The following is a 71684-nucleotide window of genomic DNA, read 5'->3' on the forward strand; positions in this document are numbered from 1 at the left end:
GCACCAAAGGAATGAGTCCTGCTCAGTGAACTAATGTTTACTGGGCTTGCTTTGAGAAGCCTGGGACACCCTGACACAATCACATCACACCCCAGCAAGGAGTCTCCTCCTTCAGTTAATCTCCCACACTTTATATATTATTGTGCCTTGGGGGCCCCCAGGCAGCCGGAGCAGAATTGCAAACAGGTGGAGCTGAGTGCCTGGAGGAGAGCAGCTAGAATCTGAGGTGATGCTTTAATGACCTCCCCACCTCCCCCTTCTATGAGGCAACACCAACCAGCCATATCCTATGTTGGGAATGGCTTCACATGACGCTTGGAGGACCCATGTGTTCTGATGGGACCGCTTCACAAAACGAAAATACAGCAGCACTTGTCCCTGTGAGTTCACATGCATGTGTGGACACCGCCAGCTCCAGCCGTGTGCCACTCAGACACAAGGATCCCAGCCCACAGTTTGGAGGGTTTCATTGAGTTAGCCCCTCATATTGGTGTATGAGTGTGGTGATTGGTTTTAATCTCAAATTGCCACACATTAAAATCACTTGAGTAGAGACCTCACTTGAAAACCTATCCTGGTTGCTTTAATTGCCCTGGGAAGACCAGCCCCAAATGTGGCATCTTGGATAAAAAGATTACGGCAAAGGGAAGACCATACACCATTTGCTCGACTGGCCTTCCCTCTTGCCGCCACCGGTTGATTCATCCTGTTGCTGCTGCTGATTCATTCTCTGGGGTTACAACCAGTGTTTCCAGGTTTCCATCACGCTCTACAGACCAGTGGCTCTCAAGGAATCTACCAGGTTTTCAGAGCCAGACTGAGACTGCGGAGGAACCCAGGCTCCTGGATTGAGCAAGGACCAGCCTTTCAGGTATGAGAGAGCTGTTATTTCTGTTTATATAAATTCATATTCATCCTATCGGTTCAATTTCCTGTTACCTAGACTCTGGGTTGTTTTGAAAGTTATGATCAAACAGCCCAACTATACAGTGTCCAACAACAATGTATTGTGATGGAAAGGATATCTAAGCGCTCACTTAGATATCAGCACTTGGGATCAGGAGTTCCAGGTCATCTTTGGCTACACATGGAGTTTGAGGCCAGCCTGGGTTACATGAAGATTTGTCTCAAAAACAGAAACAAGACAAAAGGGAAGGAGTGAAGGGAGGAAGATGTCTAAATACTATGTACCACAAAGATGTCTATTGTCAGCCCTGTGCTGGTCACTGCTGGCCACTGCTGCATTGTGGGATCTCATTCGCTGCAGACACCTGCAATGCCCTCTGACTGGCCTCACCCTTCTGCTTAATTCCCACCAGATTCAAACTTGACAAATCCAGGCTCACAGAGGGTCAGGGGATAGTCACTGACTCCTCCAAACAGGAAAAGAATTTGGATACGGGATGACCCAAGACCATCTGTCCACCCTAGCAGTCAATGCCCTTGAATCAGATGACAGTCCATTTTACAGATAAAAAGACTTAGGTCCTGAAAGATTTATTTGCTGTCACCCAGCCTCACAGAAGTAGAGGAGCCCCATAAGCTACGAAATGGCTAAGAGCTGCTTTTCCTCCCCCTCAGTAATAGCTCTTGCTAGGAGTGTTTGCTTGGAGAAGGTTCTCAAGGACTCATCTACATTCCCTGGGACCCTAGGGATGGTGTCTAATCTCCCTGGCCACAACCACAATTGTAGAGCATCAAGGCAGGAAGAAGCCTGGGCTATGTTTGCACCTGATCACCCTTGTCATTGGCAGGAAAGCAGAGTTCCCAAGGGAAGTTTGAACTGTGCTTTATCGCACAGTACTGCGGATGAGGTCCACGAACAGGAGCTCACTGTGCTTCACCGCACGGCACTGCGGATGAGGTTCACAACGTGCTTCACCGCACGGCACTGCGGATGAGGTCATAGCACAGCATGGCGGATGAGGTCCACGCACAGGAGCACAGGTTTGAGTTCAATCCTCCTGCCTCGGTTCAGAACTGCTCACCTGGTCACCATGTGACTAAGATATCAGAGGCATAAATCGCCTACCCAGATGTTGGTACAGGAGCTGGCAGAGGTGTGGGCTGAGGAGAGAAGACAGGGAAGCAGGATGGCTAGAAAAGAACGCTCTGCACCTCCAGAAGACTCTGTTCTCTCAAAATCAGGAAATGTCCACACACGTGAAGAGTCAATTATCCTCTCCTGGTTGGAATTGATTGCCACGGACTTAAATTTGTGGGTTATTGAAATAGCTGGGGAAAGAAACCTGAAGGTGATTAGACTGGAGTAAACCAAACATGCACACCGCAAAGAACTGGACAGTCCGTGACTGTTGTTAGCACCTTGACCTGAGGCCCACACCTCTGTGCTTTTGCCCTGTTCCCAACCATGGGGGGGAGGGTGGGGGGTGGGGAACTTCAGTGATTCTCACACCGAGTGGGATTCTCCTCTGGTCTCCTAGAAGCCCCATAGCTTCTGTGTCGTGACACTGGCCACACTGGCTGTTACAACTTGTGTATCTGTCTTCTCGATTCCAATCTTTTAGCACCCAGGCATGGACAGTAGGCTGCCTGGAAGAGTAGAGGAAGAAACAGAGAGGAGAACAAGAAGCCAGCCCCTATCTCATCTCCTCCTCTCTCTGCTCCCTCTGAATCCAGGCTCAGAGATATCAGGCTCCTTCCTACCCAGCTCCAGGATTTGGCTTCAGACCAGGTTTCTCTGGTAATAAATCATTCATCAGCCCCAAATAACTCCAGCTAATGCCCTGCTTCTGACCAAACTCAAGGGTCCCAAGTTACACAGAACTTATTCCCAACCCTAAGTGTTCCATATGCCTCTGCCAGGACTCAGGGAGGTTCCCCAAGAGCGTCAGAAGGTTAGCATGCACTCTGTGCAGGCACTGAAGTCACAGAAGTACACAAAGTCCACCAGGGCTTTCAATTAGCCAGACACCTGAAACATTTCCAAAGAGAATGGACAGAGTCAGAAAGTGATAGGGAACCAGGCAGGTGCCATTAGTAAACTGTTCTAACAGTAAGTTGGTGCTGCCTCCTCCCTGTCCTCTCCCGAGTCACATATATCCCAGGCAAGTCTTAAACTCACTGTTAGACAGGCGTGACCTTGAACTTGTGATCTTCCTTCCTCCGTCTCCCAGTGCTGGACTTACTCATGTGCTGTCAACATCACTGTTATTGGATGCTGAGGACTGAACCCAGGGCTCTGTGCAGCTGGACCAGTTGGTTCATTAAGGAGCTCTAGGAGAGTACTGAGCGAGGGCATGTTGGAAACTCACACCGAATCCTCAAGATGTAACCAAGCAAAGTAGAGTGCCAGGACATCTGGAAGGTTTTTTAGGGACTTAGTCACATTCTAGAACATGCTTACATTCTGACACACTAATGTTCTGGGGTTGCCTGTGCCCTCACTTTGCCTGTCCGCTTAAGGGCTCTTCTGCCCCACCCCCATCCCACAGCATCAGCCAGCACTACAAACGAAAACATCACCCCCTGCAAGCATTTACTCTTCTCCTCATTCTTTAAATCAATAACTTTAATATTTTGGAGAATGTAAGCCTCCTTAAAGAAAATGTTAAAAGTGAATACTTGGTTCCTTCTCCCTGGGGAAAAATTTATGTGTATTTTATATATCATTTCATATATTCAATGAGGATTCTTGGCAGTCCTTAGATTCTAAGTTAAGAGCTATTTAATTTTACCCTGTCTTGATCCAGAAGACATTTAAGATAAATCAAGATGGACAGGTTTGAGACGGGTCAAGAGGAGACTGGATAAAAAACAAGGCACAAAGTGGAGTCTGGACTGAGACCAGCACAAATGCTGTGCCCTACAACTAAGTCTGTGTCATATATTTAGCTCTGAAGACTCTAGCAACCAAGGTAAAAAGGGAAACACGTCACTTATACAGGTCACAGTGCCCATGAGATAAAAACAAACCACTTGTTCCTCAGAAGAGGCACAGCCAGCCTTAGTGTGATAGACAGATGAGATTCCTTCCTGAAAGACCAGTGAAGAATGACAAAGGACAGTTCTCAGCAGAGCCTCCCACAGACTCCGATGCTTTCCCTTTGGCAGAACATCCAATGTCTCCTCTTTTGCCTGGAACTCTCTTGGTTTTAGTGTAGTATGAAGCAAACTGAGAAGACTGGTCTGGTGTTTTTATTGTTGTTGTTGTTGTTTTGTTTTGTTTTGGGTTTTTTGTTTTGTTTGTTTGTTTGTTTGTTTTGTTTGGTTTTGGTTTTTTTGAGACAAGGTTTCTCTGTGTAGCCCTGGATGTCCTGGAACTCATTCTGTAGACCAGGCTGGCCTGGAACTCAGAAATCCGCCTGCCTCTGCCTCCAAAGTGCAGGGATTAAAGGCAGGTGTGCGCCACTGCTGCCCGGCTTTTTTTTTTTTTTTAATGTAACTTTATTTACTTTCTGTGCATTGGTGTTTTATGCATGTTGTTCTGTGTAAGGGTGTTGGATTTCTTGGAACTAGAGTTACAGATCATTTTGAGCTGCCGTGTGGGTGCTGGGAATCGTACGTACCCCAGTCCTCTGGAAGAGTGGTCAGTGCTCTTAATTGCTGAGCCATTTCTCCAACCCTGACTGATCTAATTTTGGGTTACAGTTCAGCTATGGGCCGATGAGATGGCTTATCAGGTAAAGGCACTTGCCACCAAGCCTGACGACCTGAGTTTCATCTCTAGAACTCACATGGTAGAAGGAGAATCACACAAGTTGTCCCTTGACCTCCAGGAACATGTTGACTGTAGTATTAATTTTTGTTTTGTTTTATGTGCATTGGTGTTTTGCCTGCATGTATGTCTGTGTGAGTGTGTTGAATCTCCTGGAACTGGAATTGTAGACAGTTGTGAGCTGCCATGTGGGTACTGGGAATTGAACCTGGGTCCTCTGGAAGAACAGCTAGTGTCTTAACTGCTGAGCCATCTCTCCAGCCCCTCTCTCATAACACACACACTTGTTTTTAAAAGCTTTTGTAAGCCGAGAGTATAACCCAGTTGGAAGAGAACACGTTTAACACATTGAAGATTCTCCATTCCATCCCCAGTATCGGAAAAAAGGCACAGCCACAACGAAACTACTTCATCTAAGATTAGTCTGCAAAGTTATGCATAATTGAAATTATTCTTGGATGGCTTTTTTGTTTGTTTGTTTATTTATTTATCTTTGGCTTTTTGAGACAAAGTTTCTCTGTGTAACATCCCTGGCTGCCTAGAACTCACTTCATAGACTAGGCTGGCCTGCGTCTCCTGGGTCCTGGGATTAAAGGCATGCTCCACCACACCACACCCAGCTAATTTTTATTTTTTTGAGGCAGGCTTTTATGTAGCCCAGGCTAGCCTCAGATTCCTTAAACTCCTGATCCTTCTGCTTCTACCTCCCAAATGCTGGTATTACAGATCTGCATCGCCACACACAGCTCGAAAACCCATCTGTAAAGTCTCTCAGTATTCACCTCTGAAGGAGAACAGCACTGTCACTAACACACACAGCCTTTTCCTCCCCTGCCCATGGAATAGGCTACAATTCCTTTAGTGTGAGAACTGATGAAAAGACTGACTTGCCCAAGGGCAGCATCATGAGAATCATGTTGTGTGTGTAAGATGCACACACATGAAGGAACTTAGGAGGCATCTCGCCACTAGGACTCATGGAAGAGACAGTTAACTAACCTCTCCTTTGACACCTAACCCTGGTTGATGTTGGGTATATACTCTACAGTTAGCATAAAATCTATTTTTCTATTTCTGTCTATCTATCTCTCTAGTCTTTTGATAGAAAATATAATTGAATTCTGTAAGCTGAACAAAAACTATACCTATCTCACAAAATTGCTGTAAGAATTTAAAAGGCTCAGTATTGTGGGCTATGGCTCTTGTGGCCAATGGGTCACTTGGGCTGGGTTTGGTCCCCCAGAAGCAACGGATGAAGAGTAATCTTCAAGTGTATTAAATGTGGGTAGTTTCTTTTGTGTCTTTAGATTTTTGGCTTACATTTTTTTTTTAAAGATTTATTTATTTATTTTATTATGAGTACACTGTAGCTGTCTTCGGACACACCAGAAGAGGGCATCCAATCTCTTTATGGATGGTTGTGAGCCACCATGTGGTTGCTGGGATTTGAACTCACGACCTCTAGAAGAGCAGTCTGTGCTCTTAACCACTGAGCCATCTCTCCAGCCCCTTGGCTTACATTTTTGAAGCAGGGTTTTATGTAGCCCAGGCTGGCCTTGAACTCCCAATCCTCTCCAGTCTACCCCCTGAGTGTTTGGATTCTAGGCATATGCCACTACATGTGGTGCTGAGGATGGAATGCAGGGTGTCATGCAGACTTATCAAGCACTCTACCAAATGAGGTACAGCCTAGCCTATCTCCTGTATTTTCTATGGTAGTTCTACATAGAAGCCCTGTTGGGGATTTGGCAAAAGACCCTGTAGCAGAGACAGGTTGTAGGGGGTGAGCCCTCGGTAGTTATAAAGGACCACCAAGGTTCCTAGGCATAATGGGCAGCCTTCTTCAGAGTCTTTCAGAGTGAGGACCTCTGGAATCTCTCACATGGGCTACATCAAGTAAGAGAGTGGGGTCTGTGGCCTTGCCTCTGTCACCACACTTGGTGAGTGACTCCAAACATACCCAGACAGCAACAGCTCCTGAGTTCCTGGTGTTTAGACTGCACAGCCCCTTCCCATGTGGCTCGATGGTCTCTGGGGGCAGGCAGCCCTGGCTGGCTGGGATCTGTCTGGAGGACTGGCACACTGGGCTGTGTGCCAGGAAGGCAGCCACAAACCAATGAGAAACAGAGGGGCTGGGACTAAGCAGACAGAGGTGAGTTCAGAGGCCAAAGAGACTGAGCTTGGACTGTGCCTGCTGGGAGGGAGCAAATGGGATTGGTTCTGAAGGCTCTGAGTGGAATATATCTGATACTTATTTCCCAGAGGCTTAGAGAATGATGGTTAGACACCTACTGTGATTGAAATTCTAGGATAATGGCCATGAAGTCTGACTTAACTTTTAGGACAGAACCTTCTTTTCCACCACTTAACAGTGCTGTGAACAGCAAGCTACTTACCTCTCCCAAGACTCAGTTTACATGTCTCTTAAATGGGAACTCTGTGACATTCCTGCATTGTAGAATTGTTCTGAGGATTAGGTCAAATGACTAACACTGCTACATGATACTTCATTTATGTTGGTTCTACTAGCAAGTTTTCTGTATGTAAACTTTATCCTCACAGTAATCCAGGGGAGGGGATATTTTCTTCCTCACCTTTGAGGTGATAAAAATGGAAGGTCAGAGAGGCCGAATAACTTGCCCCAAGTCACACAGCTAACAAGTGGTGGAATAGGACTTAGCCTCCTGTGGAGACCATTGTTCACCAAGCTGCTATTGCATTCCTTTCCATGGAGTAGCCTTACTTGCACACAAGAACTGTTCCGTCTCTATCAGCTGCCAGCATCTCACTTGTGTCTTGACAGCTTTATTTTGCATATTATGATTACATTTTAGCTATTAGGGAATCTTTCCGAGCCTAAATCTCCTCACATCACACCTCTCCTCTGTGTTTCCGGTTCGATCCCCAGAATTTGTCTAGCACTGAGCATCCCTCTTGTATCTCTCCAATCTTGAAGAGATATGCAGTAGCAACCAGACCTGCCAGGTGTGGCTGTGGCTAGCTAGCTTCCTTCCTGTCTGTTGGTGACTCAGTCATTAACCTAAATGATAGGATCACAGGACTGACAAACCTCTGACAAATCCCAGAACCACGACAGGTCTGGAGCAGATGCCTTCCACTCCACAGCCCAGCAGCTACATAAACAACTACACAATTTGCAGGGTTTTAATTAAAAACGCAGGGTGTCCTAGTGTGTAGTGCCTGTTGCTGTTATAAACAGCATATAACTGAAAGCAATTTGGGGGAGGAAAGGGTTTATTTGTCTTACACTTCCACATTGAGGGAAACCAGGGCAGGAGCTCAAGGCATGAACCTGGAGACAGGAGCTGAAGCAGAACCAGAGGTTCCAGTTGTCTCTGATTCCCCAGTGACAGAGGAGAAAGATTTAGCTTTTTAGCTAGTTCATGTGAGTCCCTCAAGCACGATGTACCACCTGTAGCTCCGATAGCTTAGGGTGCTTGGTAAACTTGCTTTGGGGAAGTAGGAATTTTACAGTTACTGCCAGCCACTGGCATGTGCCTTGTCTCTTATGAAGCTTTGAGGGCAGAGAGAGAAAGAAGCCTAAAGACCCTCGACCCAGTGGCTCTTAACCTTCCTAAAACTGAAACCCTTTAATACAGTTCTTCATGTTGTGGTGACTCCAACCCTAAAATTTTGCTAACTACTTCATAACTGTGATTTTGCTGTTACAAATTGTAAGTATCTGTGTTTTCTGGTAGTTTTAGGCAACCCCAGTGAAAAGGTGGTTTGGCCTCCAAAGGGGTCATGACCCACAGGTTGAGCACCACTAAGTCTAGCCCAAACCAAACATTGACCAGGAGCTTTAATCCAATTTCCACCCTTTGCAAAGGTACAGGCCCCGAGTGGATCCTGCATCTTTTGTTCATTTCCTCCTGCCAAGTGCCTACTAGAAGCTGAGTCTAGACAGGACAAAACAAAGGAAACATTAGGCTCTAAGAAAGCTAAAGGCCAGCTGGGCTCTCGCCTGCTACATAACGCCTACATGTAGCTGCTGGGCTTTAGCCTGAGATTCAGTCTGACCTTTTTCTTTCCTTTTGTTGTTTTGAAACAGGGTCTTAAGTTTGTAGCCCCAGATGGCCTGGAAGTCATTCTACAGGCCTTGAATCTGCAGCAATTCCAGGGGCTGGAATTATGTGACACTTCATCCAGCTACAATCTGGTGTTTATAGGATCCTGGGCCACATTCCCCTAAGGCACCAACTCTGAGGCCTGGGAATTTGTCTGCTATGCCAGTACCCTTCTGAGGTCCTAAGGGTACTCTTTCCTTCTCACAGAATGGGGTCACTGGCAGGGCCAGCCTAGGCTCAACTCCAAGCCTACCATTTACTCACTATGACCTTGGGCAAACTGTATCTGAGGCCCAGTTTCCTCATCTGCTAAATGGGCTCCATGTTGCTCGGCCTTCCTCCCAGGCACTCTCTTCCAGGAGGTCCCTTCACACTGAAGGCAATTAAGGTCGCTACTCCCACCTACCCCACAGCGGCTTCCTGATCACAGCTTGTCACTGGCTTCTGGAGAGTGCTGGGCTTCAGGGAACCTGGTCAGAGGCCATCAGTGGGTGGGGTGCAGTGTCAGCTGCTATTCCTGGAGTAATGGAACCCAGCTGGTTTCAGGTTCCCTCAGGGAACCCTTGCCGGGGGCAGTTTGCTAAAGGTGAGCAGAGTATCCAGTTTAGGCATGTTCTCCTGGGTCCTCCATGTGGCCAAGCAGAGAGGACTTTGGAGCACAGAGTGAGCTGTGGGGACATCATGTCCCTCTGCAGCTGGCCTTAGAGCTGCTTGGTGTCCAGCATCTGAATGGAAGGATGTAGGCAGGACAAAATCCTAATCCCAGCCGCTGTCCACAGGGTCTGTTGTGTTCCTAGTAGCTACTTTAGCTGAGACTCAGTTTCTCTGTCTGAAAAATGGAGAGAATAAAAGTTTCCTTGGAGGGTTGCTGAGAGGACTAGAATAGTTTGTACTCAGACAGTGGTCATGTTGGGGACCATGAACTCCTAAGTGACAAATGCTATCAGCGTCTCTGTATCCCCAGCATCCAGCTGAGGGAGTAATGAGGAACAGAGGGCAAAGCTGTACTGATCTAATCACAGGCCCCTTCATGGACAAGCTTAGTTCCCAGAGCCCGGCTGTTGGAAGGTGGCAGAACATCTGAGGATGGGCTTTAAGGGACAATTTTAGGTCATTGTGGGGTGGGGAATGAGGTAAGTCATGTGGATATGTTTGTGAGACATGTATCCATGTGCCTTCATGTGTATGCAAGTGGAGCCCACAGTTCGACAGTTTGACCACTCTCCACCTTAGCTGTTGGGGCAGGGTTTCTCACCTGTATCCAGAGATTGGTGGTGTGGGCCAGTCTAACTAGTTCTGCTTGTTCTGGGGAATCCCCTGTCTCCGGCACCCAGCTGTGGGATTATAGGAGGACCACACCTACCTGGCTTGTGGTTCCGAGGATCTGACCTCTGTTCTATATGTTTGTACAGCAAGCACTTTACCTGTGAGTCATCCTTCCAGGCTCACTCCCTCTTGGCAATTCTTCCTTTCTTTCTCTTTTGGTTTTTCAAGATGGGGCTTCTCTGTGCAGCCATGTCTGTCCTGAAACTTCTCTGTAGACCAGGCTGGCTTCAAACTCACAGAGATCTGCTGGAATTAACGGAGTGGGCACCACTACCTGGTCCCCTCGGTAGTTCTTAAGAATGTTGTTACATAGCTGGTGGTGTGTAATCCTAGTGCTTTCACTAGGATTTCACTAATTCAGGGCTAGCCTTGGCAATGTAGCAAGCTGAGACGCCAGCTGTGGATGTTTGAAGAGGCCCCAATAGGCTCATATAGCTAAATCTTGGTCCCCAGTTGGATATTTGGGAAGGAATAAAAAGTATGGCCCTATTAGGAAAGGTGTGTTACCAGGAACTGGGGCCCAACTAAATGCTTTCTTTTATATTGCCTTATAAAAGATGTTTTATCAGCCAGGTGATGGTGGTACATGCCTTTAATCCTGCTACTTGAGAGGCAGAAGCAGGCAGATCTCTTAGAGTTTGAGGCCAGCCTGGCCTGCAGAGTGAGTTTTGGGACAGCCAAGGCACAGAAACCCTGTCTCAAAAAGGTGCTTTATCATAGCAACAGAAATGTAACTACTACAGTAGCCTAGGCTATCTGTTGAGACACTGCCTCAAAACAAAAGCAAAACATAAAATAATGAAAAAGGAAATGCAGCCATGAGGCAGCTCCACCTCAGCTGCTGCTGCAGAAGCCCTGGGACCCCATGTAAAGGCTCAAAGAATCAGCGACACAGAGTTGACCTCTGACCTCCATATGAGCACTGTGACATTCGTTCCCACACACACATTATACATGCAGAGATACAGGAATAAATAAATGAATCGATACATATTCAAGATTAGAAAAGGGGAGCAGGTGGTGGTGGTACACACCACTAATCCCAGCACTCGGGAGGCAGAGGCGGTCAGCCTGCTCTACAAAGTGGGTTACAGGACAGCCAAGGCTACACAGAGAAATTCTGCCTCAAACAACAACAAAAGAACAACAACAGCAGCAAAAAAGTCAGTGGTTAGCCGGGCAGTGGTGGCGCACGCCTTTAATCCCAGCACTTGGGAGGCAGAGGCAGGCAGATTTCTGAGTTCGAGGCCAGCCTGGTCTACAGAGTGAGTTCCAGGACAGCCAGGGCTACACAGAGAAACCCTGTCTCGAAAAACAAAAACAAAAAAAAAAAAGTCAGTGGTTAAGAGCACTGGCTGCTCCTTCAGGAATCCTGAGTTCAATTCCCATCAACCACATGGTGGCTCACAACCATCTGTAATGGGATCGGATGCCCTCTTCTGTCATGCAAGCACACATGCAAATAGAGCACTCATATGCATAAACTACATAAACCTTTTAAAAACAAAAAAAGTCTGTTCTGTGACACTTAGATTTTGAACTTCCAGAACTGTAAACAAAATCAATCTCCTCCTCCTTCTCTTCCTCCTCTCCCTTGAATTTAGAAATTCTCCTGCCTCTGCTTTTAGAGTGCTGGGATTATAGGCATGTGCTACCAGTGCCCAGCCACCTCTTTTCTAATAAAGTTAGCTGCCTCGAGTATTCCGTTGCAGCAGCGCAAAGCTGCTAAATGCAGACATGAATGCCTCATTTGGCTTCTGTGTTTCAGATTTTCCTTACTAATTCCTATTAAATCTTATCTGCAATCACTACCTCTTCATTTGCCCTGGTCCTCAAGCATCTACCTTGGCTTGTGTGTGCCTGGGACAGGAAGTTCACCTCCTAAGATTTCCCATTCTGCTAAGTAGAATCTTCTTCCTTCTTTCTTCTCTGTCTCTATAATATGAGGTTTGTATCCACTGGGCCTGCTTCTGCTTTCTAGATCTGTGTAAATCAAGCCTAGTTCCACTTCAGGAGAAATTAGGAAGTGGTAGGCACTGAATTAGAAACCTCATTTCATCCCTTAACCTAGACATCAGCCTTCAAAGTGGACCATCTCTACTTCAGAGATGAGCAACAGCCTCAGAAAGGATGTAAGCTTTCTTACCTGACAGGGTTTTGCTTTTTTGTTTGGATGGTTTTTTGGTTTGGGGTGGGGTTCCATCTATTTTTTTCTTTTTTTTTTTTCTTCTCTTGGTTTTGTTTTTTTGTTTTTGTTTTTTCTATGTATACCAGGCTGGCCCTAAACTATGTAGGTGAGACTGGTCTCAACCTCACAGCAGTCCTCCTGCCTGATAACTGGGGTTACAGGTTACCATATCCAGCTAACATAGCCCATCCATGTGACCACAAATTTCTCCAAAATGCTGCCATCTCAATGCTTAGCAAACTTGCTGGAAGACAGGATTTGTCTCCAGAGTTTTCCTTCCTGTCTCTCCCCTTCAATACACATGTGACATTTATCTTTGCTGAGAGGAGAAATGTATCAGGTGTAATTCATGCTTCAGGCATTTATATTCTGTTCCAAACCCTGTGAAAAGAGCCTTCAATCTCAGCTCTCAGGCGGTAGAGGCAGGCAGATCTCAGTGAGTCTGAGGCCACATTAGTGTACAGAGCTAGTTCCCAGGACAGTCAGGGCTATGCAAAGAAACCCTGTCTTCAAAATCCTGTGGGGGTAGGGGGCGGGGAGTTAGGAAGGAAGAAAAAAAAAAGCCAATCCAATAAAATAATTTTCAAACATTATTATTTTTAAAAAACTTGCAAATAAATAAAAACACCACACATCAAAATTAACCAGATCCAAAATCTATATAACTCAGTAACTTCTATACAATGAGACTGGCATTTGGAATGGAGCTGTCGGGCTTCACATTAAACTTTCAGTATTGGAACGTACTTTATTCAAAACCAAAACAAAATCATGCTGGAATCAGAGCTAGAAAAGCAGCTAGCTTTATATAATTTTCATAACTCATCTCCATCACCTGCACTCAGTCCTTCCTTAATTATTCTTAATATTCTAAGCATTATGTGGCTTACTTAGGATTCTTTAGCCACAAGGATATTAATGTCTTTGGCATTAGATGACCAAGCACATGCTTTAAGGTGCTAGGGTGGCAATGCCGGGTCTTGTCCCTTCATTATTTCAAAAAAAAAAAAAAAAAGTCTTTTTAAGCTTGAGCCCAATAAAAGAGAGCTGATTTTATCTTCTTTATGCTTGAGCCATGTTATCTACAGCCAACTGGAGGTAGGATGGGGGTGGGAACTTGCTTACAACCCTGTGAACCAGAGAGCCTAACATGTGAGGAGGAGCCTAAGTCTGATTTGTCTTGGTGGGGGAAGCAGTCAGATCATCTCTGCAAGCAGCCACTGAAGGCCTGGGATATACCCAGCCTCCTTCACATCTCTGAGGGTAGAAATGGAACCGACCAAATCCCTTGTTCCCCCAAAACTCACATTTGTGTGAAGAGCAGATACCACAAGTACAGAGGCTGGCAAGTGTCATCCATGTTCTGATGGATGGATCCTATGTGTAGGAGCAGGGGCTACTTACTGCACTCTGCAGCCTGGAGGAACACGCACCCTTCCAGCCCAGGAGACTAGAGGCAGAAGGGCTCCCAGGAGAAAATCCAGTATAGGAATCCTGGCTATTTTTGTTGTTTCTTTCCCATTTCATTCATAATAAACTTACAAATGAAAGTGTATATATTCAAGGTATAAAATGTGACGAATGTATATACAAGGTACTGACTGTCAGTAGTTATCGAACATGTCCACCCCCACAGTTAGCACATGTGTGCTGACCACCTTTTGTTGTTGGGTGGTAGCACACACTGAGCACAGGCAAATCCCTGATGCAAAAACCCAAGGAATAAGAAGGAGCCAAATACTGATGCAGGAATTAGCATGGAAGGGGGGAGACATGTTGAGCAAAGGACTGTCTTTCTGATTTAAACAGTACAGAGGCCTGATACAGAATCTGTAACACAATCTGCACTCCTGAGGCCAGAGGAGGGGCAACAGCTGGGAATAGCTTCCACTGGGAGCCCCCAGCAGGTGCTGTTCTCAGGGAGTGTGTTCAAGCAGCAGAGAAAAGTGAGGGGCCCCAAGTCCCCTGACCCAAGCCCACCTCTTGCAGCTGGTCTATGCCATCAACTTCCCTCCCAGAAAGCCCCTTCCTTTGCTCCCCAGACACTTAAATGATGGCAGCCAGTTTTAAAAGCTAGACTCCCATAGAAGCTAACAATACCATAGGGCAAGAAACAATGACCTAACTGAAGAATCTGTCTTTACAGACCATCATTCGACGATAACACCGATACTTAATCCTCCCAAGGACCTGTCTGGACACTTTCTTATCTACCTGAACACAGAAGGTTGGGTAACTTGTTCAAGATCAGAGAGTCAATAAAATGCAGAACAAAGAGTGAAAACCACTATATGCCCTTTGGACCTAAAAAGTGAGGTCTGGTTCCACACAACCACTGCAAACCTGAGACGGGAGGCTTCCAAGGGAAGATCTGTGCTGCAAAAGGAGCTTGGAAGCCAAGCTTTCTAAAACTGTATTTAATCTTTTAGTATCATCACCACCATTAGTATGTGTGGGTACCTGCATGCTACAACATACAGGGAGCCTGGAGGTTGGCTTTCTTTAACTTGTTTATGAGAGTTCTGGGAACTGAACTCCAAGTATCAGGTTTGGAGGGCAAGCACTTTTACCCACTAAGTCATCTTAAGAGCCCCTAAAGCAATTCTTTTTTAATGAATTTTAAGGAATTTCTCATTCCTTGTCAGGTGCCCTAAACAGGTTAGTCTGTCTCACTAATCTCAAATGGTGCACACATACACAACACAATCAGGGCACTTTCTCTGCCCTGTGCTGCTCTGCACAAAAGTTTTCAAGCAATTTCATAAAACAAACCAAAAAAAAAGTAACTTATTTTTAGATGTATTTACATCTATCTTAAAAACCAGCAAACAGCTGTTTCTTGTTTAACCGATTCACACAAGCGTCAAGTCAGAATGAATGACTCCCACTGTCTCTGGAATTGCCCAAGCTAAAATTTATGTTTCTCTTTAAATTCATGCTTGACTGTACTCTAAATTTGCTTATCCAGTTGCCTCAGTCTCTTACACACCCTCCCGTGCCTCACACTCCTTAGCTCAGGCCCCACTTCATCCATGTGTCCCACGCTGGAATTTTTTTTTTTTTTTTTTTTTTGAAACAGAGCCTCATTATGCACCCTAGAGTGGCTTGGAATTCAATCCTCTAAATCCCCGGAGCTCCAGGATTACAAGTATACACCATCTGGCTTGAAATGTAACGTTCTGACAGTTAACCTTCTCTATTGTTCCCAGCTCCATCTCAGGATGTGACCTAATGATGTAGACACCTCAGGTCCCAGGCAGGAATCACTCTACAAATGAGAGTAAGTACCCAACGGCCAAGTAAACTGACCCCTCAGAATCTCAAAAGTCATCGTTTAACTGTGAAGACAGGATTCTTTTCTTTTTTTCTTTGTTTGGTTTTTCAAGACAGGGTTTTTCTGTGTAGTCCAGGAACTCCCTCTGTGGACCAGACTGGACTTGAATTCAGAGCTCTGCCTGCCTCTGCTGTGTGCTTCAAAGCCATCACACTTGGCTTTGAAAAGATGATTCTGATGAAGAAAAAGACAAAAGTATTTGCAACAAAGAATGCCAGTATTTATGAAAACATAGTGTTTTCTGAATAAATTCTTAATATTAAAAAAATTTATTATCTTTATGTTTTGTCTACATGTATGCATACACACATGTGTGCCTGGTGCCTGAAGAGGTCAGAAGAGGGGATTGGATCCTTTGGAACTGGAGTTAGGGATGGCTGTACTGGGAACCCATGTCTTCTGCAAAAGCAGCAACTGCTCTTACCTACTGAGCTGTCTCCCATGTCTGGTTGTTTTGTTGTTCTTCTTTTGACTTTTCAATGCAGGGTTTCTTTGTCTAACAGCCCTGGCTGTCCTGGAACTCACTCTGTAGAACAGGCTGGCCTCTAACTCACAAAGATCCACCTGCCTCTGCTTCCCAAATGCTGGACCAATTCTTAATTTTTAAAAGGGCTAATTTTAGGGCTGGAGAAATGGCTCAGAAGTTTGAGTGTACTGGCTGCTCTTCCAGGGTTCTGAGTTCAATTCCCAGCAACCACATGGTGGTGCAAAACCATCTATAAGGAAATACAGTGCCCTCTTCTGGTGTGTAGGCATACATGCAGGCAGAACACTATGTACATAGTGAATAAGCCTTTAAGAAAAAAAAGAAAGCTAATTTTCATTATGTGCACATGAGTGTAGGTATCCTCCAAGGCCAGAGGCACTGGATCCACTGGTCTGTAATTACAGGCAGTTTGTGAGCTGCCGGACATAGGTACTGAGAATTAAACTCAGGTCCTCTGTAAAGACAGTCTGTGTTCTTAATCACTGAGCCATCTCCTGTCCTGAGACTATAATACTCAGTTTTTGGATGGGGCCTAGAGGGATGTTATCAGCCACTGAGTGCACCTGCTGTAGCCAGGGGGTGGTGGCACATGCCTCTAACCAGTTGGGAAGCAGAGTGAGTTTCAGGATAGTCAGGGCTACACAAAGAAACCCTGTCTCAGACTCCCCTACCTCACTCCTACAACAAACCAAAACACCCAAAACAAAAAACATTTCTTGCTCTTCTAGAAGACCTGAGTTTAGTTCCCAGGACCCAGTGGTGGCTCACAACTTCTGAGATTCCAGCTCCAGGGTACCAGCACACAAGTGGTAAACAGACAGACATACGTGCAGGCAAAATACTCATATACACAAAATTAAAATGTTAAGGAATAAGATTAAAACAAATTATATGTGTGTATGTGTGTGTACACATGGGTACAGGTGGCTGAGGAGCCCAGAAGAGGGCACAAGACAGTTGTAAGCAGCCACATGGGTGTTGGGAAACAAACCTGGGTCCTCTGGAAGAACAGCAGTGCTCTTAATCCGAGTTACCTCTCAAACTCCCAACTCCACCCCACTTTTTTTTTTTTTTTTTTTAGATAGCATTTTTTGTTTCCTACTAGGTAGATTCTGGAGACAGACTTGGCAGCAAGTGGTTTTACCTGCTGAGCCATCTTGCCAGTTCCTATACTATCTTTAAAATAAAACTTTCAAACTTGGCATTTAAAAAATATTGGAATACACCTTTAATCCCAGAATTTGGGAGGCAGAGTCATATAGATCTCTGAGAGTTTGAGGCCAGCTTGGTATACAAAGTGAGTTCCAGGACAGCCAAGGATACACAGAGAAACTCTGTTATGAAAAAAAATAAAACAGGGGGTGGGAGAGATAGCACAATGGTTAAGAGCACTGGCTGCTCTTCCAGAGGTCCTGAGTTCAATTCCCAGCAACCACATGGTGGCTCACAATCATCTGTAATGGGATCCAATGCACTTTTCTGGTGTGTCTGAAGAGAGCAATAATATACTCATATACATAAAATAAATAAATCTTAAAAAAAGAAAAAAAACAAAAACAAAAAAATATTGGCCACATGCCTTTATTCCCATTGCTTAGAAAGCAGAGGCAGGCAAATCTCTGAGTTCAGGACAAATCTAGTCTAGACAGAAGGCCCCAGGCCAACCAGAGCCACATAGTGAGACCTAGACTTTAAAAAAGTAAATATTGTTTAAAAAATTCTGTCACACACACACACACACACGCACTCCATTTACTATCTTAACCATATTTAAGTGTACAGGAGAGGTCTTTGTTGGGTTTCCTGTTTTAGAGACAGGATTGCCTTGTCTCTGCTCAAGGCACACCCAGCTCTAGTACACACAATGTCCTGCAACCAAACACCAGCCATCCCTTTTGTTTTACAAACCCGAAACCTCTATGTTCATTTAATAATTCCTTACCCACAGTTCTATACTAGTACATGCAGCACTTATCTTTTTGTGACTGGCTTATTTCACTTAGTTTATTCCTGTTGTATGGAATCAGTTTATTCCTGTTGTATGGAATCAGAATCTTCTTGTGGTTGCTTACATTGTGTGCCAGCATGCTGTTTTGTCACTCACTGACATTTGGGCTGCTTGGACCTTTGGCTGATGTTACTGTGAACACAGGCTACAAGAGATCCAGCTTTTAGTTCCTGCAGATGTGTATACAGAGGTGGAATTACTGGCTCACAGGGCTAATTTAAAGTTTCCTATCTTTCTCACTATCAGGTGCCAAAACACATAGGCTTAGTCTGCCTCTGACTAATCCAGAACTGTAAACATCCGTAAGAGCTAAAGTCCAGACAGTTTTTTTCTACTAAGCTGACAGTCACAAACCTTTGCAAGCAATTTCATAAAATAAAAATTTATTTCTAAGCTGTCAAGTTCCCACCAACAGTATGTAAGGCTCCAATTTATAAGTGACATTCATTTTAATAGTAGTGATCCTACTAGGTGTGCGGTAGTATCTGGGCGATTCTGTTTTGAATTAAAGCTTTGGTTCACAGCAAGATTGAGAAAATACAGTGATTTCCCATGTATGAAAAATCAGCTCTTACACAAAACAGCCTCGCCCTCAGCAGAAGGCTTATGCAAGCACACCATCCCAAAAGCCCTCGATTTCTTTATGGTTTACTCTTTCACAGTTTACCAGTTTGAAAAAATGGCTCATGACCTGTACTCACAGGCAAAATGATTATCATCCAGAATGTTCTCGTGAGCCTAAAAGACTGTTGTTCTCCTGCCATATGAACCTCTTCTAGAATTTTAGGTTGTGTGTAAGACTTTTGCCTGCATGTATATTGGTGTCCCATGTGTGCCTGCAGAGGCTAGAAGGTTATCGGATCCCCTGGGACAGGACTTAGAAGGTTTTGAGCTGACACGTGGGTGATAGAACCAAACTCAGGTCCTCAGTAAGAGCAGCAAGTGTTCTTATTTGCTGAGCCAGCTCTGCTGTTGGCCACCTCAGATTTAACTGCAGCCCAGGAACGCAGTGCTCTACCACTGAGCCACACTGCCAAGCTCTAACTTACCTCTAGTTTTTTTCATTTTGTTCTTTCTTTTGGTTGTTCAAGACAAGGTTGCTATATATAATCCTGGATGGCCTCCAACTCAAGAGATCCGCCTGCCTCTGCCTTCTGAGTTTGAAGACTAAAGGTGTGCATCCACTTTTTGAGGATACCAGTATCCTACAGTTGTAATCAAGAACATAACCCTTTCAGATTGGCCTTTCATTCAGTAATGCCCTCTACATCTTTTGTGATTCATTTCTTCTTGTAGTAGGTATTCCATCATCTGATGTAACATTTATCCTTGCATTTACTGAAGGACACCTTCATTGCTTCCAAGTTTTGGCAATTATAAACAGGCTCCTAGGGAAACGCACAAGCTGCTTTTGGTATGAGCATATTTCTAATTCCCCTGGGGAATTATAAAGGGACAAGATTACCAAAAGACGGTGAATGTTTCATTTAAATACACATCAACTGTCTCCCCAAGTGGCTGTGCCACTGTTTGTCCCCATTCATGATGCACGTCCTTGCCACTCCTCATCCCATCTGCATTGCTGTGTGGCCCCTCTAGTCACGGCAGCATGCTCAGTGCAGTCTGCACCCCACTTGCCATGCTACAGAGGACATCTCATACACACATTTGCCATTTCTGTGTCTTTTTCTTTCTTTAGACAGGGTCTCACTATGTATCCCTGGAACTTCCTATGTGCTCCAGGCTGTCTCTGCCTCTAGAGTGCACCACTACACAGGGCTTTGAGATGTCTTTTAGTCAAGTCGTTTGTCTCGTTTTACGTGTTTTATTACATGTATTCATTTATTGTGTGCACTCCTTTGTGGGTTAGAGGGCAGCATCCAGGAATCAGTTGTCTACTTCCACTGTAGGGTCTCAGGGGTTAACCGCATGCATCAGGCACTGCAGAAGCGGTTGTGTGCTCTTTATGTATAGCTGCCCATGGTTAGTATTTTTCCAATGCTTGTTGGCCTATGGTGTTCAATCATACAAATACTATTTTCAAGACATTCTAAAACCAAACTTGATATCTTTTAAAAGCTGTCTCTGCACTCAGGAAAAACCCTCTCCTGTATCAACTTCAGAAGGCAGGTGGCTGTGCTCACACCTTCAAAGGCAAGCCTCTCTTCTAGAGCAGCTAGCTGCCAGACTAGAAAGGGGGACCTGGGCAGTGACAGAGACAGCAGCCTGGTTATCAGAGGAAAACGACAAGCTCGCCCCCTGGTGACAAGGAGAGAAACAACAGAAGGGAAAAAATTCTTAAAAAGGCACATACACACAAAGACAAAGACAAAGACAAAAAAAAAAAAAAAAAAAAAAAAAAAAAAACCCCAGCCACCATGAACACATTCCATCCTGCCAGGATCTGGAGAACAGCAGCATAAATAACAGATGGAAAAACAACTGAAACACTTCATTCATCTGGACAGTTTAACAGACTCAGTCCTGGCTGGCACAGTGGTGCATGCCTGTAACCCTAGCACCAGTGGGGCTGGGGCAGCAGCAGGGCTAGGAGTTTAGGGCCAACAGAAAGCAGCACAAGGGCCTTTTTTGTTGTTGTTGTTGTTTTTTAAAGAAAGCAAAAAGAAAAAGGCTCTACTGAGTGGACAACTTCCTGTCATCGTGTCCCAAATTCCTAGCTGGAGCTACTTCCAGAGCCATGTCTTCCCACGAGGAGCAGAGCCAGCGGAGAGGCTAGTTTTTAACTGCCAGAGATTTGTCTAGAGGAGGGGAGGCTTAGGTTTTGTCTCCTTTGGCAACAGCAAGGCTAATATAACCACCTCAACTTTCTTCAGCACAGGCTCCTGATCCCTATAAATCTGCTGAAAGGTCTGCCTGGATCGGCAAGGAGCCCACACCAAGGTTGGGTTATGTAAGGCAGAGGGCGGCAGTCGTGACTGCCTGGCTGTTCTAAGACCTCTGTTATGCAAATTAGGATACTTTCTAATTTTCAAGCTCTTCTGACTAAAATGATGATGGCTGATTCTTTCAGGCCCGAGGCTGCTAAGCTTCCCAATTTCTGTCTCCCCAACCCCCAAAAGCCTACGGCTCTGCAGTTTACTCCAATTTTTCACAGGTCCAGTTTAGAAATTAAGACATCCCCACACCCCCATAAATGTAGGTATCTTCACAGAGTACACACAAAAGATTATTTACTAAAATACTTCTAGCCATTCTCAGCAGGTGACACTCTGGAGCAGATGGCACTGAGTGACCTCTGGGATGGGAGAAGAGCTGCCAGGGTGAAGCCATCTGTTGTGGAAGGGGTGGGGCCACACATTACCCAAACGTTATAGGTTGGACGTTTTTCTGCTGTTCTTTGTGCAGCTGCCGGGCCCTATTTTTCAGCATTTCGGCCTTAGCCTCGTCCTTATCAACGCCATCCCCCAGTTTGTACATGCGGCTGGCATTGGCGCAGGCCCAGACATGGCCCAGGTCACAGGCCTTCATTGAATATTTACACGCCAGACCCATATCCTTAGGAAAGCCAGGGGCACCCTGTAGAAACATGGCACTGAGGTTGAAGCAGCTGGCTGCATAACCGCCATCACAGGCTCTGCTGTAGTAGTCCCTGGCCTTCCCCAGGTCAGGGTGGCCATCTTCATTGACCTGTCCATCATGTGCCAATAGTCCAACGTTGTGACAGGCTTCCACAGACTTCTTTCCTGGTTTCTCACAGGCCATCAGAAAGCAGGAAGAGGCAGCCTTTAGGTCCTGAGTCAGGCCACCTGCAAAGACAGAAAACAAAGAAGAAAAAGTAAACTCAAGGGCAGGCCAGAAAACCCAATGGGAGAGCTTTGTTTACCACATCAGAGGGCCTGGGTTCAATCCCCAGTCACCAGGGCTGAACCTTTGTTTCTAGCCAAGGTTGGGAAACAATCCCTGAGTCAAGTCCTATGAGCTTAAGCAACATGGAGAAGGGTAGCCAGTTAGGTAGCCACACACCATCTTACAAGGAAGCCAAGACAGGAAGAGACATGCCAAATCAGAGCACAGAGACTACCTCTTAGGGCTACAGTGAGAATAGAGCATTTTAAAATAAGTAACTGAATGTTTCTTAATCTAAGCTTACAGTTGGCCCTACATATTTATGAGTTCTGCATATGCAGATTCCATTAGTTAAAAACACTATTACAGCATTCAAACCAGACAGCAGCTGCAAATTTAACTAACCATGGACTGAAAATATTCAGGGAAAAAAACATGGCTGTGCTAAAAATGTATGGTCTTTCCCTGTCATTATTCCCAGGACAGTACTCGGTATGACAACTATTTACATTAGTGTTTATTCTCTCTTAGGTAACACAAACTAGAAATGATTTCAAGGGTATGGAAGGATGTGTACATATTTATGTGAATACTCTGTGCACAAGGATCTGGAGAACCTAAGGATTCTGATCCTTCAAAGCTCCAGGAACTAACTTCCCAGGGCAGACTTTAAAAAACAAACAAACAAACAAACAAACAAGTCCTTTGTGTGGTACACGTCTTTAATCTCAGCACTTGAAATGCAGGAGGCAGGGAGATGTCTGTGAGTTCCAAGACACCCAGATCTACATAATAGAGAGAACTTGTCTCAAACAAACAAACAAATAAAAAAACACAACAAAACCCCTAAAAAACTAAAAAAGAAAGAAATGACTCAGGAGCTGGGACTGGTGGCAAACATCTATAATCCTAGCACAAAGAAAGCAGAGGCAGAGAGAAAGTTTGAGATCACCTATGGTACACAAGGCTGTCTTATTACATGTGTCCATGCTAGCCTTGAACTCTCGAGTGCTAGGGTTAGAGAAGTGCCATGGTATCTGACAAGGACTAGAATTCAAGTCCTTTCTCCTTCGTGTGAGCCAAATTTAGTGACTTACTTCCTTTTTTTTTTTTTAAAAGAATTATTTATTTATTTTATGTATATGAATACACTGCAGCTGTCTTCAGATACACCAGAAGAGGGCATCAGGTCCCATTACAGATGGTTGTGAGCCACTATGTGGTTGCTGGGAATTGAATTCAGGACCTCTGGAAGAATAGTCACTGCTCTTAACCACTGTGCCATCTCTCTGGCCTTAGTGACTTACTTCTAATAAACAGAACGTGACAGAAATGAAAAAAAAATATGACTCTCCAACATAGACCATAAGACACTGCTGGGCTGGCAAGACAGCTGTCAGGTAAAGGTACTGGCTAGCAGGCCTGACCTCAGTTCAGTTCCTGGGACCGACATGGTAGAAAGAACTGATTCCTCTAAGTGCTCCTCTGACCTTCACACATTAGCTATGGTACACACATGCCCACACACAGACAGACACATAAAAAAAAAATGCTCATTTAAAAAGGCATTGGATTCTCTTCTCTTTCTCTTTTTAAGAAAGGATCTTTCTAATATATAGTTTTGGCTGTCCTGGAGCTTTCTTATGTAGCTCAGGTGTTAGCCTCAGAAGAGATATACCTGTCTCTGGCTCCAAATGCTGGGACTTCAATATTCTTTCTTTTCCTCTCCTTCCCCTCTTATTTTAGTGAATACAGATGAGTGCCTGCATGTATGTCTTTGTATCGCATACATGCCTGTGGGGCTTCAGATACCAGAGAATTGGAGTTACAGAATGTTGTGACTGCTATGTGGTTACTGGGAATAGAACTCAGCTCTCCTGGAAGAGCGGCCATGTGAACCACTGAGTCAAACATTTTTGGCTTCTCTTTACTGGGGTACCTACTCTGAAAACAGGTCATGAGGAGACATGATCAGGCAGTCCAGGGAGAGATGGAGAGCTCACAGTTGCTGGGATCTCCTGACAACAGCTGACAGGTGCCAAGGCCTTATCATCAGGCCAGTGATCGAGTCAACATCTATATGGCAACTTGAATCAAGTCTTCCAACAACTACAGCAATGTTTCCCTGTCCAGGGTTTTGACCAAGACACCCAGCTAAACCAACCCCAAACTCCTAACCCATAGAGGAGTTAAAACTTAGCATTATTTATGAGATAATGCCAATTAGGGCATGATAAAAAAAATATAGAAGCTAATTACTCAACTCTTACTCTGTGCTCAGCATATTCTGATAGCTTTACTAATATTTCATTTTAAAATTTATTTTATACTAGTAGTTTGTACTGTGAATATGTACGTGCATCACTGTGTGTGCCTGGGGCCTGAGGAGGTCAAAAGTTGAGTCTCCTGGAACTAGAGTTACAAATGGTTGTGAACCTAGATCCTCTGTCAGAACAACAAGTGCTCTTAACTGCTGAGCCATCTCTACAGCCCCCATATTAGTATCTTTACCTGACCTGCCCAAAGTAATTCCATTCTGTTGTAGCTTATCTAATTCCATCCAACCGCTCTCCAGCACACACCCCACCACATCCTGCAGAGCAGACCGTTCTCACGCAGCTTCGGGAGGTCCATTGTTTTACAACAAAACAAACTGTTTTAACAAATTGACCCCCACCCCTACCCCGGCCTCTGGTGTGATATGATTGTGATCTGGACTTTAGCAACCCACCCTACTTCAATTCAGGTGGAGAGTTCTTTCTGGTGTGTGTCTGCTCTCAGCCACTAAAACAAAGAACTCTTTATTTGCCTTGTATTCTTGGTAATCTGTAGTCTACTGAAGAGGGCATTTCATACCTATACTATCCTCTATCATCTACCCACCCATCCACCCATCCATCCACCCATCCACCCATCCATCCACCCATCCACCCATCCATCCATCCATCCACCCATCCATCCACCCAACCATCCATCCATCCACCTATCCATCCATCCGTCCGTCCGTCTGTCCGTCCGTCCATCCATCCATCCACACATCCTCACAACAATCCTATGGAGCAAGAACTATTTCTTTCATTATGTTTTTATTTTGAAATCTGAGACAGGATCTCAATCTGTAATCCAACTAAGTCCAGGCCCTGCTTCTCCCAGTTTACAGATGATAAAACTGGGACACAGTTAAAAATGACTAGCTAAGGCTAGGATGGCCATACCTAATCTGTAATCTCTCACTTAGCAAGCAGAGTCAAGAGGTTCCTGAACATTCCAGGCCAGTTTGGACTACAAAATTAATTCTAGGCCAGTGTCTTAGATAGGGTTTCTGTTTGGTTTTGAACCCTGGGACAAGGGACTGAAGTGCATATTTCACATAACAAAGCAGACCTGGCCTCCAGGTTCTCCCAGAATCCCTCAGTCCCTACCTGGCATATCTTGCCCCCAACTCTGAACTTTCCAGCCCAGAGGGTGGGCTGCCCTAGCCCAAAGGCTCTTCCCCATATAATCCAGACATTTGGCCTCCCCCACCCCCCATTTTCCTTCTCAGTCTCTCTCTACACTTGTGCCCTGTCTCTCTTTTGCTTCCTCTATCACTCATGGCGACTGCCCTAGTCTCAATCCTGGGGGACAGTGACCTCGCCTGAGAGCATTTTCCCTATCAACTTGCATTTAATATAATCTAATCTGGCTTGGATTGGTTCATTTCACTGGTGTAGAAATAACCTATCAGTTTCTATTGCTGTGATGAAACACCATTACTGAAAGCAACTCGGGGAAGGAAAGGTTCATTTGGCTACACTTCCATAGTCCATTACTGAAGGAAGTCAGGACAGGAACTCAAGCAGGACAAAAACCCAGAGGACCACCTGTCCAGGGATGGCACCACCCACAATGGGCTGGACCTTCCTACACCTATACTAATTAAGAAAATGCTCTACCGGCCTGCCTACAGCTTGATCTAATGGAGGAATTTTTTTCAACTGGGGCTCCCTCCTTTTAGATGACTCTAGCCAGCATAGCCAATAAAGCTACCGTAACACTCTGCTCTTAAAAAAAAAAAAATTGAGCTGGACCTAATGGTGCACACCTTTAAATCCAGCATTCAAGAGGCAGATAGAGGTCTGTGAGTTTGAGGACAGCTTGGGCTACATAAAGAGCCCTTGTTATCCTATGATCGCCACATGTAAGACAGAGTACACACCTGCCCCATACCAAAATAAGGAAATGTAATCTAAAAAAAAAATTTTTAAGAAAAAAATAAAATGAACTAGCCAAGGGCCTACAATGTGTAAACAGGAACCCCAAAGGTTGCTTCACTTGAAGGACCACGTTCTCCCAACACCTCTCTGCTGAACCCCTGACTGCACTGTCCAAAACAGTCCCCCATGCCTGTGAAGCCCTGCAGCTCACCTTTTCCAGTCACGTAATAGGCCCCCAGCTTGTAACAGCTGTCAGCATGCCCATATTTCTCACAGTTGAACTTCAGCACCTTTGCGGCTTCATCAAAATTCTTTTGGATTCCTTCCAGATAGTCCACCAGCCGATAGCAACCTAGAGAAGAGGGAAGAGGTAATCATGTCAGCAGCTGCTGCTCAGGAGGCCCAGGACCAAGCAGATCAAGTCTAGCTCTCAAATGTGCCAATCAGACTTAGCACAGAAACGAAGTGTCCGGCCCTTCTTAAAATGGGACATGTCTCCACAATGTACAGATCAGGAAGACTAACCTCAGCAATGGCTCTACCACTACCAGACCATCTGATCCCTGTCAGCCTGGTCTACACACGGCTGACTTCCAATGACTGACACTTTAGTAGCTTTGGAACCTCTCTGCAAGTTCTGTAATAAAAACACTAAAACCTAAAGAGTCTGTGGATGCCTTTTGCAGCAGAAAACCAGAAATGAGATTAACACCTTAATCCCTGGCCTGGGGAAACCTGAAGCCCAAAAAATAGAAGTGGAAGCTACCAAAGCAATGGGAATAGGTTCCCCATATCTGAGATGTCCTGTGCTAGCCAGCCTCTTAGCATTGCCAGCAACATCAAAGAGCATTCTCATTTATTTTCAGTCATCAACTATTTGGAAAAAATATATATACATATGTGTATATATACACATACACATTAGCTCATGTATGAAAATATATGACACACAAACTATTGGAAATATTGTCATCTGCCCTAATATTTATTTATACGCTTAAGCCAGGCATGCAAGTACACGCCTATAGTGCCAGCACTCCCAAGGTGGAGACAAGATAAGGAGTTCAAAGTCCACCTTCAGGACCTTGTGAACGAGTAGCTCAAGTAGGTTAGGAAAGGAGGAACCACAGTAGGGAAGCAGTGTTTTCAAACACTAGGCTATAACTGAAATAAGGCACTGCGATGAGAACGTTTATTGTACGTCTTATGGTTAACACAGTTTGGGCACCAAGGCAGGTCGTCCCACCAAGGACTGTGATAGCTGAGCTGAGACCTGAATATGGAGAAAGCACTAGCTACTTAAGGACTGAGGGGCTGGAGGTGTTGCTTCAAGAACAAGCAAAGTACAAGGCCCTGGGTGGCTCTATCCCTATCAAGGAAGAAAACAGAAAGGGCCCAGAAAATCCCAGAGAAAGAGTGTGTAGACAACCAGGTGGAAGAGGAAATAAGACACAAACGCAGTAGGAGGCTGAGTTAAGGAGGTATGGGGTAGGAAGGCAAGAACCTATAAAACACCTGAAGAAATTAGTGGGGTGTTTTAGTGCTAGGCCTCTCTCCATAATGGGCATGTTACTATAAACTATAAAGCATAGAAGAGTTTTTAGGATTACGCAAGTGGGGCTAGAAGTTTGTATAAATAAGTGGCACAGTCCTTGCCTAGAGTTTGGGAGGTCCTTGGTTCAATCCCAATTCCCACAATACAAAAGAACACATTTATTTATTTATTTATTTATTTATTTATTTATTTATTTGAGACAGGGTCTTATATAACCTAGGTTGGACCAGAACTCACTATGCAGCTAAGGATGTCCCTGATCCTTCTGCCTCTACCTCCTGGAGTGCTATGATCACACACTGTACTGGCTGGTTTTGTGTGTCAACTTGACACAAGCTGGAGTTATCACAGAGAAAGGAGCTTCCCTGAGGAAATGCCTCCATGAGATCCAGCTGTAAAGTATTTTCTCCATTAATGATCAAGGGTGGGAGGCCCCCCTGTGGGTGGTGCCATCCCTGGACTAGTGGTCCTGGGTTTTATAAGAAAGCAAGCTGAGCAAGCCAGGGGAAGCAAGCCAGTAAGTAACATCCCTCCATGGCCTTTGCATCAGCTCCTGCTTCATGACCTGCTTGAGTTCCAGTCCTGACTTCCTGTGGTGATGAACAGCAATGTGGAAATGTAAGCTGAATAAACCCTTTCCTCCCCAACTTGCTTCTTGGTCATGATGTTTTGTGCAAGAATAGAAACCCTAAGACACACACCAAGCAGGTGCAGCCATATGCAGTCTGAGCCAGGAATAGCACTCATGGCCTCATGTACACTAGGTGAGCGCTCTACCAACCGACCTACAACCCCAGGCCTCGGCCAGTCCTCACACGTCTGTCCTCCACTCCCGCTCTGCATCTCCTCCACGTAACTCACATCAACTACCATGAACTCCTCAAGCATGCCTACAGAATCAGGTCTAAATTCCTTGCTTAGAAGGCAGGGTACACTGCAGTCCAGGCTCCCTGTACAAACTTAACTCGGAAACTGGAGCTAGAGCTCGGTGGTAGAAAAAGTGCCCACTACACTCACAAGCCTTGGGTTTGAGCCTCAGGACTGCAAAACAACAAAAATCAATTTGACTCGATTCTGAGCAATCCTGAAGTCAACCTTCCAAAAAGAGCTCTTTGTCCTCCCACCTCTCTCCCCACTGACCACGTAGTCCACCGCTGTGGACTATGCCCAACCATCCTCAGAGACCACAGAGGGTCAATTCCTCTGAAAGTCCTCTTCACCTGGGACATGGACTAGCTCCCAAAGAATAATCCGGGTTCCTCACCCAGAGTCACACTATAGTGGACTAATTTCAAGAAATAGCAAGTCGTTTCTTGGGAACTAGACTGTGAGCTACTGGAAAGGAGGGTCAGAGACATTTTCGTTCTTTTCCTTTAAATAAAACAATAGGAAAACAACCCAAAGACACTGGACGCTTCTCTGGGCATCGATCACCCATACACTCTACCTCCTCACTGCACACAAGAGGCCATTTCTGCTTCTGACTTTTTCATTACCTCTGCCTGGCAAAGACTTACAATGGTTCCTTTCCTCCTTCAAAGCTTTATTCAAAAGCCATGCCATTGGGCAGAGAGCCCTTCACTCAGTTCTTTTATCCTATTACACTTAGCTTAAAAACATTTTTGAGCTGGGCGGTGGTGGAGCACGCCTTTAATCCCAGCGCTTGGGAGGCAGAGGCAGGCGGATTTCTGAGTTCGAGATCAGCCTGGTCTACAGAGTGAGTTCTAGGACAGCCAGGGCTACACAGAGAAACCCTGTCTCGAAAAAAAACAAAAAAAAAAATTTTTTTTTGAATTTTGTGCTGGGTGGTGGTGGAAGGTTCCAGCACTTGGAGACAGAAGCTGGCAGGTATCTGAGTTGCAGGGTAGCCTGGTTGACAGAGGGGAGTTTCAGGACAGCTAGGACTACACAAAGAATCATGCTTCAAAATAAATAAATAAATAAATAAATAAATAAATAAATAAATAAATAAATTTGTTAACAGGCCTGTGGTTCATGCCAAAAACTCAGGAGATAGAGGAAGGCAGTTCTGAGTCCAAGGCCAGGGTAGTCTACACTGCAAATTTTAGGCCTGGCAAGTCTACATAATGACAGTCTCAAAAAAAATTTAATTGTATTATTTTAAATTATGGATACGTGTGTATATGAGCATGTGGTGTGGAGGAAGCAGAGGCCAGAGGCATTGGATCTCCTAGAACTGGAGTTACAGATGCTTGTAAACTGTCCCACGAGGGTGCTGCGTTCTGAACTCCGGTCATCTTGCAAAAGCAGTATGGGCTTCTAACTGCTGGATCACGACTCCAGTCTCCTTCTCCAATTTTTTTTTTTTAGGACCGGGTTTTGCTATGTAGTCCAGGCTGGTCCTTAACTCCTGAATTCTAAGTGATCCTCCTTCCTCAGCCTCCCGGACGCTAGAATTACAGGTGCATGATGTCAAGTCTGACTCGCATTTACTACTATCACATATTTCACTTATTTCCTGCATGTTAACCGACTCCCTCAAAGACAAGTACGCTGAGGTTCCATTTCACCGTCACACCTCCAGTCCTGGCACCACAAACCGGACTACAGAGCATCTAGCCTGAGGGCTCCGCCCTCCGCAGCAGGCCCCGCCCCCGGTGCACTACAACTCCCCGCCCACAGGCGGTAGTGTCCTGACACCGTCCTTAGGCGTCCTCCGCCCTCCACGTGACCACGTTCGCACCCCCACGCTCGTGCCCCTCCTCTATGTCCCAGGCTGCAGGGTTGACGCTCACCCTCCGGGTCCTTCTCGCGGTAGCATTGGTAGTGACACTCCACCTCCATGTTCTCCAGGAAGGACTTCACCTGCTCCTCGTCCTGGAAGTCAACCAAGCCCGCCATGACTCCCACAAATCGCGTTGTGGCTCCGCCCTCAGTCACGTGTGCCATCCCAGGGGCGGGGCATGCCGGCGCCTTGCGTGACGCCAGTGCTCCGCCTGTCAGCGCTCCGCAGTACCTGGGGGGAGGGGAGGAGACAACGACAGCTTCCCAGCAACCTTTGCGGTAGTCGCGTCCTTCCCCAGGCTTTGCTTCATCTCTTTGGACAGCCCTCTCCCAGGTTGTTTCTGCTTCGGTTTATCTGAGGGAATACTGCCCCTTCATGGTTTTCTCTCTGTAGTCGGGACCAGCCAGCCGTTCTGCAGTCCCAGTTCTAAAGCCGACACAGCCGGGAGCTCCGGTCCCTGCCTTCTCAAAGCTTACAGTGTTGGGCTGGAACTCACCAAGTGCTCTATAGCATCGTGAAACAGAGCATGAAATTCATCGGGAAAGCATTCGTTTATTCGGGCAGCAAGCATTTTGAATACCTTGTGTGTCCCACATATGGCCGGAACAACCGAAATAAATAAATATGCAGTTGCCACGGGATACACTTATCTCCGTATTCTTTGTAGACCCATCAAAATCACCAATATTAGCCGGTCGGTGGTGGCCCACGCCTTTAATCCCAGCACTTGGGAGGCAGAGGCAGGTGGATTTCTGAGTTCGAGGCCAGCCTGGTCTACAGAGTGAGTTCCAGGACAGCCAGGGCTACATAGAGAAACCCTGTCTCGAAAAACCGAAAAACAAAACAAAATTACCAATATTAATGCGGCCGGGAGTTATGATTAGAACACAAAAGCATTCGGGATGATAGTGAGTGACAACATGGTGGTGATAGCTAGTGTTAGGACAGCAGCATGGCTGATGGAAGCCAAGGAACGCTACGAAGTCACATGATGCAACAGATCTAACCGAAGAGGTTTATTGGGGCAGGGGAAAAGGGAAAGCACGAGATCTGTGTTACTTCAAAGCCTCTGAGTAAAACTGACATTTCAAGGCTACTTTTATGTATGTCTTCTCTTGTTTTTCCTTCCGATAGAATCTCACTTTAATTGAGACAATCCTCTCCCCTCAGCCTTCTGAGTACTATTACAGATGCAAGCTCCCACATCGAGCTACCCATGTTCTTTTTATCTTGTTTGTGTCCATAGTCCCTAGAGGGAGCCCTTAGAAGACATGCTCCAGGATGGGCAGGCCTGACCTTTAGTTTTGACCCTCCCTCCTTAACCTACTCCAACCCAACACATCTAGAAGCTTATTTGGTTTGTTCTGTATAATTGAGACAGGCTGACTCCATGACAGGCTTCAAATTGGCAGTTCAGGAGACTAGTCCTAAATCTCTGTTTCCAAGAACTGGACAAGTCCAGGCCTCAGAAGATAACCCGCCACCTCGCCTGAGGCAAGGACAATGAGTCAGCAGCACTTTCCAGACTTCAACAACAGTTTCCAGATTTCCCTTTCCAGCCCCCCAGCCTCCAGCCCCCCAAAATGGTTCAGGATGTCCCCAGAGATCGAGTGAACAGATTTAGATAGAGGTCACCTATCCCTTCCCAGAATTCCCCTCGTGTGCTTTAAATCAGGCCTGTAAGCTTACTTTGTGGGCTCCATCTTTGTAGATGGTCCAGCATACCGTACTTCAGCAGAATAAAACACTCTTTGTGTTTACAAACTATTTGAGTCCAGGGTATTCTTTAGTAAATCATGGAGTCTTAAGTAATACATTATGAAGTGGAAACTTGAGGGTTCTTTGGAAAATCAGTTGTATGGGATGGTGTTTTGCTGGGGCAAACACATGAAGGGGTATTTTTCTGATGAAGACACAGGAAAGGATGTCCTGCTAAAGCAGACACATGAAAGGACACATGATGAAGGAATCTTCGATAACAACACACCTGTATTGGTCCTCCATACATAGTGTAGTTGAGCTCCATAGAAAGACACGCCACCAAAACACTTGTGGTGTGCTGTGGCTTCTGCTGCTTCCTGAGACTCTGGCTGATTGGTAGAGTGATATCAGCTGAGACAGACGACTCACACGCTAAGACAAGTCCTGTGGAGGACACGTGATGTTTGGAGCGAGTATAAATAGGACTCAGTGGATTGTGGGAGGGTTTGCGTGTAGATCGAGCTCTGCAACACATCCTGATCTCACGTCTTTGCTGACCTTCATTGAGAGAGGCACCGCAAAGAACTTCTGGTGTTCCTGTTGTCCCTGGTCCCTCCTGCTGACTTGTGTCGATTTAGCTGAGGCCTGGCTGTCTCAGCTAGGTTGTGCCATCTCTGCTGATTGTGTTTGCTATTCTACCAAACTGGACTGCTGTATATTCATGAAGTATTTGTAAGTGATCGAGCTGCCACTGCTGACCTGTGAACTGAACTGCTGATTTCCTGACAACACAGATGGGATTTGCTCCGAAGAACAATTTCTAAACAGGTCCACTTCCCCTGTATCCTTTCTTTTCCACTACCTCTGGTGGATGGCGGGCTAGAAGGGAGGTTAAAGCATTTAAGAACCATCATTAAAAGTAATGATTGGAAAAATTAAAGCTACAGTATTATGAAAGGACTAGCTTGGGAGGGGAGACAGATCTTAGTTGAGAATTACTACCTCACTCTGAGGATGGAGCTTTTGCCTAGCATGCTCAGGGTTCTAGGTTCAATCCCTAGTGCTGGATGAGGAGGAGAAGAAAAAGAAGAGAAAGAGGAGGAGCAAGTGAGAGGTCTCAAAAGGGTAAAGGAGGTACTTGCCACCAAGCTTGGCAATGTGAGTTCAAACCACAGGGTTCTCATAGTGAAGGAGAGAACTGAAACCTACTAGTTGTCTTTAAGGTCATCCTTGGTTATGTACTAAATTGAGGCAAACCTGAATTAAGTAATGAGACCTAATCTCAAAACAACAGCAATAACAACAAACAAAACTAGGGGGAAAAAAGGTAAGAATTCCAGTACTATATTTATTAAATTGTGAGCCTGGGCCTCATTTCTAGTCTATAAGTACAAATCTACTTCCTCCTGTCGATGTAATTTAAAAAAAAATCTGTGCATGCCTTGTACTTAGCATGGTGCCTGGTTCAAAATAATGACTGTTGCAGAAATGTTTCTTGCCATGCCTGGAATAACATAAGAGCCTTGTTCCACCAAACTGATTTCTGTGTCTCTTCTGCTGGTGAGAGGGTCAAGAAGAAGGGGCTGTAGTATAGCTCAGTGGAGAGCGTTTGTCTGGCATGTGCAAGGCCTCGGGATGGATGCCCAACACTATGAGAAAATAAAATAAAAATAGAACAGTGTTCAGTGGAGATGCTACAGATCATTAAAGTCAAGGAGTGGCCACAAGTACTGCTTTTCCCTTAGTTGTATTTATGGAGTTAAACTGCAGTGGAACTACTTCTACTGAGCAGTAGAGGGCAGTAGAGGGATGGTAAACAAAGGAGCCACCAGGACTTGCACAAAGTCTCATCTCAATGTGCTTTCTTTGTTGGTTTGTTTTTGAGACAGGGTTTCATTGTGTAGGCCTTACTGGCCTAGAATTCACTGACTGTAGACCAAGCTGGCCCGGAATGCACAGAGAATCTGCCTGCCTCTACCTCTCCAGTGCTGGGATCAAAAGCATGCACCGCCACACCGGGCTACAAGTGTTTAAAAAATAAATCTAAGATCTTAAAGGGAAAAAAAACACAAGAACAAAAACAAACCACCAATAAGCTGCTGCTTTGTTTTATGAAGTTCTTTCTTTATCTCTGTAGTCATTTTGTTTCCTCTGTTCTCAGGTGCTGAGATGAAACCCAGAGCCTGACATTCTAGGCATGTGCCCTCCTACTGGGATATACCCAGATCCTGTAGTCTTACAAATAAATATGCATACTTTGTAAATGTCTCAATCGCTCAAAGAACACATTGATCTGTGTTTATCATAAATTAATCTCTTGCTTTTCACACAATAACCCTTGTCTATAAGTTAGCAGGCATGCTTCCAACTGTAGGTAAACTCAGATCACAGAAGTGATTTTCCATAAAACACTGTGAAGGAGCTTTTCTAGTCCTGTAGTTGACAACTGGCATCCGAGATGCTGGAGGGAAGAGTTCAGGAGCATTGCAGAGCTCACTCACCAACTCCAGACTTAGATTCAATTAATAATGACTAGGGCTTAAAGGTTGCAATATTAAAAATCAGGTTTCAGTCAAAGCATGCAACTCTCAGAACAGGAAAAGCATTGGTTAATACATATGATAAGCTCTTAGTCTTTTATTTATTTTTATAAAGTTATTTATTTACCTTAGGTATGAATACACTTCAGACATATCAGAAGAAGGCATCCGATCCCACTACAGATGGTTGTGAGCCACCATGTGGTTGCTGGGAATTGAACTCAGGAGCTCTGGAAGAGCAGTCAGTGCTCTTAACCGCTGAGCCATCTCTCCAGCTCCCAAGTTCTTATTCTTAATGATGAAAGAACAGCCAATTAAAACAGTGTGGGCCTACAAGATGGCTCAGCGGGTAGTGGCACATGCTGTACAAGTCTGGCGATCTGAGTTTGATCCTCATAACCCAAATAAAAGTGGAAGGGAAGAATCAGCTCCATGCTGGACAACGGTGGCAAATGCTTTTAATTCCAACACTCAGGAGGTAGAGGCAGGCAGCTATTGAGTTCAAGGCCATGGTGGTCTACAGAGAGAGTTCCAGGATAGCTAGGGCTACACAGAGAAAATTTGTCTCCAGGAAGTCAACCAAACAAAAAAACAGAATTAACGTCACAAAATTGTCCTCTGGCTTCCATGTCTTTACTAAGACACACACCTGTCTATATATAATACTCATAACACATATAATAATATTAAGAAAAATAGCCAGTGAAATAATTTCATTTATTAGGTTAAGAAAGATTGTCATCAAGCCAGGCAGTGCACGCCTTTAATCAAAGCACTTGGGAGGCAGAGGCAGGCAGATTTCTGAGTTAGAGGCCAGCCTGGTCTACAGAGTGAGTTCCAGGACAGCCAGGGCTACACAGAGAAACCCTGTCTCAAAAAAACAAAAAAAAAAAAAAAAAAAAAGATTGCCATCCTAGAGATTAGCAGTTAAGAGTACTTGCCCCTTTTGCAGAGGATGGTAGGTAGGTCAGTTCCCAGCCCATACTGAAGGGTCCCAACTACCTGTAACTCCAGCTCTGAGAGCTCTGCTGCCCTCTTCTGGCTTCTGGGGCCCCTGCACACATGGCACATACACACATTTATAAATTTAAAAGATTTGGATCAGCAAGATGACTCAGTGGATAAAAGGGTTTGCTGCCAAGGCTGACGAACAGAGTTTTATTCCTGAGACTCGCATGATAGAGGGAGAAAACTTTAAAAAAAAATTGGCCTTTTATGTTTGTGAGAATACTGGGAAATTAGCATTCCCATAAACTGTTGGTAGAACTATAGATCAATGTTTTCTCTTTGGATGGAAATTTCATATTTACTGACATTTAAATGTGCTGGAGCCAGGGTCTGAGCTCAGTGAATGCTTGCCTAGCTCCTGGGTTCACCCCAGGAGTTCCAGGATAGCTTGGAAAACAGCAGCCATTATTTTAAAAAATATATATCTAGGCTGAGGAAGTAGCTCATTTGTTGGAGAACTTGCCTGGAACCCTGGGTTCAGTCTTCATCACTTCATAAGACAGGCATGGTGCAATCCTAGCACTTGTGAGGTGGGGGCAAGAGGGTCAGGATTCAAGGTAATCCTCAGCTGCCTATCAAGTGCTAGGCCAGCCAGAGTTTTCCTGGAACTCACTTTGTAGACCAGGCTGGTCTTGAACTCAGAGATCTCCCTGCCTCTGCCTCCAAATGTTGGGATTAAAAGCATGTGTCACCATGCCCAGCTGAGCATTAAAAATTAATTTCATAAAAGCAGATTGGGAAAAAATAAAAATAGTGACACGTTCATATTCAGGTGGCTGGGACAGGAAGACAGCTGTATGTTAAAGGCCAACCTGGGCTACATAACAAGATTGCCTTTGTTGGGGATCAGGAATCACCATACAAACTATACAAACACTGTTCTCAGTGAAGCAAGAATAGTTTATTGAATTCTCACCCCCAAATTGAGTGTTCAGGACCACAAAAAGGAGTTGGGAGCCTAATTTTGTGGTATGAGTCTGTTCTCAGGGCAGGCTTATAAAGGAGAAAAAAAACCACACTGAGTTCATACGTAGGTGGAGGAAGTGCTGCCTGGTGGTCGGCTCTGGCTCAAGCCATTTTAGACAGAACAGTTCATATTGACCTTTGATTTTTATGGGCACTACATGAAGCTTTGTGTTGTTTCTTAACAAACCTCTTACAGAAGCCAACAGGGTATGTGGTTAGCACAAACCTGCTCTGAGTCAAGTTATTTTTCTGTGTCAGTGACTGGCAAGAATTTTATAGCCATAATATGAAATAGCTAGCAGGTATGAAACAAAATGGCTACATATATGTTGGGGGTGGGGACCTCAACACCTTAAGTAAGAAACTAAACCTAAAAAGTAAAGTTAAATAATGAAACTCTGGGAATTGAGAGTTGCTGAATAGAGTACTTTCTTAGTAGATGCAAGGCTTTGAATGGTTCTCCAGTTCTATAAAGAAAAAAAAAATACACATGGGGGAAAATACAGAACTCTTAGTAATAGTTCCCGTGAGTTAGCACACCGTGTGGGAATAGTGCACAAGGGAATTCAATGTTTGCGTTTGTGTTCCATAGTTATTTTTTATTCAGATGCTGTACTGGGGCTGAGGAAATAGCTCACTTAGCTGAGTACTCACTAACACCCTGGAAGGTATTCAGTCCCTAGCACCTAATAAAGTGGGCACAGATACATGCCTATAATCCTAGCACTGGTGACAGAGGCAGGAGAATCAGAGGCTTATGGTCATAAATCCTATCTAAAAAAAATCAGGTTATGGGGGCTGGAGAGATGGCTCAGTGGTTAAGAGCACTGACTGCTCATCCACAGGACCCGGGTTCAATTCCCAGTTCCCACCTGTTTGTAACTTCTGTTCCAGGGAATCTAACCCCTTCACAAAGACATACATGAAGGCAAAATACCAATGCACATAAAATAAAAATAATAAGAAATCAGGTTACCTTTATAAGCAGACAAAATAGTAAAAGCACTTGCTAAAACCACGCCATCGAGGCTGGAGAGATGGCTCAGTGGTTATGAACATTTGTGGCTCATGAAAGGCTCCATCCTGAGGAGCTAAGTTCATATCCCAACACCTACCCTGGGCAGCTCACCTTAACTCTAGCTCCATGGACTCGGTGCCGTCTTCTGACCTCCTTGGGCACTGGCACGTGTCTGCATATATTCACACACATGTACAAGCATACAAGAAACAAAAAGAATAAGTAAATCCTTTTTAAAATGCCCTCTTCTTTCTTTCCTTCCTTCTTTCCTTCCTTCCTTCCTTCCTTCCTTCCTTCCTTCCTTCCTCCCTTCCTTTCTTTCTTTTGGTCTGGTTCTGTTCATTTTTTGAGACAGGGTTTCTCTGTGTAGCCCTGGCTGTCCTGGAATTCATTCTGTAGACCAGGCTTACCTACAACTAGGAGATCCACTGACTCTGCCTCCCAAGTGCTGGGATCAAAGGAGTGTGCCACTAGGGCCCAGCTCAGTCATTTTCTTTTTTCTATAATGTGTATGGCTGTTTTGTATTAAAGTATGTCTGTGTACCGCCTGTGTGCCTGGTACCCAGAAGAGAGAGTGAGAATTTCTGATTACGTGGAACTGGAGTTGCGGATTGTGTCAGGCCACTATGTAGTTGCTGGGAATCAAATCAGGGTCCCCTGGAAGAGCAGCCAGAGTTCTTAACTGCTGAACCAACTTTTCAGGTCTCTATATTTAGTCTTCTGAGCTATTTCAGGAGAAGCACTGGTATCTGCTTTCTGTTGGTGTCCTAGTTAGGGTTTCTATTGCTGTGATGAAACACTATGACAAAAAAACAAGTTGAGGCCATGAAGGGGTGCTGCTTACTGGCCTGCTCCTCAAGGTTCATTTAGCTTGATTTTTTTTTTATAGAATCCAGGACCATCAGCCCAGGAATGACCCCATGCACAATGGCCTGGGCTCCTCCTCCATCAATTACCAATTAAGAAAATGCCCTACAGGCTTGCTTACAGCTCAATCTTATGTAGGCATTTTCTCAGTTCAGATTCTCCCCTCTGAGATGATTCTAGCATCTGTCAAATCAGCATAAAATTAGCCAGCACAGTTGGAGTGTGTGAAGAAATCTTCCCTGAAACTTCAGAGAGCCAAAAGCATTTGGAAACTCATGAACAGTTGGAGTATGTTGCTTTTTGTTTGTTTCATTGATTGGTTTTTGTAACAGTTGTATTTCTCTCAGACTGGCCTCAAATTCATGTATGAGACTGATCCTCCTCCAGCCTCTACCTCTGGAGTACACCACTACACCAAGGGGTCTAACCCAGTCCTGTACACCACTACACCAAGGGGTCTAACCCAGTCCTTCATGCATGTTAGACAGGCGCTCTGCTTGGTGTCTGTTCATTGATTCTTTCAGGTTGTTGCATAAAGGAGTTACACTAGTCCAAGAAGACTATACAAGCTTTGAGGTGTTTAAACTCATGACATGGGACAGAAGGGACATTCTACTCATTGCAAGAAATCTTCGCTGAAACTTCAGAGAGCCATAAGCATTTGGACTCATGAACAGTTGGAGTATGTTGCTTTTTGTTTGTTTCATTGATTGATTGGTTGGTTTTTGAGACAGTTTCATTTATAAATGCAATATAGTCAGCTGATTGTCCTTAGCCTATGCACCCTCTATCAGGAATTGTCATATGTTCTTACTCTGGTCATCCTGTAGCTGAATTACTTCATGTTCTAGAGGATCAATTACAGCATCACTGCAGGCAAATTCATTCCTAAATGCCTTCAGTAGTTTCTTTTTATGGTAACTACTGGCAGATCCTTGAAAAGTAGCAAGAGTCTCTGTTGAATCGTTGGTATATGGGTAGAATCCTCCCTCAGTGCTGGCGGGAAGCAGGCCATCACCTTACTTGCATCATCAAAGGGGTCCAAGGAATGTAGGTTCTGAACAGTGGACATCAGTATGATCCCTTTTCATGGTGGAATGGCCCACAGAAGGCAGCTGTTATGTGTGTGGGGAAGTGAGAGAACTCTAGGAGGAGGCAGCTGAGGACTCAAAGGTGGGTCAGTGTGTGTGTGTGTGTGTGTGTGTGTGTGGTCTTGTGTATGTACCTGTGTGAAAGGCCAGAGAACTTTGGGTAGTATTCTCTAGTATCAGCTGAAGGATTTTTTTTTTAATTTATACTTTAAAAACTAATCCCAGCATTTGAGAGGCAGAGGCAGGTGGATTTCTGAGTTCGAGGCCAGCCTGGTCTACAGAGTGAGTTCCAGGACAGCCAGGACTACACAGAGAAACCCTGTCTCGAAAAACCAAAAAAAAAAAAAAAAAAGAAAAGAAAAGAAAAAATAAACTCTAATTTTATGTGTATGACTGTCTGGCCTATGTATGTGTTTTGTGCCAGGTGCATGCCTGCTGCCTGCAGAGATCAGACAAGTCTCCTGGAGCTGTAGTTATAGGCGGTGGTGAACTGCCATGTGGGTGTGAACTGAACCCAGGTCCTGAGCAAGACTCTTAGCCCCCACCTTACCCTGGTTCTCATCTTTTGAGACAGAGTCTTATGCTTATAGTCTAGGTGGCCTCAGACTGTTTGTGTGTTTGTTTTTGAGACAGGGTCTCACTGCATAATGTTGGCTGATCTTAAACTCGCAGGTATCCTCCTGCCTCTGCCACCTCTGTTCTGTCTGGGTAATTTGCCATAACATCTGTTTGAACTTGTTATTAATATAGAGCCAAGATGGTCCTTGAACTCCTGATCCTCCTGCCTCCACTTCCTGAGCATTAGAGTCACAGGCATTTGCCACCTTGCCCAGTCTAATAGTTCAACATTTAAAGAGATTCAGAGTTCGAGGCCAGCCTGATCTACAGACTGAGATCCAGGACAGCCTGGGCTACACAGAGAAACCCTGTCTCGAAAAACCAAGAGAGAGAGATGAGAGAGAGAGAGATATTCAGACACATAAAGGTCTCTCAGCACACAACCAGGATCCTGTCTGTGGCAGAGAAGCAGGACCAATTACGTTTTGTTATGAGATCGCCTTGGAGGCTTGGATTGGTGTTTGTGTATTAACTGACCCCCTCAACATCCTTTGTACTAATGATGACAGAATCTGGGCGGGGTTTGACCTCCATATCCTAAGACTTTCCTGACTCTAAGTCTTTGCCGATCTGGGAATCTTCTGAAACGGGCAGCTCAGCGATGGGAGTGACCTGCTTTTCCTGCTCTGGCCAGCCAATCGCTCAAGTTCTGTAACTGCCCGTTCTGCCCCACATTCGAGGGCCATTTTTTTGTTTTGTTTTTGTTTCTCAAGACATGGTTTCTCTGTATAGTCCTGGCTGTCCTGGAACTCACGCTGTAGACCAGGCTGGCCTCAAACTCAGAAATCTGCCTGCCTTTGCCTCCCAAGTGCTGGGATTAAAGGCGTGCACTACCACCACCCAACCATCGGGGGCCATTTTGTAACAGCCTGTTCTGCTGCTCTGGTCCGCGGGTCAGGGTCTAGCAAGAGAGAGAGTGGGGATGGAGGGGCGAGAGACGCGAAGAATGGAGATGAGACAGAGGGTCTAGTCAAGTCTCGTTTATTGAAAGGAAATCCTGGGTATTTATACCCTTTACCACATGCCTTGCCCTCGTGGACGAGCACAGCTGAAGGCACTACGTCATGTGCCTTGCAGCGTGGATATCACGTGCGCCCTGCAGCTGGTGGCACCAAACAGCAAAACAAGATATGTGAGAAAAACAAGATGTTTATCAGAGTGTGCTCAGCTGTTGTGGGCTGTTGAAAACAAGTCTCTTGTCAGGGTATATGGCTCGAGATGGCTGCAAAGATGATAGCCGCTTTCTGCTAGGAGTCGGTTCCCAACAAAGTTCAGGGAGCCTGCCGCCCTCCCTTGATGCCTCCTTCCTCCCACCCCAGCCTTCTGATGAAGATGTACAACTCTAGGCTTCTCCTGCACCATGTCTGTCTGGATGCTTCCATGCTCCCATCTTGATAATAATGGACTGAATCTATAGGCCAGTCCCAATTAAATGTTGACCTTGTAAGAGTTGCCTCGGAGGGCAAGAGATGGTTCAGTGGCTAAGAGCATTGACTGCTCTTCCAGAGGACCTGAGTTCAATTCCCAGCAACCACATGGTGGCTCACAACCATCTGTAATGGAATCCAATACCCTCTTCTGGTGTGTCTGAAGACAGCAACAGTGTACTCATATACATAAAATAAATAAATCTCTTTTTTTAAAAAAAAAAAAGAGTTGCTATCTTCTGAAGAATAGCAGGTTGCAGTCCTCCTCGCCCCCACGAATAACCAGGACCCGCCGGTCGGGTCAAGTGGCACCCAGACATGGGGCTCGAGGCACGGACCCATCGGGACGGATCCTCATTGAGAGGATGTGCGCACGACATCAAGATTGAGCAAGACAGAGATCATCGCCCGTGACCTGTCGTCCACGGAACCAGGTTGATGCTGCCATCAAGAAGGCAGTTGAAGTTCATTACCATCAGCTGAAAATTGCAGAGGATCCAGAAGTGACTCCGCAGGAGACTGACACAGCTGTCAGCTCCCCTGCCTCCCCCTACGGTCGACCCCTAGACTTCCACGCCCTCCAGAAGGGTTCCTGGTATGCCTGGCTTTGCCCTCATTTCTCTCGCTAGAGAGCTTGGCCTCTTGATCACCACAACAAAAATTGGCTTTTTCCTAAACCAAGGCCACCCTTGATATGGCCGCTAACATTGGGGAGCCTTCCTTTATGACAATATTACACCCCAAACTGACAAATGGTTGGTAACTTGAACATTTACAAGAGACTAGGATGGCTGTGAGTTAGCCCAATGACGGGATTATTGTAGGTCCACTTCCCAGGGGCCCACCCAATGCAGCCGAAAAGGAGTGCGTGGTGCTGGGAGTGGGTGCAGCCTACATGGCCTAAGACAGGGCTCTCACCCTCCTTTCACCCACATCAGAGTCCCTTGACGTTGCCCATCGTCGACAGCCTAAAGCCTTCGACCATCGATGTGACTCGTCTCACATCAGTGTTTTGGGGTTGTGAACTTGTCTAAGACCCCCCATAATTAGACATCCAAATTCAAAACTCACATAGTTGGGATTGAACATAAGACGCCTTCTCTAACTAAACAGAGAAGGGGGAGATGCCAGAAGCCAGGACCCTCGCCCTTACCCTTACCCCCTACCTTTCCCCACCTGCACAATGTCCTCTGAAGCTTGGCAACTGCAAGATCCTGCTTAGCAACTGCAGATAGACTCAAAGCAGAGTACCATATCTTCTTAAGAATAGCAGGGAGACCATAACTCAAGCAGTGTACCATATCTTCTGAAGAACTGCAGGTAGATCATAATTCAAGGCAGTGTACCATATAGACCATGACATGTTTCAAGGCACAGGCCAAGAAGATTTTGTACTTTTCCACCACCTGGACCCTCTGACCCCCTCCCCTTGTAAAACATGCTATAAAAAAGCATTTCATGTTCAAAAAAAAAAAAAGAAATTTAAAAAAAAAAAAAAAAGAGTTGCCTTGATGTCTGTTCACAGCAGTAAAACCCTAAGATAATGACACAGCGCCGGGCGGTGGTGGCACAAGCCTTTATCCCAGCACTTGGGAGGCAGAGGCAGGCAGATTTCTGAGTTGGAGGCCAGCCTGGTCTACAGAGTGAGTTCTAGGACAGCCAGAGATACACAGAAAAACCCTGTCTTGAAAAAAACAAACAAAGAGATAGACAATGACACAGGATATACATTACTGTTCCAAAACATCATAGCAAAAAAAAAAAAAAAAATACTGGTCCAAAGCAAGACTAAAAATCAACTGGTCAAATTCCAAACTCTGTGTCTCCATGTCCGATACCAAAGCATTCTTCATATCTCCAACTCCTTTCATTCTTATTGACTTCTGTTGGCAGATCTGGCATTCAGCAGCAACAAACTTCATTCTCGGCCTCGTTCCACTCCCTGTTTGCAGCTTTCCTTAGCAGGTAATCCATGGCACTAAGTATCCAAGGCAACTTCAATTTTACAGCTTTTTTTCCCAATTTCTGGGATCGACACATGATCTTCTGGGCTCCAAGGGGCTTGGGTCATATCTCCAGCTCTGCCCTCTGCAGCACTCTAGGCTCTGGTTGACTCTACTGCTGATGCTGTTCTTGGTGATCATCCCATGGTACTGGCATCTCCAACTCACTGGAGTCTTCTGCTGCAACTAGGCTTCATCAATAGCCTCTCACGGGCTCCCTTCATGATGCTAAGCCTAAAATCCTTTGCATGACCCCTTCAATCCTGAGCCATCAACTGCAACTGAGGCTGCACCTTCACCAATGGCCTTCTATGGCCTCTCACAGTGCCAAGCCTCAGCTGCTCTCCATGACCCCTTCATGCCTTTAAAAGCAGTACCACCTGAGTGATTCTTTTTTTTTTTTTTCTAGCCTTGAACTCAGAAATCTGCCTGCCTCTGCTTCCCAAGTGCTGGGATTAAAGGCGTGCGCCACCACTGCCCGGCCACCTGAGTGATTCATAAACATCATAAAGTACGGCTGCAGTAGGACGAGGTACAACCTTGGCTATCTCTCAAACATAGCTTCTTTGTGCTCTCAGAAAACATTTCCCACGTCAGTGATTCTGATCTCTTCTTAATCACTACTAATTTCTTTTTTCTTTTAAAATTTATTTACTTATTTGGTATATGAGTAAATGATAGCTGTCTTCAGACACACCAGAAGATGGCATCAGATCCCATTACAGATGGTTGTGAGCCACCATATGGTTGGTGGGAATTGAACTCAGGAAATCTGGAAGAGCCGATGGTGCTCTTAACCACTGAGCCATCTCTCCAGCCCTCACCACTAATTTCTTAGCTCCAGCTAACCAGCATCAATTGTCCCAATAGTCCCTTCTATTCTTGACTCTGAAGCCAGAGCCACATGACCAAAGCTGCCAAGTTCTGCTGCTTGCTGGAGCTGGAACATGGCCCCATTTTTCTATACATTATCACTAGCTTTCTGTTTTCCAACTCCTTCATTGCCTAAGCTTCACTGTCCTGGAACTTGCTCTGAAGGTTGCCCTTGAACTCAAATATCTGCATGGCTGTCTCCTAAGTGCTAGGATTAAAGACAAGTACCAGCATGCCTGGACTTAAGCTTTACTTTACCTGGAATTTGCTCTGTACCAGGCTGGCCTTGAACTCAAGAGTTCTTGCCTGTTTCCTGGGATTAAGCTTATACAACCATGCCTGGACCTAAGCTTTTTATCATAGATCTTAATCAAGTTGGAAAACAAGAATAGCCATCACAAGCCATCCTTTGTCAACTTGACACATAATCATATCTCCTTATGTTCAAATGAAAACAATAACCAGGTCATAATAAACCTAACACGATATAATTCTCCCTCACACAACTACAAATGCATAAGTTTAGCTGGGTGGGATCTTGACCATTACCTTATTTCTATTTAATATCCTCGAACACAGGATTTAGCTTCATTCCACTTCCTGGTGCTCCTTTACTCTTTGAACCATACATTTTGTATTTTTTCTCTCTTAAGTTTGCTACACTTGATCAAATGCTCCTCATGAGAGTAGAACAGAGGACAAAGCCTATGCTGAGATTTTTTTTTTGAGACCTCCTTTGTTAATGCAATTAATCTGAGCCTCTTCACCTTAGCCCGGGGAAGACTCTTCAGAGAAAGGCAAGAAGTAGCCACATTCTTCACCAAAACATCACATAAAGGAGTCTCTAGGCAGCATACTAAAATTATTTTCTTAGGGCTCAGCGGTTAAGAGCACTGACTGCTCTTCCAGAGGTCCTGAGTTCAAGTCCCAGCAACCACATGGTGGCTCACAACCATCTTTAATGGGATCTGATGCCCTCTTCTGGTGTGTCTGAAGAGAGCAATGGTGAATACATAAAAATAAATAAATAAATCTTTGGCCGGGCAGTGGTGGCGTGTGCCTTTAATCCCAGCACTTGGGAGGCAGAGGCAGGCGGATCTCTGAGTTCGAGGCCAGCCTGGTCTACAGAGTGAGTTCAGGACAGCCCTGGCTACACAGAGAAACCCTGTCTCGAAAAACCAAAAAAAAAAATAAGATAAAATAAAATAAAATTCTTTTCTGTGGGAAGCCATGGTAAGGCCTTACTCTTGGCAAACACTCACCTTGGCTCTCCTGTCTACTGTTCTTCTTTCTGTTTACCTAACATGATTCACTTGCTGTATTTTCAGTTCTCAGAACTTCAGACAAGGCCTCATAGCAACCCACCTTAGTAACCCTTCCTCCTGATCTTTAGATTTAGCCAACATCCTGCTAGGTTGGTGTTTTTAGAACCCCTGGTAATGGCAAGGCTTTGTGAGAATAACAGGTATAGCCTAGTTAGACCCCACAGCTGCAGCTAGCTTCCTCCACCTGCAAAGCCCTCTTTCCTTTCCCGCCCCTCCCCATATCCTGTTTTCAAGAGTATATAACCTGTGTGAACAATAAAACCTTTGCCAGCTTGATCAAACTTCTTGACTTGCTGTGCCTTTTTTTTTTCTCGTGCATCTCAGTCCTCTCCACAGGGTCTAAGGGTCCCACTTGATTGTCCAACTGGACTGGACACTTTTCCTCTGAAACCTCTAGAACTGGGCTTCCACATTTCAAATCACTCTCAGCACCAATGTCTTCCATACTCTTACTAGCATAGCCCGTAAAGCCACATGTAAAACATTCCACTGCTTTTCAAATCCAAAGTCCCACAATCCACATTCTTCCAAACAAAAGCATGGTCAGGCCTATCACAGCAATACCCTAGTCCCTGGTATCAACTTCTGTCTTAGTTAGGGTTTCCATTGTTGTGAAGAGCCACCATGACCAAGGCTTCTCTTACAAAGAACAGCATTTATTTGGGGCTGGCTTATAGTTTCAGAGGTTTAGTCCAGTATCATCATAGAAGTATGCAGATAAACATCGGGCTGGAGAAGGAGCTGAGAGTTCTTCATCTTGATTGGAAGGCAACCAGGAGAGACTGGCTTTCAGGGAGCTAGGAGGAGGGTCTCAAAGCCCACCCAAACAGTGAAATATGTCCTCCAACAAGGCCACAAATCCTAATAGTTCTGCTCCCTGGGCCAAGCATATTTAAACCACCACACCTTGTCTTAAACAAACAAAACAAAAATACAAATAAACAAAATAATAAAATATATGATAACAGAATCTCTTAAAATTAGAGGCATCAATAAAGGTATTTCTCATTTATAAAAATTAATTTTACTTATCAAATAAGTACCTTTAAGTTAGTGAGGGTTTGTTGTTATTTTTTTTTGTTTTTGAGGCAGTATCTCAAGCAGCCTAAGCTGGCCTTGAAATCACATGAGTTTGCACTAATGTTACTAGAGATCCAGCTGGCCGCTTCCAGATTCTTGGCCTGTTATTTAAAGAATTGTAACAAAGGTTCTCATAGATTGCAAAGTACAAAGGGAATTTTATTCAAAAGGAAAGGAGCAATAGAAATCAAAAAGAAATGTACTGTCAAGATTGGTGTTAAGGACTGGTAAAACTCAGCAGGAAAACATACATGCCGGGCCGGAGAGGTGGCTCAGTGATTAAGAGTACTGACTGCTCTTCCACAGGTCCTGAGTTCAATTCCCAGCAACCACATGGTGGCTCACAACCATCTGTAATGAGATCTGATGCTCTCTTCTGGCATGTCTGAAGATAGCTACAGTGTATTCACATACATAAAATAAAAATAAATCTTAAAAAAAAGAAACCATATTTGCCTCCAAGTTGGAGGACCTGAGTCTGATCCAGTTTGATCCCAGGGACCCAGCTGTTGGAAGAAGAAAACTGACTCCTCCAAGTCATCCTCTGACTTTTGTATGCATACAGTAAATAAATAAATGTAAATATTTTAAAAGATTGACAGCAGGTCACATGGATAAAGTTACTCAAGGAGCCTGATTATTGATTGGAGTTTCATTTTATAAGGTTCAAAAGGGCCGGGCGGTGGTGGCGCACGCCTTTAATCCCAGCACTCGGGAGGCAGAGGCAGGCGGATTTCTGAGTTCGAGGCCAGCCTGGTCTACAGAGTGAGTTCCAGGACAGCCCGGGCTATACAGAGAAACCCTGTCTCGAAAAACCAAAAAAAAAAACCAAACAAAAAAAAAAAAAAAAAAAAATAAGGTTCAAAAGGTTGCTGAAGGGCACAGCATAGAGAGTTCTCTCTTTTGACTAACAGGCTTAGACTATGTAAATCTTTGCTTACTGTGCCTGGCCCTTCCCATAATACATCTGGTTTTAATTATAGGCATAAGATGATAAATAGAAGTTTCTCCATGAAAGTTTACTCAGAGGACATTTTGCCTTATTGCACTTGGACCCAAAACTAATGCAGTTTGGCCTATGCCCTAATCCCAGCATGCTGGAGGCAGGGGCAAGTGAATCTCTGTGAGTTCCATGCCAGCCTGATCTATCTACACCATGAATCCCAGGCTAGTTGGGGCTACGTAGTGAGGCTTGTTTCAAAATATCATCATCACCACCACCACCACCACCACCACCACCATCGTCACCACCCAGGCTGATTGCCCCTCAGTCCACACATCTACAGAATGATCAACTAGAAACTGCCTTTGTCTGATGGCTGTCAGGAGGATGTCTGATGGCTGTCAGGAGGAGGAACTTATCCCATTGTTTAGAGTGGTGAATGGGACTTGTTGCAGGTAGAGGTCCTAGGTTGCCAATGGGTTTGCTAGGTGAACTGTTAGAACAGAAGTGTGTGTATAGCCCAAGCCAAGGGGAGTTCCAGGTTGCTAAGCTACTGCTTGGACTTGTCTGCCTCCTTGGGAGAGACAGCCAAAGCAACAGAAGGAATGGGAAGATTTTGGAGAGCAGACTGTGGTCAAACAAAGAACAATCTAAAACTGAGAATTAATCCCATGTGGGCCAAGGTTGTCTAAGCTCCTGGTCACCAGCAATGCCAAAAAAGGAGCTGAATGAGCAGTGGTGATGGCTCATGACTGTGATTACAGCACTCAGGAGGCCAAGGCAGGATGAGTTTGAGGCCAGCCTCGTCTACAGGGTGTTCTGGCCAGCCTGGTCTACAGTGTAAAAATTTGTGTCACAAAAGGAAGGAGGAAGAAGAGGAGGAGGAGGAGGAGGAGGAAAGAAAGAAAAAAGAAGGTGGGAGGGACTAAGAATATATCAATATTATGATAAATGAGAACTCTATAGTAATTACACACTCACATACTTAAAATAATGTAAACAGATACATTTTTAAAGTAGATCTGATGGTTTTAGGCTCCTTCTAGTTCTGGGATTAAAAGTGTACACCTTCACACATGTCTTCCTTTACTGTTATTTTTAAGATTCACAGCCCTGAAACTTTCAGGGCAGGAACTATTCTGGAAGTCTTCTATCTTTCGGGAACTAATTAAAGATAAGTGAGTTTCTCCCTACATGGAGAACCAAGCTTACTATGAGAAAATGTCAGCTGTCACTGTAAACAGCACAAGGCACTGAGCTGCTTTCCAACTACTCATGAGGACCCAAGAGTCAGAGCAGAAGTTTCTATACAGGATCCTTTCTAGAAGCTGGTGAGATGGCTCAGTGGTTAGTAACCCTTGCTGCTTTTCTGAAGAACCCAAGTTTTCAGCACCCATGTTGGATGACTCACAGCCATCTGTAACTCTGCTCCGGAGGATCTGGCACCCTCTCTGGCCTCTGCACTCACATGCCCATATCCAAACACACACATTCACATAATTAAAAATAAAAAATCTAAAAGAGGGGGCTGGAGAGATGGCTCAGCAGTTAAGAGCACTGACTGTTCTTCTGAAGGTCCTGAGTTCAATTCCCAGCAACCACATGGTGGTTCACAACCATCTGTAATGGGAACTGATGTCCTCTTCTGATGTGTCTGAAGACAGCTATAGTGTACTCACATACATTAAATAAATAATCTTTAAAAAAAAAATCCGAGGGCTGCTGAGATGGCTCAGCAGTTAAGAGCACTGACTGCTCTTCTGGAGGTCATGAGTTCAAATCCCAGCAACCACATAAAAATAAAAAATCTTGGGCTGGAGAGAGCCGGGCAGGAGCAAGCGGGGCTGGAGTGAGAAGGAGAAGGGAAGGGGGAAAAAATCCGAAAGGAAAAGAAAAATCACTCCCCATCCATGGGCTGATTTGACTGGCTGCATATTAGTTCTATTATCTTTCATTTTAGTTTTTGTGTCTCTTTGTTTGTTTTTTGAGACAGAGTCTCTCTACATAGCTCTGACTGTCTGGAACTCACTATATAGACAAGGCTGGCCTCAAACACACAGACATCCACCTGACTCTGCCTCCAGAAGGCAAGGGTTAAAGCATATGCCACCACACCCAGCTCATTTCAGGTTATTTTAAAGATTTGTTTTATTTTTTTATTTATGTGTATATGTGGGTGAATGCACCCCCTGGAGGCCAGAAGAAGGACAAATCCTCGAGAGCTGTAAGCCAACAGACTTGGGCACCACGACTCCAACTCAAGTGTAGCAAACTCTCTTAACGGTTCGGCCATTCCCCAGCACCTGTCCCACTTTTTAAAGCAATTTGGTTGGTGCCTTTCCCAGAATTCCTGTTTTACTGTTTGTGTCGATTCCAAGATATTGCCATGCCAACCTGCCCTCAGGACATGCTGGCGATGATGGTGAGGCTGGCAAGGCTGGCGAGGCAGGCGAGGCTGGCGAGGCTGGCGAGGCTGGCGAGGCTGGCGAGGCTGGCGAGGCTGGTCCTGGTAGACCTTGAATGCCATTCTCCTGCCACGGCATGCCTCCTTTGTTACTTCTATTTGATTCCAGAAGGCAACGAAAAATGATTTGGATAGAAACTAGAAGGGGAGTCAGGCATGATCACACGCTTGTTAGCCCAGTCCTCAGGAGGCTGAGCATAACCCAGAAGTGATCCTGGGCTACACAGTGAAACTGTATTAAAAAAGAAAGGGGTGGGGGACTTCCATAGCTCTCTAGCAGAGGAGTTTGGTTCCTTTCTTTTTTTACTGATTTTTTTTTTTAAGTAAAACAAACACAGAAAAAGCAAAATCAAGGGGCTGAGGAGATGGCTCCTTGATTGATAGCACTTGTGGCATAATCATGACAAATAGCGTTTGGACCCCAGCACCCACGGAACAAGCTAGGTTGCCTGCTCATGCCTGTAACACTAACTCCAAGGTAGGCCTACACAACGAGATCACTGGGGCTATCTGGATTCTAGCCTAGCTGAGAAAATGAGAGACTCCTGTGATCTGGCTGGATTTTTGTCAACTTGACATAAGCGGGGCTCATCTGAGAAGGAACTCAGTTGATAAAAACACCTTGGCAAATCGACCTGTAGGCAAGTTGGTAAGGCATTTTCTTGATTAACGGTTGATGTGGGCAAGCCCATCCCATTGTGGGCAGTGCCATCCCTGAGCAGATGGTCCCAGGTTGTATAAGAAAGCAGGCTGAGTTTTGTTTTGCCCCTGTGAGGAGCAAGCCAGGAAGCAGCATTCCTCCACAGTCTCTGCTTCCTGCCTAGGCATCCATCAGTGATGGACAGTGATGGAGATGTATAAGCCAAACAAACCCTTTCCTCCACAGGTTGCTTTTTGGTCATGGTGTTTTATCACAGAAATAGAGAACAAACTTATAATACCCAGGTTCAGGGAAAGACTCTGCCTCAAAGGAACTAACTGGCTAGGCCAGCTGGCCAGTGAACTCCACGGATCCACCTGTCTCCACCCCTTACTCCACCTCTTACTCCAGAGGCTACAAAACTGCTTCATTATTGTCCCTGACTTTTTATTCGGATGCTGGAAATCCAAACTCGGGTCCCCTTGTTTGCATAAAAGTCACTTCGCTGGGTGACCCATCTCCCCATTTTTAAGCACCGCTTGGGCTCATCTGTCATACCTTCCTCATCTTTACCTTTTACACCCAAGCATTCATTCAAAATCCATCAACTTAACATCTTAGAAGCTCATACGTCACTTTCTTGTTTTACAGTTTTTCTTTTGTAGGGGTGTACTTATGGGTGACGCCATGGCTCTTCTGTGAAGGTCAGAGAACAACTGACAGGAATTAGGGGTTCTCTCTTTCCATCATGTAGATCCCAGGAATCAAACTCTAGTTGTCAGGCCTGAGGCAAGCATCTTTACCTAATAACCCATATTGTGGACCCCATCTTATTTCTGAGAGGAGGTCTCTCATTAGCCTGGGGCTCGTCAATTGTGCTAGATTGACTACTCAGCAAACCTCGAGATTCTCCTGCCTCTGCCTTTCCAGCTGACATTACAAACACGCCACCGAGCCTTTTCACGGGGATTCTGGGAGCAAACTTGAGTCTTCAAGATTTTGAAGCAGACACTTAACCAACATAAGTATCCCCTATCCCTGGAAGCTTTGCAAAGATCTTCCTTCCCAAACTGGGAATTATGTGAGAATTTTTTTCTTTCTTTCTCTTTCTTTTCTTTTCTTTTCTTTTCTTTTCTTTTCTTCTCTTTCTCTCTTTCTTTCTTTCTTTCTTTCTTTCTTTCTTTCTTTCTTTCTTTCCTTTTTTGAGACATGGTTTCTCTGTGTAGCCCTCTGGCTATTCTGAAATCACTCTATAGACTAGGCTGCCCCAAACTTAAAGATCTGCCGACCTCCACCTCCCGAGTGCTGGGCTTGAAAACGTGTGCCGTCACTACCCAGCTTCAAGAGTGATTTCCCAGATCTGTTCCCCTCCTTCTCTGTATTCCTACTTCAAGGACCCTAGGTTCAGGCTGTGATATTTTCCCCTAAACTGGTAGTTTGCAAGACTGACTTCACATTAGAACAATCCATGGAGCTTCCCAAACCATAAATCCTTATTTAATCCCCCAAATATTCCCATTTAATTAGACTAGGCTAGGGCTTTGACTCTGGAATTTTTAATTCCATAGACCAGGCTGTGACTGTTCAAGGCTGTGATCACAGCATTTGGGAGGCTGTGGCAGAAGGAGTGCTTGAGTGTGAGATTAGCTTAGGCTAGACAGTAAGTTCTAAGTCAGTCTGAGTCACAGAGTGAGACCCTTTTTCTTTCTTAGCTCAGTGGTTTAAAGCGCTGGCTGCTCTTCCAGAGGTCTCAGTTTGAGTCCCAGCACCTGCATGGCAGCTCATAACTGTCTTTAACTCCAGTCCTGAGGATCTGATGTCCTCCTCTGGCCTTCACGGATACTAGCCACAGGCATTGGGCACAGACATACATGCAGGCAATACACCCATAACACAGAAAAATTATTAAAAATTTAAATATTTAAATTTAAAAAGATAAAGTATAGACTGGCTAGGAATTCTATTCTGACTCCTTAATAACTCCTTTATTCTACATTCTTTCTGCTGAATCACCTGCCCAATGAATACTTTTCCTTGGTGTCCTGCTGTAGATTGAACACTGGAGGACATACAAACGAATAAGAACTAGCCCTTAGCCGGGCGGTGGTGGCGCACGCCTTTAATCCCAGCACTTGGGAGGCAGAGGGAGGCGGATTTCTGAGTTCGAGGCCAGCCTGGTCTACAGAGTGAGTTCCAGGACAGCCAGGGCTATACAGAGAAAACCCTGTCTCGAAAAACCAAAAAAAAAAAAAAAAAAAGAACTACCCCTTATCCTCCAGTGTAATGGGAGGAAAAGACACATGACAGAAAAAGAACAGGATTTGTCATCACAGAAGTATGGGTGGGCTGCAGCAGTGGCCTGCACCTGTAGATTCAGCCCCTTGGGAGGCTGAATGTCTTTGTTAGGGTCACTATTGCTGTGATGAAATTCCATGGCTAAGGCAGCTTGGAGAGGAAAGGGTTTATTTAATCTTCCACGTCCACATCATCCATTACTGAAGGAAGTCAGGACAGGAACCCAAGCAGGGCAGCAACCTGGAGGGAGGAACTGACACCCAGGCCATGCAGGGGTGCCGCTTACTGGCTTGCTCCCCATGGCTTGCTCAGCCTGCCATGGACCACCCACCCAGGACTGGGCCCTCCTCCATCAATCACTAGTTAAGAAAATGCCCCACAGGCTTACTTACGGTCTAATCTATGGAGGCATTTTCTCAAATGTAGTTTTCTCCTTTCAGATGACTTTAGCTTGTGTCAAGTTAACATACAACCATGCAGCAGGAGGATCAGCAGAAGTCAAGAGGCTAAACCAGACAATGTGGCAAACCTGTCTCAAAAATAAAACAAACAGCACAGTTGGGACATGCAATGTATGTCAGCTGAAGAGTTAATGATTGTGTTGCACAGGGCACTGGGTTTTATTCCCAGCGCCAACAAAACAAAAAGAAATACACAAAAATCAACCTGTATGTGGTAGGGTATTCCTTTAATTCCAGCATCCTGGAGGCAGAGGTAGCTGGATCTCTGTGAATTTAAGGCCACCCTGATCTACATAGCAAGTACCACGTCAGCCAGGGCTATATAGACAAAACTTTGAAACCTATTGGAATGCAGAGGTGCCCATCCCAGGTAGGTAGAGGGTCAGAGACAGCTTCTACAACAGTTTTTCAGATGTACAGCACATCTGTTTGTTTCTTTATAGAGACAGGCTCTCACTGTGTAGCCGGTGCTGCCCTGAAACTCATGGAAATCCTACTTCAGCTTCCTGAGTCTTGGAATCTATAAATCACCATTCCTAGATGTACAGCACATTTTTCCCCTGGTTCTCGAAAGACAAGGAGAAGTTATCTAAATTCGAGGAAGATGGAAGCAGTAAAGAGACTCACTTATGTGAAGGCGTTGGCGCATGAAACCAGATAATGTGCTTAAGGCATTGTTATTATCCTATTACTGTCCATGCAAACAGTGTGGCCAGAAATGGGAGAGAGAGCTGGAAAGGCAGGCTGGGGCAGATCGCTCTGAAGATAGCAAGCTTGTATTTTGTCTTCAGTGCTGTGTGACACCTGGTTAGAACATCCTACTGGCTGGCACAGGCACCTTTCTGACATCAGCACTTGGTGACATTTAGAAGTGCATATTAACTTATTATTAACATAATTCCTTCATGCTTGAATACACACTTGTACCCATTGCTGTATATTGGTAGGGAACTTCAGGAATAGACTTCTGAAATCCTGGAGGCTTAGTTGTAACTGGTTTGTATTGATTTTACTTAAGGATTTATTTTCTTTAGTTGTGTGTGTGTGTGTGTGTGTGTTATTTGTAAATGATTACAGATACCCAAAGAGTCTAGAAGAAAATGTGGGGTCTCATGGAGTTGGTGTTGAACAGGAATGTTGAGAAGCTAATTTAGGTCCTCTGCTCAAACAGCACCCAATCTTAACCACTGAGCCATTTCTAGGGCCTGTGTTTGTTTCTTTATAGAGACAGGTTCTCACTGTGTAGCCGGTGCTGCCCTGAAACTCATGGAAATCCTACTTCAGCTTCCTAAGTCTTGGAACCTATAAATCGCCATTCCTAGTTAAAAATATGGAATAGATTTAAGTGTTGTCCATGCGCAGGGGCCATGCTAAAATCTGTGTTGCTCCAATCACAGTGTATGTACTGTAAGCTTTTTTTTTTTTTTTTTAAAGGCACTATATCTCAGCAGGCTCAAGATAATTTACCACAAAACCAGATTCTTTCCTTGCCCTTAGATTTGCAACCAGCTGGGTCCTTTGAACTTCCCCAACTCCACATGCACACACACGGTGAGCATGACTGCATCACCAACAGAATCCTTCAGTATGGGTGGTGAGCAGTACCTGTTATGCTCAGGCACATGGAGTTTCCTGAACAAGATGGAAAGAACTGAAAATCAGGTCCCAACTCTCAGGGATTTCCAATCTAAAAACACAAAGATATGCATTACACTCAGAAGACACTTTGGAAATCATTGGCCACAAGGATCCACAAGGATTCCTAGTGACAGGTCAGAACCCAGTGGTCAAATAAATCAAACTGGGTTCCTAACCTTCAGGAGTTCATAGTCTGGCAAAAATAGGCACCCAAATGAAAGACAGGAAATAAGGGAAGCTATCTAAGAGAAGGAAACCTCAGCTGCCTGCCTACAGCCCAAGGCCGATCAGGCCAACCTCAAAAGGAGAACTAGACTGGGAGTGAGATAAAGGGTGTGTGTCGGGGCCTGAGCTGAGGCTGGGGGGTGGTGGGAAGAAAGCCTGAGTTCAGGGGAGACTGACAGGCTCATGCAGTATAGCCGGGGAAGTGTCCAGCAATGTGACCCTAGGGCTCTAGTGGGAGGGCTCTGGATGCTGAACTAAGGATCTGCTCTTTCAGGGGACTCTAGTATAGTTTCCAGCTTTGATAACAGGTGGCTCATAACCACCTGTAACTCTAGCTCCCAGAGATCTGCTGCCTCCCCTGTGCAGTTGCATGCACACACCCATAGACACACACACCTACACATAATTAAACACAAACTAAATTCTCAGGAATTAAAGTATATCTCCTCCTAACCTTGGGGTAGGGTTAAAAAGTAAGAGCCTCATTGCATAGTAACATAGACCTCTAATCCCAGCATGCAGGAAGCAGAAGCAGCAGTTCTCTGTGAGTTCAAGGACAGCCTGGTCAACAGAGCAAGTTCCAGGTCACAGTTATACAGTGAAAAGTTACCCTGTCTCAAACAAACAGACAAGCAAACAGCACTCAACATAAAATGCCAAGAACTGGAATTTACTGTCCAGTGCTATTTCCTGCTTTTCAACATCTCCCCTCCCCCTCTCTCAACAAAACAAGAACAGGATATAGCATCTCCTGCCTACAGTGCACAATCCTCTCCCGTCAACCTCCCGAGTACTGGAATCATAGGTGTTTACCACCATGCCTGGATTTTCTCAAATCTCTATAGGTAAGGTGTTCATTCATTGATTTAACACAGATTTGCCAACATAGCAACCACATTCCAGACCTATCACAACACGTGATATGTTGAGGAAGTTACCTTTCAACACTAGTAAGTGTGAAATATACAAATGATGGGCAGAAGGCTTATCTGCAGTATGTGGTTTATGTTTGAGCTGTGGGTTTAAAGGCAGCATAGTAAAGGCAGAAAAACTTCAATGTTGATCTTTCCTTCTTCCTTTCTTCCTTCCTTCCTTCCTTCCTTTCTTTCTTTCTTTCTTTCTTTCTTTCTTTCTTTCTTTCTTTCTTGTTTGTTTTTGTTGTTGTGGTTGCTGTTGTTGTTGTTGTTGTTTTACAAGAGAGGGTTTCTCTGTGTAGCCCTGGCTGTCCTAGAACTTGCTCTGTAGACCAGGCTGGCTTTGAACTCACAGAGATCCACCTACCTCTGCCTCTTGAATGCTGGGATCAAAGATGTGACCACCAGTCCTGGCTTGATCTCTGATTTTTGATGACGCATTCCGTACTCTGCCCTAAGCCCTGCTTTAAGTTCTGATGATGCAGGCATGAGGCTGCTCTCCAGGAGCTTGCAGCTTAAATGTAACACAAGCAAGAACTTTCTGTTTTCAGGCTTGTTCCCTGCTGATGGTAATTGCTATTTACTGAGTGTGTGATACATATCAGCATCATACCAGGCGTCATGTGTCATTTTCTCAAACACTACTAAGACTTAACACTACACGGGCAGGGATTTTTTTTTTCTCTTTGTTTACTGATGTACCCCTACAACCTGGAAGAATGCCTGCTACAGTGAAAGGCTTGTTTGTTTGAGACAAGGTCTCACTTCTAAGCTCTGGTTGGCCTGGAACTCCCGATGTAGAGCAGGCTGGTGTTTAAAGAGGTTCAAATTCCAAGAATTCCTCAGCCTTTTTCTACCTAAGGAGAACTCAAGCAAACACATCTCCTACCTGATCCTTAGTTTAAACATCTGTGTTATCTTTCTAACAAAGTTATTTACTCATTTTTTATTAGTTAGGATAGAAAGACAACGAAAACTACATATAGAGGTGTTTTGTCTGCATGTGTGTGCACCATGTGCATGCAGTGCCCCAAGTCACCAGAAGAGGGCATCTGATCCCAGGAACTGGAGTTACATACTGTAGTGAGCTGGCATGTGAGTGTCGATGTAAGAACTCCCTCTGTGGAAGAGCAATCAGTGATCTTAACTCGTGAGAGAAGTCTCCAACCCACTGATTTGGTTTTCTGAGGTAGGGTCTGATGTAGCAAGGCTAGTTTACCAAGTCAAAGATGCTGCCCTTGATCTGGCCTCTACCTCCTGAGGGCTAGAATTACATCCCTGAACCACCACACCCACCAAAAAGGCTTTAAAATAAATTATATTGTGAGTTCTAGGCCAGACTGAGCTGCTGAACAAGACTGTTTCACGTTCCTACCTATATTAAAAAACAAACAACAAACAAACAAAACGTTTTAATGATTTATTATCAGCAGATGCTTGTTTGTTTGTTTTTGTTTTGTTTTTTTTTTTTCGTTTTTTTCGAGACAGGGTTTTTCTGTGTAGCCCTGGCTGTCCTGGAACTCACCTTGTAGACCAGGCTGGCCTCAAACTCAGAAATCCGCCTGCCTCTGCCTCCCAAGCGCTGGGACTAAAGGCGTGTGCCACCACTGCCTGGCCAGATGCTTTTTTTTTTTTTTTTTTTTTTTGTTTTGTTTTGTTTTTTTTTGTTTTTCGAGACAGGGTTTCGCTGTATAGCCCGGGCTGTCCTGGAACTCACTCTGTAGACCAGGCTGGCCTCGAACTCAGAAATCCGCCTGCCTCTGCCTCCCGAGTGCTGGGATTAAAGGCGTGCGCCACCACCGCCCGGCTGCCAGATGCTTTGTTTGTATATTATTATATATAGCTGTAGACCTGGGGTCACGTAAGAGAAGGTTGGGAGTGGAAAAGTTTTGAGAAATCCTGATCTAGAGGCTGGAGAGATGGCTCAGTGATGAAAGGCACACAGTCTTCTTGTAAAGGACCCAAGTTCAATTCCCACCACACTTCTCAGGCAAGCTTACAACTGTCTGTAACCCTGGCTCTGGGTGGCTTGTTAACCTCTGTCCTCATAGGCAGACATATACTTATTCATAAGTAAAAAGCATTTTAAAAAAAAAAAGAAGAAGAAAAGAAACCCTAATCTAGAGGAGTCCAAAGATAAAGTTGGAAACATTTTCCACCCAACTTGTTACCCTGAGGGAGAAAAAGGAGTTCAGGGCTGTCATCGACTGTGGTTGTGCACGGCACCAAGCCCTGTCTATGAACTCCATTCTGCTCCCTTGTAAAGCAGGACCCATCCAGCTTCAGGCTCACCGGTTCACAGATCCACAGCTTTACCCGGGCTCTGGGCCACCAGGTCATGTGATGATGCTGTGACTTGATGGTCCAGGAGATGTGCAATCTGGGCTCCCGAGTGCTGGAATTAAAGGTCTGTGCCACTATACCTGGTCTTGTTATCTCGTCTTGCCTGGCCGGGTGCTATGTAACCCAGACTGGTCTGGAACTCACAGTAATTCTCTTGTCTCAGCCTGGAAAGTGCTGGGATTACAGATGTGAACCTCCTATGTATTCTTACTGGGTTAATTAGAACCAGATAAGGGGCTACTTATCACAATATTGGTGACCACAGTGAAACTCCTCTGGCAAACAGAGCTTATAACTTACGTGAAGAAATAGTTTTCTACAACAGCTTAACAAAATTGCTTCAGAACAATTAAAATAAACTTTCTGATATTATGGGAAAGCTGTGCTCATTTTGATGAAGAAAGGATTCAAAGCATGTTTGTTTGTTTGTTTGTTTGTTTGTTTGTTAAAATTAAATCCAGTGATAATTCTCCAGTATACTTTCCTCCTCATTTTTAGAAATTAATGTTAATGTTTAATCCAGTGTTCTGTGCTCTCAAAACTTCTGAATTCTTTTATTATACCAAACTACTAATTGGTCTTAACCTGATTATGGTTAAATCTCACCTATGATATTCAGGTAGTATTGTTTAGAGCCTGTTTCACTCTGGAATACAGCTTAAGGTTCAGTTGAATCCCTCCAGCAGCTGAAGTGGCTGTGGTCTTCTGTGGCTCTCCTTTTGGCATCTGGAAACAGGATCTTTGGGATAGTTGTCTCTGATAGTGTCAGAGATGTATTCAGTGATGTCAAAGTGCACAAGTTTTCAGAGAAAGTAAAGAAGCAGAAGGAGGTAGTGTTCTTCTGCCTGAGTGAGGCCAAAAATGTCATCCAGGAAGAGACAGGGAGACCCTGGCAGATGATGTGGGCCAAGAGTAGGCATCACCTACTCATCTTTGTCAGACAACAACCGCAGCTCTGACCTCTAGGATACAACCTAAGAGACCTGGGAGAGGAAGATGTGTGATCTGGGGCTCCTTGTGAATTACCACCTTGTGGTGGTTTGAATAGGAATGGCCCCTATAGACTCATGAGTTGGAAGTGGCACTACTAGGAGGTGTTGCCTTGGTGGAGTGGATGTGGCTTTGGTGGAGGAAGTCTGTTACTGGGGCTGGGCTTTGAGGTTTCAGATGCTTAAGTTGGGCCCAGTGTCTCACTCTCCTTCTGCTGCCTGCAATTCAAGGTGTAGAACTCTCTGCTCCTTCACCAGCACCATGTCTGCTTACGTGCCACCATGCTTCCTGTCATGATGTATGGATACACCTCTGAAACTGTAAGCCAGCCCCAATGGGATGCTTTTATTACACGAGCTGCCATGGTCATGGTGTCTCTTCATAACAATAAAACCTAAGTAAGAGCCGGGGCCCTGTTATAGTCAATAAGACCTAACTAAGGTCTCGGGCCCTGTTATAGTCAAGACCATTTCTTCTTGTAAAAAAAGATGTGGCCAGAACCCAGAGCAGGCATCTGTCTTTATTCCCTAACTTAAGTAGTATCTCATCCTATTAGAGTGAGTTTGACTTCACACACTAGGGAGATGGGCTAACAGGCACAAAGGGAAGCGGGGAGGTTCAGGGAATACTGATCCTTGTAGAACTAACAGCCTTAATAGAAAAAAAAAAAAAGAGGGTCGCTTTGTTTTGTTTTGTTTTGTTTTGTTTTACACCTGGAGCAAACTCTTCTATCTATCCTTGACAGTTCTGGCCTCCCACAAACCACTTTTGTTCTGGATTTCCTGGGGGTTACAGCAGACTACACTAACTTTCTTTTTCTTTTATTTCTTTTTTGAGATGGTCTCATGTAGCAGGTTGTCCTTGAACTTGAGTTGTAGCTAAGGATGACCTTGTACTCCTGATCTTCCTGCTGTAACCTTCCATGTGTTGGAATTTCAGGCTTGGGCCTCTGCCCTCGCTTTTTCTTTTCTGAGACAAGAGTTTCTCTGCGTAATCCTGGGTGTCTTGAAATTTGTTCTGTAGACCAGGCCAGCCTTGAAATAAGAGATCCATCTGCCTCTGTCTTCTCTTGTCTCCTGAGTGCCAGGGTCAAAGTTGTGTACCAATATGCTTGGTGTTTAATTTTGGTTTTATGAGATACACCTCACTATGAATCCTAGGTTGGCCTTGAACTTACGACCTTCCTGCCTTCGCCTCTTGAATATTAGGACTATAAGCATGTCCTACTATATTTACTTTCTGTTATTTTCTTGTATTGTATGTACACGTATGTGTAGGCATGTGTGCCATGGCACACATATGGAGGTCAGAGGACAGCTTGTGGGAGTCAGTTCTCTTCTTTCACTTTGAAGGTCCTAGTGGTTGAAACTGAAGTGCCTGGCACAGTGGGGCCTTCAACTACTGAAACGTTTCACTAGCCCCTCTATTTCTTTTTCTATCAATTCATATTTTCTGCCCATTATACCTGTTGGGTTTTGTTTTTATTGAATTAAGTTCTGTATATAAATGTGAAAGTCCCCATCTTTCTAAGATATGAAATGCAAGTATACATGTAGTCATTTGTTTCCTGCCTCCCTGTATGTTGCCCTTTGTCTAATAGACTTTTATTTCTATACACTGTAACAGGTCCCCAGACCTTAGTACAACTGACTCCATGATGGAAGTACCATAAAACTCAGGTGATAAAACTCATCGTGTAGATAGCACCACCTGCCTCACCCCCCACCCCCCGCATCCCCAAAATAGACTGAATCCATTAAATCCATAAAAGTCCAAAGTTCTGGGAAAGTCTCTAAATGTATTAACCTTGCTTTTTAGCTTCTGTAGTACTGCTTCTGGCTAACTGTTCTTGTTAACTGAAGTATGTCAACCCAGAACATGGTTTCTGGGCTTAAAGGCTCATGCTGAGAAAAGCTGGGGCTACACTGGGATCCCAAATATTCAGTGTAGCTGCCAGCCAGGTAAGGTAGTCTTTCCATTGGCTTAAACCCATGACCAAGCAGCTTTCTCTGGTGGATACCCCACAACAATTCTAAACGTATCAATCCTTTCTTTTGTGGCATTTTTCTAAAGATTTATTTTATTTTTTAACTATGTATAGGTGTGCAGGCATACACAAGTGCACGTGGGTTCCCTTGGAGTCCTGAGGAGGAGATCCCCTGGAGCAGGTGATACAGGCACTGTGAGCTGCCTCACAGGAGTGCTGGGAACTCAGGTCTCCATAGTAGCAGTGTGAGCTCTTAACCCATGAATTGTCTCCCCGTTCCCCATTTGAATAGCATTAGGTTTTGTTTTATATTTAAAAGTACTTCCTTCATGTTGAAATTATGAAACATTTCTCCCAATATTTTTTATTCCAGTTTCTTCTTTAATTTCAGTTTATTTTGCTGAAAAGTATGTTGTATAGATTCATGTAAAAAATTTCTAGGTAACTAACTTCTTATTGCAACACCAAATACAATCTCACCCTTTCCTTTTCTTACTGATTTGATATCCTATCTTTTTGTTTGTTTTGTTTTTTTCAAGACAAAGTTTCTCTGTGTAACAGCCCTGGCTATCCCTCACCGGCTTTGTTGACTAGGCTGGCCTCAGACTCACAGAGATCTACCTGCCTCTGCATCCTGAGTGCTGACATTAAAGGCATGAGCCACCATGCCTGGCTGATACTCTATCTTGCTCATGTTATATTTCCATGTATATTGGTTATATTTTTGGACTTCCTAATTTGTTTCACTGACTACCTATCAACTCTAGCTCCATGCTCCACTTTTTGTTGTTGTTTTCAGACAAGATTATTGTTGTTTAATTTTTGTTTTTGTTTTTCAAGACAGGGTCTCTAGCTCTGTAGACCAGGCTAGTCTTGAACTCAGAGATCTTCCTGCTTCTGCATCTAAAGACCTGTGCCATCACTGTCCAGATTTTCAGACAAGATCTTACTGTGTATCCCCAACCTGTCTAGAACTCATGGTATATATCAATCTGCCCTGGAATTTACAAGGATCTCACTGTTTCTGCCTCCTAAATCCTGGAACTAAAGGAGCGTGACATCATACTTGGCTATTTATTTATTTGAGATAAGGTCTTGGCTTTTTATAGACTAGGCTGGCCTAGAACTTGCTTAGCAGCCTACTGAGTCCTGTTTGGCCATGTAGGAGGGATGGTGTGACATGGTTTCTTGCCTCTGCAACAGAGCAAGCAAGGTGTGGTTCTCTACAATTGTTAATGGTTGCTGGGCATGAGGCTTGTTTGTATTAAATAATATATGTTTTACTTCATGTTCCTCCTTTGGGAAATATTCTCCCTGCTAAGGTTATTGGGGAATGTACCGTCTGCCAAGGTTAATTACTTCATGACAATCAGAGACAGCACAAGTCCAGGAGTGTGTCTAATGTCTCAGCAAAATGGTAAATGATGAGAACTTCAGAACAGACCATAAGGCTGTGGGAAAGAACACTGTAAACATGAGTTAAAAAATATATAATTTCTCGCCGGGCAGTGGTGGCGCACACCTTTAATCCCAGCACTTGGGAGGCAGAGGCAGGCAGATTTCTGAGTTTGAGGCCAGCCTGGTCTACAGAGTGAGTTCCAGGACAGCCAGGGATACACAGAGAATTATATATATATATATATAAAATTTCTCAACTATGCAAAAATATAAGGATGCAATATAAATTGTATAAGGAGCTTCACATACTTAAAAAAACAGAGGTAGCTGCACTATGAGCCAGTTTGTCAGAAAGATACAAAGGCAGGCAGATTCCTGAGTTCAAGGTCAGTCTGGGACAGATTGAATTTAGGTTCAAGCATAGCTGGAATGGCAATCTCAGGATGGGATCCTACCCAGCTAGGTTATTGTCTGTGCTTACAAAGACAGGCAGAATTAATTTGCAGTGTTAAGAGAAAAAATATACTTGCTGTCCTTTTCCTAAGAGTCAAGGGCTAAGGTCATGGAATGCTGATATGTAGGATGGTCAAGAGGGAACCTGGTGTAAATGACTGAATTGATATGCAAATAAAAGACTGGACTTTTAGTCTGCATGACAGGAGCCAACAGAGATCTATAGCAGTTCTATTTTCAGAATGTTTTCTAGCAAGAGCTGAGCTGTCTGGAGATCTCTGGAAAATGAACATAGCTGCTTTAGAATTTTTTTTTTTTAAAGCAAGATTTCTGATTTTGGTCAGAAAATCCATGAAGAGTGAACACAGCTTTTTTTTTTTTTTTTTTTTTTTTTTTTGAGATAGGGTTTCTCTGTGTAGTTCTAGCTGTCCTGGAACTCACTCTGTAGACCAGGCTGGCCTCGAACTTAGAAATCCACCTGTCTCTGCCTCCCAAGTGCTGGGATTAAAGGTATGTGCCACCACTGCCCAGCTAACACAGCTCTTTTCAAATGTTTCATAGCTCTTTTAGAACTTTTTCTATGGATTTCTGACCATGACTGGAAATCCCAAGAATTACTTAGAGAGCTAATGTAGGACTTTCGGGTCTCGGTTTGAACTTAAAATTGAAAAAAATCCCACTGTCCCAGGGCACATTCCAGAAGGAGCACATTCCTCAGTCAGAGGACAGTTGCTGGATTAACATTCAGAGGAAGAAAGGAAAGGCTGATTAACATTCCTCAGACCACAGAGGAGGGAACCCACCTGCAGGTGAGAAAGGCCCAGAGCACATAGACACATTGTAGGAGAGGAGCCTAGGATGGGAGGTGGTCAGGAAGCTGGGCCCTTAATGTAATAAACCTGGGCAAATAGAAGACACTCACTGTCATAAAAATAATGTGCGAATCTGAGTCACCTGGAGACCAGATGTGGGAAGGTCAGCCTTTGTGGTTGCCCTCGTGAACTCTGTATAAAAACTGCTCCCAACTTTGGGGTTCCTCTTGTCTGTGTACAGGGGAATCCCAGTATACTGGTTATCATCTTATCCTCAATAAATCTCATGTTATTTCAGCGAATCCTGTCCGTGAGTGTTTCTGGGGGAGCATGTCCCCTGGTTTTGGATCTTAGAGTCCAACACTAACACAGCTCTTTTAGAATTTTTTCTAGAAAATCTAAGAACTTGCCGGGCAGCAGTGGCGCACACCTTTAATCCCAGCACTTGGGAGGCAGAGGCAGGCGGATTTCTGAGTTCGAGGCCAGCCTGGTCTACAGAGTGAGTTCCAGGACAGCCAGAACTACACAGAGAAACCCTGTCTCGAAAAACCAAAAAAAAAAAAAAAAAAAAAAAAAGAAAAAAAGGAACAAAGAAACAAAGACAAACCAACCACTTTTTTTTAATAGCAGTTTTTTTTTTTTTTATGATTTTGGTCAGAAAACCCATGAACTATCCAGAAAGTTTTTAGAAATTTTTCTAGCAAGAGAGAGTTGTCTCGAGCAGAGAGCTATCTCAAGCAGACTACAGAGGAGTTATCTGCAGAAAGCTTTGTAGGGAGCCGTCTGTAGTAGACTTCAAGGCTGTCAGCTTGCACCCACAATTTGATTTTGAGTCAGTCTTTTGCTGCTCCTAAACACCCCTTCCTCAGGATCCCCCAACAAAGCTGAGAGAGGAGAGAGAGCACCGGTGAGATCAGTGGTGGAGTGCTTGCCTTGCTTCTAAGCTTGCTTCTAAGTTTGATCTCTGGGTTCCATATGATGAAGGAAGCTGCTTCCAAAGGATATATATCATTCATATATATATATATATATATATATATATATATATATATATGTATATATATATATGACAGACTGTAGCAGTACACAATTTTAATTTCACTTTTGATGCAGAAGTAGACGGGATCTCTGTGAGTTAGAGGCCTGCTTTGTCTTTATAGTGAGCTCCAGGCCAGCCAGCGTTACATAGTAAGACCCAGTCTCAAAAAAAAAAAAAAAAAAACCCAAAACATCATTACCATATGGGCTGGACTTGCTCAATGGTGGAACACTTGCGTAGCATGTCTGACCTGCCTGGGTCTCAATCCCTGGACACATACATACACCTGACCTACAGTGTAGTTGAACTAATTTAAACTTATCCCTGTCTATTTTAAGATGAATGAGTCACAGACTATGGTTATTCTATTTGATTTTGACAATTACTGGGTTGTAACCCCTAATCTACTTTTCTAACTGCTGGCCTGGCTACTTCCCCAGCAGTGTACCCCAAATACTTGCTGTTTCTCTTGGCCATCTCTTCTCATGGCGGCTTCCTACTCTTCTTCCTTCTCCTCTCTCTCTCTCTCTCTCTCTCTCTCTCTCTCTTCTCTCTCTCTCTTTCTTCTCTTGTTCTTGTCCTCTCTCTCTCTCTCTGCAACCATCAACCAGGTAACTCAAAACCTGCCTGCCTCTAATCCTCTCAGTGATTTGGCTGTACCATTTTTTATTTAACCAATAGCATTAAGTTAAAGAACAAGGTTTGCACAACAAAAGCTAGTAACGGTGATAATCCACTCCTGGGCTAGGAGACCTTCCAGTACAGAATCTAGCATTGCAATACACAGCAACAGACTGAACCTCAACACTAGAGCAATCAAGTTCACAGAGATTAAAAAAACAAGTCTATGCTAGCTTTGGGTGTGTCTCAGTGGCAGAGAGCTTGCAAAGCCTGTGTGAGACCATCAACTTAATATCCAGCAATACAGCAACCTCGATAAAAAGGTAGCACAGCGCTTGCCAAGGGACGGTAACAAAGAATCCGGGCATAGACATTCAGTTTTGCAAGAGCAGCAGAGTCTGAACAGCTGAGGATGTTGCCCAAGAGGAGGACACTTACACAGCATGTGCAAAACCTTGTGGTTAATTCCCAGTACCACAAACAAGGTGGAAGCAATCAAGTGGCAGCCTTCTGGGAGCGCCTGTTTGGCAATGGCTACACCAGTACTTAAGGCTGCCAGAACTGTACACTTGAAAGTGATGAAAATGGAAGATGGCCCGGTGGCAAAAGGCCCGGGGATTAGGTCTCCAGAAGTGCGTGCTCTGGAGAAATAGTGACATACTTCCTGTAACAAGGCCCCATCTCCTAATATCGCCATACCCTGTGGGCAAGCATTCAAACACAGGAGTCAATGGGGGCCATGCCTATTCAAACCACCACAGGAGAGAAATGCAGAGTTGAAGCAAACCTGGACTGCCTAGTAAATTCAAGGCTAGCCTGGGCTACAGAAAGGAAAAAGAATAGAAGTGGAGTTACAGGTAGTCAGTGATGGAAACTTATATAGATGTTCTCTTTTGTCCACTTAATTTGTCAGTGATTTGAAAGCAAAAATTATTAGTTGAATGGACACGAGGAAGGAAGTATGGGAGGCCTGAGAAGAGGGCTTGAATTAGCTATCTAGAGGGTGGAAAAGTACAGGTTAGCCAAGCATCATCTGAACAATAAGATCAAACAAGGAGAAGCATTCAAACTGACAGTATGCTTTGGAGTTTCCCCTGAGCTGTGGCTTCACTGCAGGCTCAGGATAAGAGCTTTAAAACATGTTTTAACTTATTTTATGTGTATGAGTGTTTTATATGTGCCATGTGTGTGCCTGGTGCCCTTAGAGGCTTGAAGAAGGTGTCAGATTCTCTGGAATTGCAGTTGTGGTTTTGAGCCTCCATGTAGGTGCTGGGAACTGAACCTGGGTCCTCTGGAAGAGCAGTCAGTGCTCTTAGCTGCTGAGCCATCTTCCAGTCCCTGGAGTTCTTTTTAATAGTAAAAAGGAAAGAGAGAAGAGATGGAGAAAGAAAGTGAATACTGGGAATGATTTTCATCATGGGCAACAGGCCCTAAATGGACTTTTAAAATGAGATGCTGAAAGAACTGTGAGGAATAATGAAAGGAAGGGGAAAGGGCAGGGGCTTTTAGGTCTCTTGAGTAAGTTGAAAGTTGGAGTATTAGAGAGTGAACAAGAAAAACAGGTGAAAGAGGGAAAGTTCCATAGTCAAAACTGTGATTGTGGGGCCCGAGGATGTGACTCAGTGGCAGGCAGAACACTGGCCTAACATATGCTATGCAGAGGGACTCTGTCTCAACAAAACAAAACAAAAACAATACAACGAAATCATGTAACAGAATGCTAAAATCACTAAGAACGATGACAACAAAAATTAATGACTATGAATCAGAAGTTAAATTTTGAAGAATGAGGGTAAGCACTGCAGTCTCCTGGTGTTAATGTTTAAAGCTCTTCCAAGCAGAAAAACTATATCCTTGTGAGAAGTCGTTGGCCCCTTTAAGGGCTGGCGTTCCGCAAAGGGAGTCTACGCTAGGACAGGGCGGAGTCTGCAGGGGGCGGGACCACCTGGGGGCGGGGAGAGACTGGCACGGGGAGAGGGGCGGGACTTCCAGGGGGCAGGGCGCGGTAGGCTTGGCGAGAGGGGCGGGACCTCGCGGGGCGGGGCGGGGCGCAGCCGGCGCGGCGAGTGAGGCGGAGTCTGTGTTTCGGTCAGGCTGCGGCAGGGTTGCTGTAGTTCAGAAGAACGAGGCCGAGGCCTGGGCCCAGCCCGGAGCCGCTGCCTGACCCGAGCCTCCTGGAGCCCCCGCGCCGGCTGATCTTAGCGGCGGGCTCGGGCTCGGCCTGCCACCGCACGCAGGACCGAGGCTGCATGCCAGAGGACCAGGCCCACGCAGCCATGGTGAGCTAGCGCGGCCTTCCGCCCCCCTCCCGACTCCCCCCCCCCCCGCAGTGTGGCCGGAGGTCGCCGGGCAGCGGTCTCACCCTTCTTCCTGCACCCTCGTCCTCTGTGTTCTCCCGCTCGCGTTCCCCATCCACCAGTAGAAGCAAACCTCTTTAGGAGACATCCCTTAATTTCCCTCCTCTCCGGTGACACCCTTTTGTCCCCCGGTGACAGCCTCCTTCGTCTTCTCCTCGTCCCCCTTCCGCGTCCTTAACCCTCCCCTTTCTCCTCAACCATTTTACCTTTCTCCTCTATGGTCTTTAGTTACCCCCTCCCTCCCCCCGCTCCACACTTTTCGTTCCCGCACTTTGCTTCCTTTCCCCCCTCGACCCCCCTTCACCATTTTATCTCCGGCGCCCCCTCTTCCCCATGGTCCTCGACCATCCGCATTTCCTCTGCCCCATGTCGGATGTCCTCCGTCGCCGGCTCACACATCTGTATCTGTCCCCATTTCCTTCTGCAGGCTTCAGGGGGCTAAGCAGGAGCAATTTGAAAGCAATTGCTTCCCGGGAGCTGTTGGGCGGGCACGTACAGATTTGTAGCCTTTCTTTCCCCTTTCTGTTTTGGAGTGGGGAAGAGAGGGGAGATTGGCGGTATGGAAGAATAGTCTGGAAGCTTTACTACCTAAACCTGAGTTTATTTCAAAAACCTAGTGAGGTGTGTTACGAGTACATCTTGTAGCCTTATGCGATCAGGCCTTTTGACAGAGATAGCCAAAAAGGTTGTGAGATTTTTATTTTGAATGTGTTTTCATGTGGAGTTACTGTCTGGGAAATTAAAAAATCTTTTGTAATTTGCAGGCTTGACAGTTGTTGCTCAGAGCACATGATTTGTTTTTTTTTTTTAGGCAGAGACCAAGGGCATTTGAGGTCTGAATCTCAGCTTGGCAGTCAGATTGTGACAGTCTTTCGAGTACCTTCCTTCTAAAGGTTGCATTTGTTCTGCCCTTTCTGTCCTTTCCTCTGCTTCAAAATGGCTGTGACTACAGTCCCTTTTTAAGTGAGTTACCCGTGTTTTGCAGTGTATATATTGAAAGCATTGTTCCATCATATACAATAAGCTAAATTTTGATCTCTGGGAGGAATAATATATTCTAGTCAAAAACATTTTGCTAATCATAGTTTCCTAGGTTGTATTTCCCTCCATCTGATTTTTAGGAAGATAACTTACTGTCTGGTCATTTAACCAGGAAAGACTCTGTTCCTCCATTGTTTTTCCCCAGTGACTGCCTCTCACTTGTATCCCTGTCACTGTATGCTGATCTGTTCCTTCCCAAGGAGCCTTAGAGTCTGAAAACAACTGGGCCTTACTTAATTTCCTTTATTGCCAGTGCCCAGGTCAAGTAGACACTTGAATGATTTGATTTATGACCATTTCCCACCTGACAAATGCAGTCTGCCGCTGAAATCTGAAGCACTTGGCAGATTACTCAGGGTGAGTTGAAGCATCTTCTGGTGCAGAAAGGAGTAGAGTAAGATGTAGTGAAGAGCCGGGCGGTGGTGTCACATGCCTTTAATCCCAGCACTCGGGAGGCAGAGGCAGGAGGATCTCTGAGTTCGAGGCCAGCCTGGTCTACAGAGTGAGTTCCAGGACAGCCAGGGCTACACAGAGAAACCCTGTCTCGAAAAAAACAAAACAAACAAACAAACAACAAAAAAAGATGTAGTGATGACTCTTTTCAGACTAGAGAGCGATTTTGCTGGAGAAGACACCAGGCTGGTAGACTTTTGGAAATGCAGGCCTTTCCACCGAGACTGAATGAGTGTACGGAGAGGATTGGGGGTCAGAGGAGTCATCTGAGCTGGGGCTAAAACATGAGTAGAATTTATGGCTCATTTGGGAAAGAAGAAAACTTCATGTTAAGTGTGAATAGGAAGAAATTTAAGATATGTTGTGAAAGTTGGGTGCTCCTTTAGTCCCAGCACTGGGGGGACAGAGGCAGTTGGATGGATCCCTGGAGTCAGCTTGGTCTGCAGAGTTCCAGAAGAGCCAGGACTACACAGAAAAACTGTGTCTCTGGGGGAAAAAAGATTTGTAGAGAAGGATTATGTATTTACTACTTGGAAGGATGGAAGAAATAGGATGTGTTATAGGAAATGTGGTGAGAAAGATATTGTCTTAGTCTGTTTAGGTTGTTATAACAAAATACCATCAGCTGGCTAGCTTATAAACAAAAATTTTTTATCAGCTTTGGAGCATAGAAAATCCAGGGACAGGGACCAGCACATTCATTGTCTGAAAGGGACTTTTTTTTTCTTCAAGTGTGTGTGTGTACATACACACACACACATGTATGTATATACATGCTCATGTACATGTGTATGTATGCATGCATGTGTATCTATGTGGAGGCCAGAGGGTTTTTTTTTAATTTTGGGGGTTTTTAAAGTTATGTATCAGTGACTTGCCTGTGTATATGATGTGTACTATATGTGTGCCTGGTGCCTGTGGAGGTCAGAAGAGGGTGTCAGGCCCCTTGGAACTGGAGTTATGCATGATTGTAAGCCATTATTTGGTTATTGGGAATTGAGCCTTGGTTCTTTGAAAGAGCAGCAAGTGTGCTTAACTGCTGAGCCATCTCTCCAACTCCCATTATGTATGTAATTGTTGAGACAGGATCATTTACTGACTCTGAAACTTGTCCGTTTGACTAGACTGCCCTGGTCAGTGGGCTCCAGGAGTCTGCCTGTCCCTGCGTTCCAGCACCAGGGCTACAGGCACATGTTGCCATACTGAGCGTTTTTGTGTGTGGACTGAGGATCCTTATGCTTTCAGGGACGGCATTTATACTATCATTTCCCCAGCCCCTCCTTTTTTTCTACCCCCCCACAACAAAGCCTCAATACAGGCTGGTTTAAAACTCACTCTGTAGTGGAGGATGGTCTTGAACTCCTGATCCACCTGCCTCAGCCTCTCTAGTGCTGAGGTTTTAGGTCTGTGCCACAGTACCTAGTTTATGTAGAGCTGTATATTGAACCCAGACCCTTGTGCATGTTAGGCAAGGACTCTGTCAGCAGAGACATCCCGAGTCCCCCTTTTTTGTTTAAGATAGTCTTGTTACATAGCTCTAGCTTGTCATGTAGTACTGGCTGAAGGGTGTCTTACTGCCACAAGCCTTCTGAGTGCTGGCATGCACCACCATGCCCAGTGTCTAGAGGGAATTTTTAGCCTGGTTCGTAGATGGCATGTTTTCCCTGTATCTCCTGTGAT

At 44.8% G+C, this 71684-nt stretch overlaps 2 protein-coding genes and 1 pseudogene across 2 annotated transcripts in view; 1 reads left to right on the top strand and 2 right to left on the bottom strand.

Annotated features, from left to right (window-relative positions):
• Positions 1-20777: 20777 nt before the first annotated feature.
• On the bottom strand, positions 20778-30547 carry LOC114639310 (cytochrome c oxidase assembly factor 7). Its single transcript, XM_028788053.1, has 3 exons — positions 30424-30547; positions 26324-26464; positions 20778-21876 (listed from the first exon to the last, which is right to left on the bottom strand). Exons 1-3 carry the CDS (start codon positions 30527-30529, stop codon positions 21428-21430), a joined length of 696 nt encoding a protein of 231 aa, XP_028643886.1. The 5' UTR covers positions 30530-30547; the 3' UTR covers positions 20778-21427.
• An 8706-nt stretch (positions 30548-39253) lies between these two features.
• LOC114637539 lies at positions 39254-39585 on the bottom strand (annotated as a pseudogene).
• Positions 39586-68342: 28757 nt separating this feature from the next.
• Zyg11b (zyg-11 family member B, cell cycle regulator) overlaps positions 68343-71684 on the top strand; it is a 55888-nt gene continuing 52546 nt past the window's right edge. Inside the window, exon 1 of the mRNA XM_028786157.1 lies at positions 68343-68432. Coding sequence (XP_028641990.1) covers positions 68403-68432 — 30 coding nt within the window. The 5' untranslated portion in view covers positions 68343-68402. The remainder of the gene's footprint in view (positions 68433-71684) is intronic.

This window comes from Grammomys surdaster, unplaced genomic scaffold (assembly GCF_004785775.1).
Source record: "Grammomys surdaster isolate TR1022 unplaced genomic scaffold, NIH_TR_1.0 100, whole genome shotgun sequence".
Taxonomy (NCBI): Eukaryota; Metazoa; Chordata; class Mammalia; order Rodentia; family Muridae; genus Grammomys; species Grammomys surdaster.

What these genes read in the sequence shown, in the direction of transcription:
- LOC114639310 (XM_028788053.1), bottom strand. Translation starts at nt 30,529, where the DNA reads ATGGCGGGCTTGGTTGACTTCCAGGACGAGGAGCAGGTGAAGTCCTTC. An exon ending in CCGCGAGAAGGACCCGGAGG is followed by an intron (nt 26,465 to 30,423) that starts GTGAGCGTCAAC and finishes CCTCTTCTCTAG; the next exon opens with GTTGCTATCGGCTGGTGGAC. An exon ending in CTATTACGTGACTGGAAAAG is followed by an intron (nt 21,877 to 26,323) that starts GTGAGCTGCAGG and finishes CTGTCTTTGCAG; the next exon opens with GTGGCCTGACTCAGGACCTA.